The following is a 71,391-nucleotide window of genomic DNA, read 5'->3' as shown; positions in this document are numbered from 1 at the left end:
GTTGTTGTTGTTGTTGTTGTTGTTGTGCATATTTATTTACTTTATTGTATTTATTTCATATTTTATTATTTTATCTTTTATATTCTTTTATTATATGTTTATTAGTAGTAATATGTCATCATCACTATTTTACTTATAGCCTTTGTATTTAAGTTGATGTATCATTATGTTTATAATTAAATAAAGTACATTTGGGTGTATATGTATATCCATTGTTTTAAGTATATTTTCTCATGCACTAATAAAAATGTTTACATGTTGCACTGTAAGCATTGCACTGTAAGCACTGTAAGCATCTTTAAATAAAACTACAATCTTTACAAACATTTGACAGTACTGCAGTATTTTACATGCAGCGCCACATACGTTTATGTGACTTCATGAGGTTGATGCCAAATACAGAACATTGCCTATTTATTTATATATAATTTGTAATTTCAGTACCTTTTATTTGCACAGATATTTAGATCCCCAACTCTCCTAAAAGAGACCTGAAAGACACAAAAATAAGAGTTGTTGGGGTGAAAAACTATGAATCAGTCAACCTATTTACTAATCCTGCAACAATTGATATAAGAAGTCAAATCAGTGATGTAGGCTATATATCACATTCTGTGCACCTTTGATCAAATATGGAAATAGCTTAGAACAACACATCCACATCATAGCAAAAATAAAAAGTAAAGTACAATGAAGCTGAGGTTTGACAAGGCCAGTAGTGAGTGAGTGATCTGACAGTCAGTGTAAATAGGTCTGTTTCCTTTCTCAAGGTATCAGGTAATATAATAGGCTCTATGTGGAGTGACATCGCCCTCTATTGGCTATAAGGCATACAGCACGTGTGCAGGCTGTCTGCTTGAATAGTTGAATGAAGACAGGTAACAAGCTAGGCCAAACACATTCACAAATTCTTCTCATCGTTTATAAACGCACTATATGGCTCCCAGATTATTAAAAATCCATGTCTGGATGGATCGGAGACATCTTTTTTTCTTTTTTCTTTTTTTCTCTTCCAAATATGCTTTATACTTTTTTCATATTGAATTGAGTCTATAGCAGTTTTATTACAGTTAAACCTAATGGCTAGTGTAGCTGGAGCATGTTTGAGAGACCATATGCAGAGCAGTTTTATTTATTTTTCAAAGGAAAGAGAACGCACCCAACATGGCTGGGGCCAAAAAGAAAGAACAAAGCGATCAAGGCAGTATAAATACAGCCTCTCATTAAGGTGACCTGATTGCACCTGATGGGGGCGTGGATAAATAAATATCCTTAATTTTTGAAACGACGAGAGAGAGAGAGAGAGAGAGAGAGAGAGAGAGAGAGAGAGAGAGAGAGAGAGAGAGAGATCATTGCGGGTTTGGGCATCGCAGATCTGACAGTGCGTGGACTGGCTCGGGACATAGCTCTGCACAGCAAACTATAGCCTACTGCTGTTGTCGATGTCAGTGACGCAGTTATTAGACGGGGATCTACGCCTGAGCAGCCCGGGACAATCCCTCAGATTATCGCTTGACCCGCAGGATTTGTTGAAGAGGCACCTGATTCACTGGGAGCGATACGCCGAGTGAGAGCAGACAGAATGATCTAGATTTATATTTATGTTCCACTGGAGCATTTTCCACTAGCTTCTCGTCTCTTATAGCAGATAAGGATCGGATGCATTTTACGCATGCATAACTCCAGGACGCGATACTTTAGAGAAGCCCTCTCCAAGTGACCAAAGTGGATTCCATAGCAGCTTTTACGCAGGAGCCGATAGGAGCGTTTGAGAAACTTTTGGGGGGAGTCTGCATTTCTCATTAGTCATCTGAGATCCGATAATTTGTGGTATTCCTGCTGCCGGTGGAAACGTATAATCCCTCCCTGATTACCGCGCTCAGATGGATTTCGTCGTGCCTGCCAGCCGGTTGACATCAGGGCCTAGACACATTATTTTAACCGCTATCATTGCGTCTTAATTGCTGAATTGAAGCCACAGGACAGTCCAGCATCACTTTGGGCCCTCAGCTTTGCCCATCGGTGCCAAAATGAGGAGAGTTGTACTGAAAGAAGCCGCCAAACGATTCCCCTGGATGGCCAATGTCACTTTGTACGGGTGCTTATTCGCCGGCGGTGACCTGGTCAATCAGCTCATAGCTCAGAAGGAGCGCATGGACTGGAAACACACTCGTGACGTGGCCATTGTGGCAATCAGTTTCCATGGAAACTTCAATTACTTCTGGCTGCGAGCCCTGGAGAGGCGTTTCCCTGGAAAGTCCGCCGGGATGGTTTTCCGCAAACTCCTGCTGGACCAAAGCTTCGCGTCGCCTTTGGCCACCAGTGTCTTCTATACAGGTAAACTGGCCTGGTTGAAAATCCACATTAAATGCAAAGACAGTTTAGAGTTCGGTTAATGCAAGGCAAAGTGCAGACACACTCTTGGTCTCTGTTTTTCAGATGAAAATCATCTGATGTCAAAAGCATCCACATATATAAATCACTAATTTTTTTTTTTTCCATGTCGCCAAACCATCAGAGCAGGAACACAGACCCAAATATGTCTTATCAGGTCAAAGTTTCTAAAATGCTCTGAATCTTTGCTCTCGTGTAACAACATGCTGCAAAACCTAGGAACTCAGGCGGATTAATGATTACATATCACACCCTACATTCATTTAAAACACGTTAACACACACTATAGTAAGGTTATAAGGCGACCTGTCTCTGTCAAACATCATTTGGGTCAAGGTGAGGAGTCATTACGCACGTTTTTAGATTGTGCGTAATGGCGCACATCACCCCAAACTCGTGCGTAAATGTCTCCTCTGCTCTGCAGGGGTGAGCTTCTTGGAGGGTAAGGAGGACATCTTTGAAGACTGGAGAGAGAAGTTCTTTAACACCTGGAAGGTAAGGAAGGCCTCGGCAGCATCAAGCGAAGGAAAGTCACCTTCCCCTCCTCACAGTGACTGCTGCGAGCTCACAACCAGATTAACCTAGATTGTGCCATTGCTGCTTTTGCGCAGTGGGCACTACGCCCGGGTGCAAACCGGGTAATTCATTCGCGACTACTGCCTGCTGAAATCCTGCCAAATGTAAAACACAGTGTCATGCTGCTGGAATTGAGGTATAACGCTTCATGATCCTGGTAGATACCAATGTATAAACAACTTATTGATAGTGTCCTAAAATCTTCTCTTCCGTAGATGTGTAAAATGTTCCAGATCACTGATTAAGATACATCTTGTTTCAAGAATATTATATAATATTGTATATGTCATTTTTCCACAGTGGTGGAAATAAACAAAGTTATTTTGACAAGTTACTTACTAGATTAAGATTACTCAAACTATGATACATTTATAAAATATGATGCATTTTTGGAGTATTACCTTGGCCTCATCCAGCTACATGCCGCTTCAACATCAATACATCTTTCCAATATAATAATTAACACTTTAAGGTCACATCATGCTGCATAGTAATACTAAAAAAATAAAAAATTAAAATAAAACTACATTTTGCTGATTTAAAATGTATACTTTTACTCAAGAAAGGATTTGAAAGCAGGACTTTACTTGTAATGAAGTAATGTTAACCCGTGGTATTACTACTTTTACTTAAGTATATATTCTATATGTATATTCTTCCACCTCTGCAGATCAGTGATTACAATACATCTTGTTCCATTCATTTTATATAATCCAAAGTAATTTTCTTGATACCATCTATCTGTTTTCATTTCTAAATAAAGGAAGCCCATCACTTCTTTTCTCTTGAAGGCTGAATATGAGCCCAAATGAATTATGAAGACAAACAGTTCTCTAGTGCACTGATGCAGACAGGAAATTGATTCTATTACTCAATCCAAGCAATCAATCATCCTAAAAATACCATCCAATTCAAAATACACTCTAAGCCCAAATCGTATGGCAGGTAATCAATGAAAATGATCCCAAGCTCAAAGCATCTTCACTGCATGTATGAACTTAAACGTGATTTCCTATAATAATCATTTTAAGGCAATAAGAACATTGATTTGCATGGACAGGGACTGGGAAGTTTTCTGTGTCTTCAAAAAACTCATCATATGCTATTTTAACTTTCAGACTGGACTCATGTACTGGCCATTCATGCAGGTAAAAATGAAAGCAATTTACTGTATTTTACACATTCATACCTGATTTAAAAAATTAAAGACATTAGTTAGAGCTTTTGTTCCGTCTGACCGATTAGTTACTGTAAGGATAAAAAAAGTAAGAATCTAAAAGAAAGAGTACAGTTTTATTTGTATGTGTAATATCACATGCTGTTTTCTGCCCTCTTCCCAGTTTCTGAACTTTGTCCTGATGCCGCTGCACATGCGAACGGCCTTCATGGGATGCTGCGCCTTCCTCTGGGCCACCTTCCTGTGCTTCTCTCGGCAGAGCGGTGATGGCACTGCCGGCGTGGCTCTGGCCTTTGTCATGGACCCCCGTAAGACCCTGGAGGAGATACGCGAGGCCCGGCTGACCCGAAAAAAGGAAAAGGCCCAGAGGGAAAACTAAAGGGAGGAGGAGGAGGAGGAGGCGGCTTCTGTCTTTCAGGCCTTTGAGCTTTGGTTGCAGGACAGATCGGTGTCCACTTTTGCTCAGCTGAGGAGCTGAGGAGCAGGATAATGGTTAGAAAAAGAAAACCATGTGTCTGTCACATTCGCACACAACAGTTGACTGATATGGACTTTGAAGGCTGATGGAATATTACCAACAGGGTTTCCCTTCCATTATAAGGCTTAGGTGCAGCACCCAAGCCGAAGAAATGTCAAATCAATGTGATCATCAAAACTAACAAAATGACCTTTCTCAGATCTAATGATTGTAGTTGATCCCCCAGTTTTGTTATTTATTTATTTATTATCTGCTATATCTTTTCCAACATTTTAGACACAGATAGGTAATAATAATGGTCTAAATGATGTGAAATTGCATAAAACGTAACATTTTCTTGAGGGAGGACCCAAAACCCCCCCACTAAATATGTGCACCTAAGTCTTCCACAGTGCACAGATAAAAATGACAAAGTCTTTGGCGATTAGACCCCATCGTGACGTCATTATGTTTAGAGGGGTAGAGAACCTGTGAGTAGAACCTGAACCTGATTGGTTTAACTGAACGTGTAAACGCCCCTAATTAGATCACAGGGACATTACATCAAATGGGTTCGGGAAGGTGCTCAATGCATTTTATAACAACATAGATTTGCAAATGTATCATAAAGGGCAGGGTGTCAATTAAAATGATTAAGATTCCTTCCCAAGGGGATCATGAATTTTCACAGCAAGTTTGGAGACATTTTGCTCCAGACCAAAGTACCGGATGGAATGTTCACAGGATGTAAGGTCTGGCAGCCTGGCACATATTGCTTACAGTTGCAGTGATGATGCAAATGATGATCTTGCCTCCAAAGCACAAATGTTTCAGTTGAAATGAGATTGGACCCATGGACTTCTTCCATGGACCGCGGCTGGTTGTTGGTTTGATGCGAGCCCACAGAGCAGTAAAGCTCCTGAGATCACATTTAATAAAGGCCTGATATGTCTGCTTCACAATAGTTGTGCCTTTTCACTCTGTGATACGCTTGCAGTGTTTGGCTGACTGATGATAGTCATTACTAATACTCAATACAATGCAATATGTTTATACTGTATATTTCTGTGTGTGTACAATTTTAAATGGAGTTTCAGCGTTTATTCTGGGATGCACTGATGCATAGGGCAGATCCAGGGCAACAGTGTGACTCATTGATGTGTTTTTAACAACAATGGAGCTCTATGGCACAGAGGAAGAAGATATATCAGTCTCTAACACACTGATAAAACATGTTAACGGGTCTCTTCGTGGGATTTGTCGACTTACAGCACTTACGGTCAAAATGGCTCATTATGTGTTCTTTTTTTAAAAGATATGTATCAGTGCATCCCACTTGTGTTGTGTTGTCTCCTAGTTTGACCTGTGAAGCCAATCCTGTCCTCTTACTTGAAACATCACATAGGTTGCCATCAGCCCAGATACCTTATCATGTAACACGTCACTTACCCAACCCAGACACTTTACTCACTTTCGTTTATATTTTAATGATCTTTTAGCAAAACGGAAATATTTGTAATTTTTATCATTATTTATCCAAAAGACAGTAAAGAGAATTGAAGATTTCATTGCTGAATAAATAGTACATTTATTATTATACCAGAAGTGAAAAACTCTGTAATACTATACAGAGTTGGATAAAATTGACATGTCAAGTTTATACAAACTTTTAAAGGTTTGGACACAGCACTTCTGTAAATAAGCTTTAAGTGAAAAACAACATAGACGCTCTGTACCAAACAAAAATAAAACCTCGAAGAATGTTCACTATTGTTCAGAACTTGTGTGTGGAATGACTGGTTTAGAGCAAACTTTGAGAACCTCAACTATTTAGTTGCATTACTAATTGATATTTTCTTTTTTTTTTTTTTAGAAATAGGACACTTCCTATATTTCAATTTGACATGGAATCTGAATAAACCAAGAGTCAGATTCTTTCTTTATAGATCTCTTCTGTTGAGTGGATGGGATGATGTCATAACGAGATTTGATTGGGACGTTGTGTCAGAGTAATGTGCCTGTAGCACTGTGAAGCAGCTCCTGGAGCGAATTAAGAAACAGGTGAACTCAGGAAATTGAAAGTACAGCAGGTTAAGAGTCTACAGCCATGCTAGCAGCGCTGTGAGACTTTATCATAGGCTGAGCTTGAGCTAAATGCTATTATCCATTAGCATGCTAACATTTGTGAATTAGCAGTAAACACAGAGGACAGCTAAGGCTGATGGGGATGCCATTAGTGCTGCAGTATTTGGTCATGAACCAAAGTATTGGAAAAATTACACTTTGACGATGAAAATGTTGATGATGATTTACGGGATGACCACAATTAAAATGTTCAAACAAGATACATGATGTTAATTGGTGAGATTTAGAGGAGTTGAATGTTTAACTTTGGACAGAGCCAGGCTGGCTTATTCTCCCTGTATCCGGTCTTTAATGCTAAGCTAGGCTAACCACAGCCTAAATCAAGCTCTGTCAAGATTTTCTGAATACATGCAGCCCAGATATGAAGCAAGGACAGCGTGGGTTGGAGTTTGTGTGTGTGTGTGTGTGTGTGTGTGTGTGTGTGGTATAACAGTTTAATGCTCTAATGATGTGCATGTGGATTAACAAGGATCTGATAGTCCTGGTTAATCCCTCTGAAACGGACACAGTTGACTCAGTGTCACCTCTGACCCCACCAACAGGAAGTGGAATTCCCCAATCAGATTCAAGGATGCTGACAGGTGCCAAGCTCAGTTTAACAAGCTCTCCTTCACTAATCCTCAGAAACAAAACCACCACACTATAAATCATGATGGGAAGCAGATGATTTAAAATACACACTTAATAATAATTGAGAGTTAAAAATAATACAAAATAACAATTAAAGCGAAATTAAACAACTGCAGATGTTTTAATGTTATGTGGCATCAATTATTGTTATGTCTATTATGTCTGTTTCTTGTCATCTGTTAATCACTTGATCTGAATAAAACTGATATTTTGTTGGAGCTTTTGTTCTGTTGTGTTCAAGTGCATCTTTCCACTGTAGGAAGTTATTTTATTGCAATTGTAACTATATAATTATCTATTTTTTTTTACATCACTAGATGAATGGCAATTCAATTAACGTAATTGTGTGCATGTTTGTGAATAATTTCCTACAAGAAAGGGCGTCGCTATCATTAAAGAAAGTAAAGACCAGCACAATGATGAGAAACAAAAACAGGATAATATTTATGTTTATATTCCTTTTTCTATTATAAATAGCAGCAATGGCACAGTCAGCTCACTTTACTGGTATCTTTGCGATGCAATACTAACAAATTGTAGCCTACATTGTTATTTAGAGAATTAGGTTTTCCCAGCAGTCACAGAACACAACACCGGATGAAATAATACGAGTTTTCATTATTTGCAATAAAGGAGATGAATGTCTATTAAAGCCCATAAATAAATAACGAAATAGATTAAATGTTAAGAAGAAAATACAAAAAAAATAAGATCACAAATAATAATAATAATAATAATAATAATAATAATAAGATACTAAATCAAAATAACACATATTAACATACTCACTATCTCATTATTTAGACCTATTATCCTTTAACTATTTATTAGTAGCCCTAATTGGAATTTTCATTGACATTTATTTCAATATTATGACTTACTACCTCACTTCGTATTAAGTAGTATTAAGTCAGTTTTTATCTCACAATTATGACTAAGCATTATTGATTTACCATTGTTTTTTATTTATTCAATGATTACTTTTCATCCATTTTTCAGGCAGAAATAACTTCCACATATATCAGAAATATCATGCTGCATTCAATGCATTCCTTATTACATAAGATCAAATGTTGAAAAAAGGACACAAATGATTGTGAGGAAAATTAAAGACATGACATGTGTAGCTATGGTGTGTAGATTCAAATTCATCATCATTATTTAAAAGTGCCTGTAAAGAAAAGGGTAATCCCACCGCTGAAATTGGACCCTGCTTCACTCCGAATCTGACAAAACCAAAAATATTTTAGCTATTTATGTTTTGTGATGCTGTTAAAGATTTGTTTATATAATACTGTTTTATTTCTATATTATACAGACAAACACTAAGGGTCATGAGTTATTCATATTATGTATTATTCATCATATTATATGCAGCTGACGTATACTGGACTTGCTGACTCTGCTGCCGTTTTTCGTATCACACCAATATCACTTTTGCCTGGCAATTCTGTCTTTAATTGCTCTTATATAGTTTATATTTCTGCTTATAATTTAGTTGTATACACCTTTTAGGCTACTATTTATTATTTTACTTCTCCATTTATCTGTATATATCTGTGATTTCCTCTCCGGGGATAAATCTTTTCTTATCTTTATAATAGTACAATATAAGAGCTGTATAACAACCTCATTAATTCATATCTGATTATACCTGCAATCTATGTGATTATAGCTGATAAAAGCAAGTGGAAGTTGCTTACTCAGCTCATTTTCAGAAATAAGACCCAAATGTAGTATTGTATTAAGTTATATATACATATACAGGTGCTGGTCATATAATTAGAATATCATGAAAAAGTTGATTTATTTCAGTAATTCCATTCAAAAAGTGAAGCTTGTATAATGTATACATTCATTCCACACAGACTGATATATTTCAAGTGTTTCTTTTACATTCGATGATTAGAACTGACAACTGATGAAAACCCCAAATTCAGTATCTAAGAAAATTAGAATATTGTGACAAGGTTCAATATTGAAGACACCTGGTGCCACACTCTAATCAGATAATTAACTCAAAACACCAGCAAAGGCCTTTAAATGGTCCCTCAGTCTAGTTCTGTAGGCTACACAATCATGGGGAAGACTGCTGACTTGACAGCTGTCCAAAAGACGACCATTGACACCTTCTGCACAAGGAGGGCAAGACACAAAAGGTCATTGCTAAAGAGGCTGGCTGTTCACAGAGCTCTGTGTCCAAGCACATTAATAGAGAGGCGAAGGGAAGGAAAAGATGTGGTAGAAAAAAGTGTACAAGCAATAGGGATAACTGCACCCTGGAGAGGATTGTGAAACAAAACCCATTCAAAAATGTGGGGGAGATTCACAAAGAGTGGACTGCAGCTGGAGTCAGTGCTTCAAGAACCACCACGCACAGACGTATGCAAGACATGGGTTTCAGCTGTCGCATTCCTTGTGTCAAGCCACTCCTGAACAAGACACAGCGTCAGAAGCGTCTCGCCTTGGCTAAAGACAAAAAGGACTGGACTGCTGCTGAGTGGTCCAAAGTTATGTTCTCTGATGAAAGTACATTTTGCATTTCCTTTGGAAATCAAGGTCCCAGAGTCTGGAGGAAGAGAGGAGAGGCACAGAATCCACGTTGCTTGAAGTCCAGTGTAAAGTTTCCACAGTCAGTGATGGTTTGGGGTGCCATGTCATCTGCTGGTGTTGGTACACTGTGTTTTTTGAGGTCCAGGGTCAACGCAGCCGTCTACCAGGAAGTTTTAGAGCACTTCATGACTTCCTGCTGCTAACCAACTTTATGGAGATGCAGATTTCATTTTCCAACAGGACTTGGCACCTGCACACAGTGCCAAAGCTACCAGTACCTGGTTTAAGGACCATGGTATCCCTGTTCTTAATTGGCCAGCAAACTCGCCTGACCTTAACCCTATAGAAAATCTATGGGGTATTGTGAAGAGGAAGATGCGATACGCCAGACCCAACAATGCAGAAGAGCTGAAGGCCACTATCAGAGCAACCTGGGCTCTCATAACACCTGAGCAGTGCCACAGACTAATCGACTCCATGCCACGCCGCATTGCTGCAGTAATTCAGGCAAAAGGAGCCCCAACTATTGAGGGCTGTACATGCTCATACTTTTCATGTTCATACTTTTCAGTTGGCCAACATTTCTAAAAATCCTTTTTTTGTATTGGTCTTAAGTAATATTCTACTTTTCTGAGATACTGAATTTGGGGTTTTCATTAGTTAGTCAGTCAGTTATAATCATCAAAATTAAAAGAAATAAACACTTGAAATATATCAGTCTGTGTGGAATGAATGTATACATTATACAAGTTTCACTTTTTGAATGGAATTACTGAAATAAATCAACTTTTTCATGATATTCTAATTATATGACCAGCATGTGTGTGTGTGTGTGTGTGTGTGTGTGTGTGTGTGTGTGTGTGTGTGTGTGTGTGTGTGTGTGTGTGTGTGTGTGTGTGTGTGTGTGTGTGTGTGTGTGTGTGTGTGTGTGTGTGTGTGTGTGTGTGTGTGTGTGTGTGTGTGTGTGTGTGTGTGTGTGTGTGTGTGTATGTATGTATGTATGTATGTATGTATGTATGTATGTGTATATCATGTTTCCGACAGCACTTAAAGGCAGCACCGGCCTCTAGTAATCTGTCACAACGTCTAGACTGTGAAGATTATGCAGACACCCCTCGGACACTGACATCACTCCTCTGATTGGACAATAATCCTGATCCCGCCTATTAACATTTGATTGACAGATTATTGACAAATAGCAACAGGATACGAGGCTGTCATCTAACTTGTGGTTGGTGAATCGGCGTGGACAATATGAATGGCAATTTGTATTGTTCGACGTCTTCCCAAGACAGTAGCAACTTTGTGGTTTCCAACTCCGAGAAAGTCATTTAATAGTTTTCCTTAACGGTTTTGCATTTGAATTTAACCGAAAAACGTGTGTCGGTAGTTATACCAGCACATGAAGAGGATTTAGAAAAGGAATACATTGGTTAACATTGCGTCGAACGAAGCTAACTTTTGAGCGTAAGTTGTAACTTAACGCTAGCTGTGTTATGTTTGTCTCAGCTGGGATTTAAATGGTTAACGCTAAACTCCGTTAGCTGAACTAGCTAACATATTTATTATTACAAGCTAAGAACATTCTTCTAACTTTCTTATGCTGTATTATCTGAGCTTTGTTGTTAATAGTTTTTGCTACTCCTCTGCGATGTTCATAAAAGCAGGTGTTACAATGATATGAGGGTATACATATTACCCGTTATCTTTTAGGTGACGTGTGCTCTAGGTTCCCGTTTCCTTTTTAGTTCAGCTTGCTTGGACCAGAGTCCGTATACATTTTGTATCTAATTTATTTCAGGAGTAGTTTTAGTAACATGTGATTGAATTTCACTAAAATTAAACATGTCTGTGTGTATGATAGACTCTATTGTTCAATTCGGCATACATGCAGTATTAGAAAAACAGTATTTAATATAGGTTGAAACCTGTTGGCTGGATATTTCCGTTATCTAACAGATCTAATTTAGCACTAACGTTAACACAATGGATGGCGGTTACGACCAAATTGATTAATAGAAATTGAAAGAAATTGAGATTTTATTTGAAACATATTGCTACTTGATGGTTCACTCAACGTGAAAATCCTGATAACCCGTTAATCCATTAACCGTTGTAACATTAACGATACATTGCCCGATTTCTAAAGGGAACTGAGCGGAATTTGTTTAATTGCCTTGTTTTAATTCATCCACAGTCACAGACCAGCGTTGGTGTGTGACAGGAGACTCAGCTCTCCACCTGGGCTGGAGATGGGGGATCCTGAGCCTCCAGAGTTTGGGTCCCTGGAGGAAGAGCTGGAGTATTGGAAGGAACAGGCTGCCAGGCACCAACAGAGGTGTGTCTCTCTCCCCCCCCTATTTATGTTGTTTTTAACAGACCTCACAGACCATCACTTCTGCCTCCCTCAGTTCATCAACTTAAAAGACGAAGTGCTCTAAATCATGATATGAGAATACATTTCTTAGTTAGTTTACCTTCAGTGTATTTTTGCACCTTTTTAGCTGCCCTTATTAATGACCATTGTGGAAAGCATGCTATAGTGTTTCATAATGTTTTTATGCCACAGAAGTCCTTAAGGATGTTTTTTTTTATCTTGCTAATAAGTTACATAAGTTATTATTTTGCTCGAACATCTTGTGCGAACAAGATAACTTGTGTGCACGTGGCGCTCCGTAATACATTCTAGAAAAACAATCAATAGCTTTTCTCTTCTCTTTAGTTTGGTGAGTCAGTAGATAATCCTGCAAGACAAATAATTGTGAACCTCAAAGTGTTTTCCTATTAAACACATTTTTGTGATTTTTAGACCTTTGTGTTTAATCCATAATGCTATCTGGCACACATTTGTCTTTGACAATGTCTTGGACTGATTGTTTTGCTCCAAACGTGTGTGTGATTGCAGTGTTTTTACTGTATAAAATCAGAAAATCCAAACTAATAAGCCAAATTGAGTAATGGGTTGAATGACAGATATGGCTTACATTCTGCGTATACGTGTGTGTGCAGTGCAGAGGAAGCTCAGGAGGAACTGCAGGAGTTTCAGCAGATGAGTCGGGACTATGAGGTGGAGCTGGAGCTGGAGCTCAAACAGTGTGAGGCACGAAACCGTGAGCTTCTTTCTGCCAACAACCACCTCCGCATGGAGCTGGAAAACTACAAGGTACAGAGGACATTATCAGCTATCGGATACTGACAAACATGTTCAATATCCCGTAAGAAAATAAAGACAGTGCCACTGAAGGTGGGCGACGATGTACTAGTCTTGTAATATGTCTTTGAGAAGCACCTATAACACAAGCAATTGTCTCATCATGGTTTTATAGCCAACGCCGAAGCCTAACGCTGCTGTTTCAGGGATGTCCAAGTTATTTAAATGACATTCTTACTTTCCATACCATCAGCTGATAGTAAGTCAAGTTTCATGGCTGCATTTGCCTGTGCTCAATAGGCTTCACTGTCTGAACACACATACACACACATACACATATACACACACACACACACACACACACACACACACACACACACACACACACACACACACACACACACACAGACGTTCACAGAGGATTGATTCAGAGCAGAAAAAGGCAGCTGATGACTCTTGCTTGGCCTGTGTCTGGAGGGGATGGCAGTTCTTCTCTTAAAACCTATCCCAGTCATGTCCCAGTTCACTAGCCCCCTTAGCTCCCTTTTAAAAATGTATTAGTTTATCCTGCTGTTGAGATCCCCAGAGGGATGTGCACAGGCATTTTGCGATTCCACCAAAAGTTTCTTCAGTCTGTTGTCTGGGTTTCCATAGCGGTTTGAAGACCTGTGAAGAGAAAGTGACAAACAGCACCTCAGTGATTCTGCAGCAAAATATGTTTGAAAGTTGAATAAATTGACACATTTATTTGTTTTTGTTTTCGTAGTCAGTTTAGATACATGTACAGCCTACGCAGTAAATAAGACATATGAAACTGTGTTGTGAAGTTGAAAGGGTTTCCACTCACGTTCAGAACAGTGCAGGGCTTTATCTTAGACAGCAGGTATGACCAGTATGCAGGGACCGTATGGAATTTAGCAAAAGCATGCTAAAGCTTGACACAGTTTCATGTTGTGTGTTACTTTCTCTCTTCATCCAGCTCTGAGCCTCACATTGCCTCCTGGGAGCTCGGTTCTGATGTATACGTATATACAGTATATACCATTTTAGACAAACAAAATGTATGGCAATGTCCAGAAAGGCAGCAGCAAGGTGACAGCGGTTGCACACATGGTCTGCTTTTGGTATTGAGCCACTGAAGTAGTAATCCATGTCTGCTTTATGTGTTATGGTTTAAAGCCTTCATAATCAGTATTTTTCTGTTGTTTTCCGGTCTCTTCCTGACTCTGTGGTGGGCCTCCTGCCAGGAGAAGTATGAGACGCAGCACTCGGAGGCCTACCGGCAGATCTCCAGCCTGGAGGGAGACCTGGCTGAGACCACTGCCGTTAGAGACCAGCTTCACAAATACATCAGAGAGCTGGAGCAGGCCAACGACGACCTGGAGCGGACCAAGAGGTCGGAGCGCACTCACACTATGATAGTACAACTGTACTAAAGAAATTCCCTGTGGTTTTCGCAATCTGATTAAACCAATTTTAGCCAAGAGGTAAAAGAAAAGATAAATGAAACAGGCTTTTTAACAAACGGTGTGTGTTTTCCCTTCACCTTGGAAAGTAGGGTTTCTTTTTATAAATGTTTGTTTTAAAGTAGAGATGGCCCGATACCATTTTTTGCTTCCTGATACCGATTCTGATACCTGAACTTGCGTATCGGCCGATACCGAGTACCGATCCGATATCAGTGTGTCATATATTTTATTATGTTTTAACAAACTGTATACTACTATCCCTGTATGGATGTGATATGATTTCTATCTTTGTTATCGGTCTGGCTCAAGTTAAACTATTTCTGAAACATGAACAGTGAACGCCACAGAACTTTCTTTTATTATGCAGTTATAACGGAAAAAGAACATAAATAAACTACTTTAACATAGATTTTCTTTAGGGCTTTATTACGTGGTATCGGATTGGTGCATAAACTCCACTACTTCCCGATATCAGCGTTTTAGGCAGTATCGGAGCCGATACCGATACTGGTATCGGTATCGGAACATCTCTATTTTAAAGGGCAGGTCTGCTATCTGCTTGTCCTCCAGCTGCCTTTTCACAGTGCAAGTTTGACAGTACAAGTAAACTAGCTAGCAAGCCTGCAGAAAAGTATTCTACCAATCAATGCCTTTGGCTGCCTTTATCGGGTTACCTGACACTGCGCTGCACTCTGTGTGTTTCTCAGAGCGACCATCATGTCGCTGGAGGACTTTGAGCAGAGGATGAACCATGTTATAGAGCGGAACGCCTTCCTGGAGAGCGAGCTGGACGAGAAGGAGAATCTCTTGGAGTCCGTCCAGAGGCTGAAGGACGAGGCCAGAGGTAGAAGACAGTTAAAAGTAGTTTTTCTAACTAGTGCTGTCGCGGAGGCTCAGCTTTGAAATGGCTGGGTGTCATGATTAAAAAAAGTTTATCTAAACACAAATCTCTTCAGATTTCAAACTGTGAAATGTTTCAACATGTTGCTTTCTAAGTTTTGGAGCTTTCATGTTATCTTTTATCTTCTTTTAGGGAAAACATTCATAATAAATACAAATATTGTAGCATATGTATGTATAGAAGAACAAGAAGATGAAACAAGGTGCCAAGGGATACAGTGAATACAGTTTTAAAGTCTCTTTCGTGTGTGTGTGTGTGTGTGTGTGTGTGTGTGTCAGACCTGAGACAGGAGCTCGCGGTGCAGCAGAAACAGCAGGTACAGGACAGGAAGCCCACCCTCAGCAGTGCAATCAAAGACCTTTCCTCCGCCTCGGCTGGTCTGCCCACCCCGCCCCTCACCCCACCAGACAAACGAACCGAGGACAGAACCACGTCTTCGTCGTCTAACCAGCCCGTCCCCTCTGCCACCCCTCCACCCAGACCTGCAGCCTCAGCAGAGTCCTTCACCACCCCGCTGCCCTCCGTCAGCAGAGGTCCGTTCGTGTGTTGTCGTTGGAGCGATTACGTGACGTTTCCCTGCGATACATCGCAGAGAAACTTAGATTTCTCTGCATTCATCAGATGGTTTGTTTCTGCAGGTGAAAGCCTCTCAGGGACTCCTCTCACCACGACGGCGAGAATCTCGGCCCTGAACATCGTCGGAGAGCTGCTGAGAAAAGTCGGGGTAAGAACCACACGTGTGACGTTTGACCCAGTGCTTTTTAATCAGCTGCTGACTTCTCATCATGTGAACGCCGCAGGGTGCTTCTGGTTTTAATGTTCAAATGCACCCTGTTTGTTCTCGGTAGCTGGTAAGTTTATTGGTTTTTAGAACCAACATAATGCACAAACACAAGCACAACGTTTTTATACTGATCGCTTAAAGACTTTCTGCCACGTGCATCTCTTAACACTTTTAACAACATAATAAAGGTTGTTAAAGACCTTTTTATTGTGACATTTACCTCTGGCGTATTATTACATTTACGTCACCACAACTGTTAAAGATCTCAACCTGAACTTTTATCCATTTAACTGTTTAGTTTTTCTGTATAATGAGCATTAGGGTCTCACAGAGCTGCTAGACTGACTCCTAGTCTTGTTTAAGTTTGTCTTTCATTCCTATCTGGGTGCAGATTAGATTTCTCTCCCTACTCACCGTAACACCTTGATTCTAAACATTAGGATCTCACAGTGATGGTAGTGTATGAAGTGAAACGTTTATGGAAGAACTTACAGACGCGATTCCTGCGCTGCCTGTAGAACCTGGAGTCCAAGTTGGCGTCGTGTCGGGAATACGTCAACGGGCAGACAGCGAGCTGCAGAGGCCGCGCGGGGGGACAGGGGCCGACGTCGGGCCACAACAACGCCTCAGAGACCCATCCTACCAACGGCCTCTACAACAAGGGGTGAGATGCAAGGGCAACAGCTGTAGACCTCATGTCACAAAAATACAAAACATTGCAAAACATAGCGTTGATCAAAAATCACTAATTTCGCTATAAGAAGCTTTAAAATTTTTTTTTTTTTTTTTTTTTTATCTGCTTGGTTTCTCTTTTTTACGTGCCAGTCAGTGTCTTTTGAAAGCACCGCTGGCATTCAAAAGTCTACTCAAGTAAAGATCAAAATTATGAGCACCAAAATGTACTTAGCTTATCAAAAGTAAAAGTACTCAAAAGGCAGCAGAATGGCCCATGGCAGTGTTCTATTACAGTATGTTATCATATTTTCAGATTATTATTCCTGATGTATTCATTTAATGTTGTAGCTTGCTAATTAGTTCATATACTGTTGGGTAGTTATTTCTCGACAATGTATCATTTTAAAAAGTCTGCATGAACTCTTAATCTGAAAAGTAACTGTTGCATAAATGAACAATATTTCCCTCTAAAATGTACTGGAGTAGAAGTATAAAGTAGCATTAAATAGTAATACACAAATAAAGTACAAGTATCTCATAATTGTACTTAAGTACAGTACTTGACTAAACGTATTGAATTACTCTCCACCACCCAAATATTGTCACATCAATGTTTGGTCAATGTTTTTCGTTGGTTTGAAGGTTTGAAGTGTTTTGTCTGTTGTGTTTCTAAAGGCTGGCGAAGAGGTTAGAGTTCGGCGCGGGACCCAAGCTGCTGCTGTGAAAGTGAAAACCTCCTCCACCACCTCCATCCTTCATCCTCCTGTGAGCTGCCGCTGCCTTCCCGTCCATCCGGCCGCTGTTTAACAGTACCGTGTGTTGCACATCGCACCGAACGCCGACCACTCTCACTGGGAGCTGCAGTGATGCAAACAGACGGGTATGTTTGCTATGGACACGTTTGGATGTCTGTTACCAGCTCATGTCCACACAGTCAGAACTTCTGTTTGTTCATTAGCAGGACTTCTTTTCGGCACTCGCACTTAGCTCGAACTAACTAACCGGACTTGTGCTGCATGTCACCACCTTTGTTTTGCTTCTTTTTTTGGTGTGTAAAAACACAAAGCGAATTTTAGAGGCAGCGCGATTGCATATGGAGTCAATAAAGAAAAGACTCTAACATATGCATTATTAATGTAAGTTTTGACAGAGCCTTGACATAATATCTAGGGGGATAATGTCAGTAAATTCCAGTAAAATACAGACTTTGCTAATCCCCACTGGAAACCCAGATTTGGCGTGGGGGTAAACATCTGTACGGTCACGTTCATCTGCTAAAACACTGCTGTGGTCAAACCTGCACAATTAAACCAAAGTGAAAATTTGCTTTGTTTAGTTTGAACACACCTGGAACACTGGACGGGCACTTTTCTCTACACCAGAAGACAGGGAGGCAGTTTTTGAGAATGTCTTTAAACTAAGTAATAACTTTTAAACTGCAACTTTTGTCCTCATGAAACCACATTTGCTGATCTGCTTTTATACAGTATGCCTCCAAAGTTGTATTTGTTATATATAAAGAAGTATTGGCACAAATACAAGAAAGTGCCACTAATGCAATGGAAATGGTTGATTCAAACACATATATTTGAAATATACTGTATTTTTAGATTACAGAATACAGACTGCAGAAAACCATTAACTTGATAGCTGTGTGAACACTCACTAGGACTCCTGTTCTCAAGGTATCAAAAGCACCCCTCTGCAAGCCATAAGCTTTTAATGAACTGTGCTTTTTTTATGACAGTCTGTAGGAAAAGTCAAATAACTTATTAAAAGCATCATTTTTTGTGGGGAAAAAAATATATATTTGAATGAAAATCTTGCCAACATATTGTGGCCTTCAGTGGTTCTGCATCTTAAAGCTGCCTTAATTAATATGTTGTGTATAAGTAATGAAACAAATGTTATAGTAATGAAAATATGTGTCACTGTCACTATCTCTGCCGTCACATGTAGCTTTTTAGCCTTATTTAACTTTGACTAGTTCTGGTTGTGCAGCTTATTCAGCTTTCTGAATTTTTACTCTGAATAAGGAAATTTAGTTTGCCTCCCCCCCCCCCCGTATGACTGAGATTAGTGTTAGAGTATCTGATACTTACCTAAATGACACAGCTGCCCTGCGCACACTCAAAGCTACAACCTAAAAAATGAGATAAGATGGGACTTAATTCATCCAGAAATAAACTACATGGTAAATAATGTTACACATAGCAGCATATTGATTAAATGTGTATCTGGCGCATGAAAATAACATCTTTAGTTTAGTAAACTTTGTGATCCGAATACTTGAGACCGTAGTTCAGAATTATTAAATTGATAACCTTGAATTAATAATCTGAGGGAAAATTTAACGGGCTGAATAAGACAAAAACAAGAGTACATTAAATAAATGATTGACATTTGTTGGGGTTTATTTGACCCCTGGACATCCCTAGTTGTCCCGTTTGTCACTTAAAGGAGAATTCCGGTCGATTTCAACATGTAGCACCCAGGAGGCTGAAACAGGGCACATTTTAAACGTGCTTTTAGCCTCTTAACATGTTTGAAATGTCATTACAAGTGCCTACCCATGTGAAGTGATTCCTTCTGAGTGAACACAGTGAATCTGACTGCAGTAGATGTGAAGAAATGCATAAAAGTTGTGCTAATTCAGCTCTGTTTAGTTCCGGTGTTGAGACGGCAAGAGTGCTTAAGGACCGTCTACAAACTACAACACCGAAAAGAGATACAAAAATATTTTCAAAAATAGGCATATGCTTATTTTTTAAAAGTAAGTGATGTAGTACAACTAACAGGAGACAAGTTATAATTGAGGTACGTTTGGAGACACTACCTTATATAATCATTAAATTAATAAATATTTTTGTTGTATCTCTTTGCGGTGTTGTAGTTTGTAGACTATAGGCGCCGTCTACAAACAAAAAAATAAGCATATGCCTATTTTTGAAAATATTTTTGTATCTCTTTTCGGTGTTGTAGTTTGTAGACGGTCCCTAAGCACTCTTGCCGTCTCACCACCGGAACTAAACAGAGCTGAATTGGCACAACTTTTATGCATTTCTTCACATCTACTGCAGTCAGATTCACTGTGTTCACTCAGAAGGAATCACTTCACATGGGTAGGCACTTGTAATGACATTTCAAACATGTTAAGAGGCTAAAAGCACGTTTAAAACGTGCCCTGTTTCAGCCTCCTGGGTGCAAACTGTAGCAGGAGGATAACACGGTGTAGGCAACACCGATTGTTTTCGGTTTTTCTTGCCACTGACAGCAATCCAAATTTACAAACGGAGCTGTGTGTTGAAATTGACCGGAATTCTCCTTTAACCTTTTAAACACTTTGTATCCTTGTTGGTTACTTTCTGGTGAAATGAACTGTCGATATTCATGATCCCCAGAGGATGTTCACTTACCCCACCTGAGCTTCCCACCGGCACCTTGATCAGGCCAAACGCCACTAGAAAATATCAAAATCTTACAGGCAGATGCCATTCAAATGTACTTTAACCTTAATCTTTCCTTTAGCACCACTCTCAGGACAAAGTTTACACTTCTAGCGCCACTCTTACTAAGGCTCCAAGAACAGAGAATCATCAGTATGTTGTTTGTTGTGTCCAATACTTTGATATTCTGCGATGAAATGAACATTGGCGAGTAGAGGAGACTGAACCCCTCTGCAGAGCTTTACTTCTGTCTCTCCAGGAGTGAAATAGGAAACGTCTCCTGTTAGCGAGGAGACGGGAATACTTCAGTGAAGGCTACTTGTGTTTTATGTTAAAAAGAAAGTAAAGTATGTAATAGGTTTGACGTGTAGTGTTATATATATATATATACTGTACCTCTACTGTAGGGTCACTAACATAGGTTGTAGGCTGTGGTTCAGTTGCTTGAGTCTGGAAGGATTGACTTGAATTAGCTGCTCAGGGCAGACTGGACCTTTCTGTTAAGGTCAAAGTGGAAAATAATTTGAGGTTTTGTTTGTGTTTTTTTTGCCTTATATGACTTAAGAGTACGCTCACATACAAAGACCTGATATGCTCTTTGTTCACCTTCAGTGCTGCTTATGTTTCTGAAAAAGCAATAAAACTTGAAATGTAAAAAAAAAAAAGTCTTGGTTTATTTCTTCTAGAAAGCAGCAGAAGTGAGACAACATCTGAGGATTAAGTAGCAGTTTAATAGCACTTCAGAAAGTTCTGCATCACAGCAGCCATTGTACAACTCACTTTTAATAAAGTTATACATGAATGTGTATCTGTGGGGTTTAAATCACACCGGCCTCATGTCAAGAATGAATATACAACAGTCGGGTTACAAATTTAGTTTTACATTGTTTCCAAATAAACGGATTCTCTCAAATATTCTAAAAACATTTTCTGAGCGAAGCATCTCATTTCCAGAAAAATAAACCTGGCAGGTTTTATGAAACACACAGGCCATTTAACAAAACTTCCTGCTGTTCTGAAGGTATTTATTCAATCATTAAAGACTCTTCTATATGGAAGCCCTGAGAGGCAAGTGACAAGAAAAAAAATCTGGTGACTCATACTGAAATGATGTCTGGTATAAAATAGGTTAGGCTTATAAAAGGTGAAAAAAAAAGAAAAGGTTTTGCCAGGATCATTTTTCATTCTTTTTGTTTTTTTTTAATCATCTGAAAACATCCTGATTTTTTTGTCAGGATCAAGAAGAAAGAAAACGGATTTCAGTCCCATCTCAAACATGGGGGTAGCCTCTTGTGGGTATTACAAGAAGACAAACAAATCACCTGCGAAAAGCTTTTTTCTTCCTTATTTTTAGGGAACTTCGATCATCCTGGCAAAACCTCCTTTTTCACCTGATCTTAAGTCACAGGAGAGAAAACTATTTTGATCATTCAAAAAATGGATCACCAGAATTTCTTTTTCTGACTTGCCTCTCGGGGCTTCCGTACTTCTATTTGGATGAGAACATCGTTAGTGTGCTGCATGATTAAAAACAGATTTTTAACCATTTTCCGAAGTAGTGACTCCATTCTTGCTTAATTTTTAAATCCAAATTTTAAACAAAAGTATGAATCATAATATATTGTTTCTTATTTGTGTGGATATTTTAAAGTTTTCATACAATAAATATTTTGCTTGTGCTTTACAAAAAAGGACCTGGATAGAAAAAAGTCTCAACTTGAGAATTACGTTAATCTTTTTTATTATTATTATTATTGAGCAACAGATGGTTAGAAGCATCTCTGAGGATTCTGAAAATACATTCTCAACAGCTGATTTTTTTTAGGGGGGGGGTGCGACACAGTTACTTGCACATCCTGAAACTAGGAAAACTGATATATATAGATATATATCTCTATATATCTATATATATATTTATAAATAAATTCTTTAAACTACCTGTAATATAAATACATCTAAATATATTAAATTCACATACATTATGTTATATTAAGCCACATTTAAAATAATGGTTGCTTCTTTTCCTTGACTTCACATCACAAACCCTCGAACTCTTGTCAAATTAAACTGGGAATCAGATTCTGGATGCTGCGTTTTATTTTGGAGATCATTTTGTGTCCGTTTCATTTGGTAAACTTTGAGGATTTCAAATCTATTTTCATTCAGACCTCTTTCTCTGTGCTCATTGGACTTTTCTTAAATATTGAGATTTATTTCCCCAAAATAAAGTTAAACAACTTTGCATCTAGCTGATGCTAGTAGGATTACTTCATGTTAATAAAGTAAGAACAGCTCTTAGAGAGAACTTAGTTGTGAAAGATTCAAAATGAAAAATTAAATGGGGACCTGCGTGTGTCCTTAAAATGTAATTTTAGGGTTACTTGTTAGGTTTTTTTTTAAGTGGGCTTCCTGAACTGTGTGGGTTTTTTTCTAATTAATTGATACATTTTTGAGAAGGGGAGATAAAAACAAAAGTGAGCAGTACATGACTTAATAAAGCCAGAAAGACAAGATAGGAAATTATGGAGCGACAGGTTTAACTGGATGTAAGCTGCCAACAATTAAATACATACACTAAAACTAGCCACTGATAATTAAAATAAGTAAAAAAAAAAAAAAAAAGTGATAATGTCCTGTGACCGTTTGGAACATTTCAACACATGGAACTGAAACGAGACACTTATTAAGTGTCCACAACAGCTTCAGGAGATAAGGCAACTTCAAATCCCAGAGTGCATCGAGCTTTCATTTTGGATAAATGTCAAAATTAGAATCATCTTACTTTTAGATTTTGGATAAATTAAGCATCTTTACTGCAACCTTTGGTTTCTGACTGCAGCTATAAAGTGTCCTGCATTATGGTAACACTCTGGCTGTAGTCTTCTGCATAGCACCAGCCGCTGAGGCTTATGGGTAGGGTAGTATTTGGAGCAATTTCACATGGAAAATGTAATTTCTCAGACACAGCTGGAACATTTCATAGAGTAAAGAATAAACATTGTATTTTGGAGCGTTACAAATAAAGACTTAAAAAAAAATTATTGTAGATTATTTGACTACGGATTTTCATTCACATCTATTCTTGTTTTAATTTTTTATACTACAGTATCTGTAGACCTTCCTTGGTTAATTCAAATATTTTGTCTATAAAATGTGACAAAGTAGTGTAATAATTTCCCATAGCTCAAAGTGACGTCTTGAAAATGCTTCTTTTGTTTTGGCCAACAGTGCAGAACTCAAAGATCTTCAGTTTACTATCGTATATGACAACAAAAAGGACTAAATCTTTCACATTTAAAAAGCTGGAACCAATGGACGTTCGGCACAAATGATTAGTTCTCAATATAGTTGCCAATTCATTTCACAGACTTTATAAGTCTAAAATAACTTTTTAAAATAATCTAAATAACTAATATAAAAATGTATGATCAGAATGACATGGTGTTTACTTGTTTATCATTATTGGGACTTAATCCCCCCCTTTTTTTTTTTACCCCAACTTGTTTGTGTAATGTCGTTGAGAATTTCAACATAAATCCATCGCGTTGTTAAAATATCTATGAGACTCCTTCACGTTATTGTTAAAAGGAAACTTTCAAATAATTTAAAATAAAAGTGTGAAAATATTGCTGGGACAGTTTCTGCCCCCCCACAACTTGGGTGAACCCCCCCTACTCGTCGGGGGAGTAGGTGTAGGCGTCTCCGCGGGGTTCCGGAGAGGGAGACGGAGACTGGGATGGAGGCTCTTCCTCCGGCAGCTCCACCGAGTTCTCTCTGATGGTGCTCCTGCGGCTGATGCTCCCCCCCAGCCCCAGGCTCCGCATGCTGCCGCTGCCACTGCTCCGGGGACCGGGGCTGCTGAACATCGCCTCTCCCCCACCGCCACCGCCGGCGCGCCTGGGAACAGCCGACACATCAGGAGGAAGATGAAGAGGAGGAACGGGGGGGGGTCAAAAGGAGAGGAAGGATAGAGGAAGGATGGCTTGTTGCAAAGCGAGGTTAAACCCCAAAAGAAAGAAAGCTGAAGCCCCTGAAATCTTGCAGCAGGTGTAAACCGGAGGCATTAGGAGAGCGATGAGGAAACGGAAGTTAAAGAGCCCGTAGAGAAAGAGGAGAATATTCCCAGCATGCTTTGCGGACAGTTTGCAGGTCAGTAGTGTCTGAGGACAGGTGTGAAACAGGACATGAAAGGAGGAAGAGGAAATGTGAAATCACAAATGATCTCATGCCTTCACAGTTCTTTTTTTCCAGACACTACAAAGGTTTAAGGCCTAATTATAAATAATTAGGATTACCTTTTTACTTTATCTATGCAAAACTATTATGTTTCAGGTGGACCTGGATGTTTCTAATCTAACAGTCTAACATGTTAAGCAAAGATACTGTTCTGACAAACGGACTGACTTTTTAAATTGCAATATTAAATTGATAAGCAGTACATGGAAAAACCAAACAGCAGCTAACTCTAAGTGTTAATTTGATGTGTTTATAGTCTTTTTCTTGGTGGCTCGCTCCAGCTTCCATACATTTATTTTAATTATATTTCTTATATATGTTTTTTTTATTATTATTATTAATTGATTATTTGTTTAGTTTGTAAAATAAAAAAAAACAGAAAAAATGCCCATAATTTCGGATGACCCAAAGATATTCTATTTTATTATGTTATCCTCCACCACGGAGGTTATGTTTTCGGTTCGGTTTGACAGATTTTCATGAATCTTGGTGTCAGGGTGTAGCATGGACCAAAGAGACACCCATTACATTTTGGAGAGGATCCGTATCATGGGGCGGACACACACATTATTTGTCTCTTTCGCTAACGTTGCGACGTGTGGCGTTTGTGCAGCGTTCATGTGGTGTCGGAATAATCCGAAAAATTAGTTCTGGATTAGGAACATTCACACTGCATTAACATTGTGAGATAGGGCATGCCTTGTCAGAGGTCTGCGCTCTCCGAGTCCCCTTTGAGTTCTCTCCTTATATGCAGTTTATCACGATAGAAAATAGCAGCAAATCTTCACATTTGAGAAGCTGCTTAAAAAAACAACTCCACTCAACTGAACAACTAATTTAAAAATCAATAATTGTTTATCGACTAAATGATTAATCAACTGATTTCAGCCCAACCAGAGAGCACCGTCAACTTTAGTTTCCGACTGCAAAATGTTTTGCTCAGCACACGTCTTAAACACTAAATTTAAGCCTACAATTAAGCGATCTTTCTAAAAAAAAATAATAATAATTCATGTCGAAAAAGAAATACTCCCAAATATCGATATTGGTCTCTACCTAAAAAAAAAATCCAGTCAGAAATGTTGTCTCTAGTTTTCTTATTATTCACTAATCTTTTTGTTTCATCCGTATTATAGTAGTAGCATTATGAAGATGTTTCCCAGTCTCCCCATCACTCAGGCTACATTTAAATTGCTACGTTTTGGTTTTTAAGCGGAGTTTTGAGCCAAAAGCGATCTCCGTGCACACAAGTGTTTTTAGCATATCTCATCAACATTCTTGTATACTGGGCATGCGTGTGCGGAGTAAACAGGAGGCAGCATGTGTACTCCGCCCAGTAGTTTCCTTGGTAATGTCAGGCAGAAATTCCAAACCAAAATGGGTTCAGAAGTGTTTTCAAATGTCTCCGGTATAGGGGCTCTGAAACGCCAGAGCAGTGTGAATGCGAGGTGTAAACGTAGCAAAAGATACTTGTTTTTTTTTTAAAAATCAAAACGTAGCAACGTAAATGTAGTCTCCGTCCCAGAGTTGAGTACCTGAGTTTGCTCCGGAGTGAAGCCATGTCTCTGCTGAGCGTGTCGTTGGCCTCGGTGGCCTCGTCCAGCTCCCGCTGCAGCTTCCTGCGAGCTGCTGCCACGCGCTGAGCCTCCTCCTCCGCCTCCTCCAGCTGGTGCTTCAGCTGCTTCACCCGCACGTTGCCCTTCTCCGCCTGCACAGCGCACACAAACACATATGGGACTGTGAAGGCATCATGAATGACAGTGCCATTATGCCATTATGTTACTTGTAGTTTCACTCCAGAATTAGGCCTACCTGGTCTTTGTACTGCTGCGCCTGCTTCCTCTCATCCTCCATCTGGATGGTCAAATCCTTCAGCTTCTTCTCTTTCTGACGCAGATTCTTACCGTTGGCCTGACGCTCTCTACACAACACATCAAATTATCGCCATTATATCATTTATAATAATTCTAAAAAATAGGACTGGACGCGCTCAACTCAGTTAGATACTTAGAAAGCAAGGATGAATGCCTCCCATCCTAAAGCAAAGGCTTTAGGCTGAGTGCTGGATCCTAAAAGTGAATAATCATAAATAAAGCTACTAGGAGAGCACTCCAATTTGAGAGTTTATTGCTACACAACAGACGTTTCAGGCAACGGCCTTCCTCAGCGTGTGCACAGGCAATTACAACCAATACTACTCACACAGGTGGGTTTAATTATACAACCAATACTACTCACACAGTTAATTATACAACCAATACTACTCACACAGGTGGGGTTAATTATACAACCAATACTACTCACACAGGTGGGTTTAATTATACAACCAATACTACTCACACAGGTGGGTTTAATTATACAACCAATACTACCACACAGGTGGGTTTAATTATACAACCAATACTACTCACACAGGTGGGTTTAATTATACAACCAATACTACTCACACAGGTGGGTTTAATTATATAACCAATACTGCACAGGTGGAGTTAATCCTCCACAACGAGCACATCAAGCCCAACGAAGGGAGCCGCAACCAATCCAGATCAGGGTTAGTAAACAAACCACAACATAAATAAGCAGTGAAAAATAATTGAATGAATAAAACTAAAACCAAACTAAAACTACATAATCAGGCCAATAATCCGAATAATAATTATAGCACTTTTCAAGACAAAGTTATTAAGTGCTTTACGTGGCTGAACCAGGAATAAAACATTTTAGCACCACAATGAGGCAAATGAAATCAGACAAATAATAATAATAAATAAATAAATAAAATGATTAAGATAGAAACAATAAAACAGCTAAGAACAAAAAGTTGTGCTTGCATTAATAAAAAGCGTCTTTTTTTTTAAACAGGTTTTGAGAAGTGATTTAATCCTTAAGCGTCTTCTTTCTTCTCTAAAAATAATTGTACTTATTTGGCTCTCTTTGTTGTGCTGCTTAAATTCTATTAGGAAATTAACTTTTGGAACTCAGTTTCCCACCATGCACCAGTACCTGCTCTCAATCTCCAGCTGCTCCTCCGCCTCTCTCAGCTTGGCCTCGAGGGCGGCGATGGAGGCTTTGAGTTTGGAGCGGCCCTGGCCCTCCATCTGCTGCACCTTGGCCTTCAGCTCTCGGTTCTGCCTCTCCAGCTGCTGCCTGGATCCCTCGCGGCTCTGGGAGGTGGAGCGCTCCGCCGCCAGCTCTGCACCCAGCTGCTCCACCTGCACCACAAAAACAAAGGAAACATGAGAAAGAAACATGAAGAGGAAGGAACTTAGCTTCCATGCTATGGAAACAGCGCTTAGATCCCAGGTTAGTCTTTGCTAAAGCCTCTCCACTCTGGACCAGGGCTGTAACGATACGTCGATCTGGATCGACACACACGAGTGAGGAAATGCAACTGCTGAACAAGTGCCCTCAGCGGTTGTGGGGGGGGGGTTCAGTGCCTTGCTCACGAGCACCTTGGCAGTGCCCAGGAGGTGAACTGGCATCTCTCCAGCTACCAGTCCACACTCCATACTTAGGTCCGTACGGGGACTTAGACTCTCCCAACCCAACTCCCTACAGACTGACACCGCTACTGCCACCCCCGATCGTTGTCCAAAGAATGGATATAATGTGGTATGGTGATTTACAGCCCTACTCTGGGCCTACCAGCTGCTGGCTCTTCCTCAGCCGGTCATTGAGGCTCTCCACGTTGGCCTGCTCTTCCTCCAGCTCCTCCTCCAGCTGGCTGATCTTAGTGTCCAGGCGACGCTTCTCATCCGACAGCAGCGATCTGAACACAAGGAGGAGGATGGAGGGAAGGTTGGAAAGTAAATCTGATTAGAGAGGACATTCACATTTTTCATTGTGCATCGCAAGACTTTTTTTATAAGCTCTTCTACTCACAAGAATATATATTTCTGAGGGGAAAAGTTACATCTTTACAAACCAATGGGTAATTTAAATTCAAACATCTAGATTGAACTGTATGTTCTATTTCCTGTTAGCATCACAAAACTTGTATTCCTTCCGATGTTTACAATCTGATGACTGTGGCAACAAGTATTTGTGGCCCAAATAATAGATGTATTCATTTAATCTTCTACAATTCTTGAAAAAATAAATAAATCATGTGTATATATATATATATATATATATATATATATATATATATATATATATATATATATATATATATATATATATTAACATAAGACACCCACTTTCCAGAGGAGTTACTGGCCAGCTCTTCAGACAGCTCGTCTCTTTCTGCCTCTGCCTGCTTACGAGCTCTCTCAACTCCTGCCAACATCTGGACAGAGAAACACAAATGAAGATCATGTCATCTCTCCCTAATTTCAACAACAACTTAAACATGTTCATGTCATAATTGATGGCAAACAACAAGCTTTTATTGTGAAGCTGCGGTGTAAGAGGGCACCACAGGCGTCACCTCGTGCAGCTGGACGATGTCCGCCTCCATGGCCTTGGATCTGCGCTCAGACTCTCTGGCTGAGGCCAGGACCTCCTTCTGGGCCGCACGCGAGTCCTCCAGGTCCCTCTGGAGATCCTTCACCTGGCCCTGTGACCAGAGCGGAGCAGGTCATACAGGCTTGTAAATATATCTGACGCAGGTTGACTCTTGTAGTTTAGTAACTGAGTAACCACTCGTACAAGAAAACAAAACAAAAAACGCGTTATGTTTCATGTAAAATTCATGATGTAAAATACTTAATCAAAACTAGCAGTGCAGCTTTAGTTGCATTGAGGCTAGTCTATATTCACAACGTTCCACTTCCGGAATTGCTCCACTGCCGTAGGAAATTCCGCCGGATTTCACTCTTTCAGCCGGATGTCAGTTGCCTTCCATTTAGTTTGTGTTGGAATTTTAAACTTTGCCAGATTTCTGAGGACTATGGTTAACTGCTCCTCAGATCTCTGCAGGGTAAATCCAGACAGCTAGCTAGACTATCTGTCCAATCAATCAAAATAGAGTTTTCTGTTGCACGACTAAAACAACTTTTGAACTTACACATGTTCCACCAAAACAAGTTCCTTCCCGAGGCTATTTTGCAACGGCACCGTGGCTTTCCCGGTGCTTAGCGCCGCCCCTGACGATTGTGATTGGTTTAAATAATAAACCAGAGCACGTTTTTCTCCCATCCCAGAATGCTATGTGGACTAGCCAGACCCTCCTCCGCAGCTCTGTGGAGGAGGGTCTGGCAAAGCGAGACTACTTTGAGGCTGACCTGGATCTTGCGGAGCTGCTTGACGGCTTCGTCGCGCCCCCTGCTGGTGGCCTCCAGTTGGTCCTCCATGTCCTTCAGCTCCCCCTCCAGCTTCTTCTTGCTGCCCGATGCTTGACCTCGCTGCTTCCTCTCCTCCTCTAGCTCCGCCTCCAGCTCACGCACCTGATGGAGTGACAGCAGGGAGGACAGTTAGACATATTGTCATTTTACTCTTTATTTTAGTTTGATTCATTTGATTTTATAACAATGTGGGTGAGTACACACACTGTCCAAACTACACATTAATTTAAAAAGGTCCCATATTGTAAAGAGGTTTTTTTTAAATTCTAAATCAGGTTGAGCAGCTGTGAATCATCAAAAACCCTCAGTCCACAGAGAAATGCACACAGCCCGTAATCCAAAGCTAGGCCTTTTAAAGAGCCGTCAGGACTTCTGTACGGTTGTGATGTCACAATCATACTATAGGTAGAAAGTGCCGCTACAGTGCCATTACAGTCATTCCCCGGCTGCAATGACGGTGCAGAGACTCTGATGCCGAAGACCCGGAAGTGCTGACCAATCAGAGCAGACTTTTTGGGAGGGGGGCTTAAAGAAACAGGCGCTAAAATGGAACCTTTCAGACAGACTGTATAAGAAAAATGTGAACTTTGAATCTACCATATTCAAATTGTATTTATTTACTATTTCTATAGTATCCACTTTATTCACTGTGCCTTCATGCATAATATCTGCACAAGCTAAAATCATACTAGAATAAAAAGCTGTGTGACCTGAACACATTTAAAAAAAAAACTGAAACGGGGGTGCGTTGCACACTCTGCTGTGTGCGCAAGCGCTCTGCCTTTTTATCACCATGGGTTTACAGACACGTCTCTGTGACGCAGCCACTAAATGAGAGACACACCCACCAAACGAGAGAAAACATAACTCAAAGCTGTTGCACACCGTTTCACACCGTTCCGAGGAAACATGTCGTTCAACCTGGAAACCGTAGCAAAACGGTGCACACCGTTTTAAGATTGAACGTGCCCCAGATCTTGCGTTAAGAGCAGCAGCAGCAGCTTGTACTCAGCCTGTTTGAGCAGCTGCTTCCTCTTCTCCTCGCCCAGCTCATCGCGGGCGTGCAGCTCCCTCTCGTGCTGCGCTCGGAGAGCCTGAGTGTTGACATCCAGACGCAGCTTGGCGTCCTCGGCCACCTGCAGCTCGTCCTCCAGCTCCTCCATCTGCGTCCTCATCTCGTCCACGATGGCCTCCAGGCCACGCTTGGCCTTCTCCAGGTCATGGACCTGACGGAGAACCGAGAGAGGATAATCAATCAATCAATCAATCAATCAACCAACCAACCAACATGTATTGATATATTGCTTTACAGCAACCAGCAGGTATCCAAAGTCCTTTACATCAAGGACCAAGAATAAAACAACATACTATACAATAAAAAGAATAAAACATAGAATACAGTAAAATCTGAAAAGATTGCACAAAAACAGGAGGAAGAATGGGAGAACGTCTACTATGTATTGAAAGCCATTCTAAGAAAAATTATGTTTTGAGTTTGGATTTAAAATGAGGAATAGTGTGAATGTCAGGAGGTAACTTGTTCCAAAGTCTTGGGACAGCAACTGCAAAAGCATGATCACCCCATCATTTCTACCTTGACCTTGGGACTTCTAAAATGAGTTGATTGGATGACCATAATGACCTGTTGTGCTTGCAAAGGGTTAAAATCTCAGACAAATACGGCGGGGCCAGGCCATTTAAGGCCTTAAAAACAAAATTGATTCTAAAATGCACCAGGGAGCCAATGGAGAGTGTAGAGAACGGGGGATAAGATCAGAAAAGATGTCAAAGAAAATAAAAATGTTCATGTTTCCTCTTACACTCTTCCCCACGTCATCCTTGGAGCTGATGAGGTCCTCCATGTCAGCTCGGAGCCCCTTCATGGTCTTCTCCGCCTCCTCCAGAGCGCCCTGGTTTTCCTCCAGCGCTCTGGCCAGAGCCAAGACCCGTGTTTCCTTCTCCCTCGCCTCCGCCTCCGCCCGATCCCGCTCCTCCGCAAACTTACAGGACACGGCGCGTTCCTCTGCCAGCATCTGAAGACAGAGGAGATCACCGGAGCTTAGATGTGAATGTAAGATGAACAGAAAGTACAGGGACATCTGCACTGAGGGAAGTTTTTATGTAGGAATGTTTGGAGCCTTTTAAAATGTCTTTTAATGTAAATGACGGGGAACAAAACCCACAGTACTCCTGTGCAAAAATACGTAGTAAATAAAGTGTATGTGAAGTTAGACAAAGCGGTTACACTTTACTTGAAGGTATCTACATAAGACTGACATGACACTGTCATGAACGTGTCATTAACATTATAAACAAGTCAAACGTTTATGACATAACGCTTCTTTTAGTGTGTCATTCGGTTTTTGTCATGACAAGTTATGGTTAGGGTTAGAGTTATGGTTCATGTGTCATGACTGTGTCATGACAGTGTCATGACTGTGTCATGACAGTGTCATGTCACTCTTACGTAGATACCTTCAAGTAAAGTGTTACCGACAAAGCTAAGTAAATATCTCCCAGAGTTACAGTCAGACCTGATCAAACTTCTTCTGCTTCTTCTCCAGGTTGGAGACGAGCTGCCGCTGGCTGTCCAGGTCCATGAGGACGTCCTCCAGCTCCTGCTGCATTCGGCCGCGGCTCTTCTCCAGCTTGTCGTAGGCCGACGCCTTCTCCTCGTACTCGCTGTTGGCCGCTTCCAGCTCGCGCTGCAGACGCTTCTTCCCCTCCTCCAGAGCCTCCACCGTGCCCGACATCTCGTCCAGCTTCTTCTTGGAGTCAGACAGCTGACAGAAGGTGAAACAGTGAGAGCTTACAGGAGTTTGTCAGGTTTATACAGGGTGCTACCTTTCAGTGTTTGTGATGCCACCGATTGTTCTCCGACTGCCTCGTGACTTGAACAGTGCACATTTCGCATCTGTCTGAATGTACTGACCTGCATGTTGAGGCTAGAGACCTGCCTCTCCACGGCCCGCTTGGTCTCTGTCTCCTCCTCCAGCTGCTCCATCAGGCTGTTCCTGTCCTCCTCCATCTGACGCAGACGTCCAGACAGATTCAGCTTCTGTCGGGTCTCGTCTGACAGCAGCTCCTGGAGAAGAAGGACGAGGAGAAAAGAGGTTTGTCCACCAGAATGAAATATCTACCTATGGTGAGTGAAATGTTGCACGTTCATGGTCCCAAGAAGACAAACCCCACTGACTTTGGTGATCCCCTGAATGTTCCGTTCCCTCCAGCACCACCAGTGGGTCAAGGTTTTCACTTATTCAGGGAAATGTCTCAACATCTACGTGAAGGATTGGCACTACATTTTGTACAGACATTCATAGTCCTCAGAGGATGATTTGAAACCACAATTAGCTAGTTAGCAAATGTTAGCATACTAACCAGCCCCCCCAGGAACAACGCTCAGCCTTTCCTCCAGTTTATTCCAGTGGCTATTTGCAGTGTTGCAACAATGCAAACTGCAACAATCCCCCCTACGGCCCAGAAAGGATTTCCCCCATAGGCCACCATTGTAAAAAACGTCTGTAAAACTGCTGCCAGGACACCTCCAACTGCAAACAAGGCTGGTTATGATTTTTTCTATGCTGAATTTTTAATCCATGGACTTTTTTTATTTGAAAACACTTCCCTCGAGCCGAGAAAAGCGATTTAAAAACCTTTGGAGGTCCCACAATGTAAAGTCTCTGGGCCGAGCGGAAACTTTTTTGCCGTATGTGCCACTGAGCAACTCTCATAGCAGGCTCTGCCATGAACGCTGTATCCAGGTCATATAATACATCCATGATACTAACTTGCTAAACAAAGATGATGAACATGGTAAAGATTAGACCTGCTAAACATGAGCATGTTAGCATTGTCATTGTGAGCATGTTGGCATGCTAATGTTAGCCATTTAGCTCAAAGCAGACCTACAACTTTATAAAGTGGTGTGTATATGTGTGTGGTGTCCCTCACCTGTGCATCCTGGAGCTGGGAGGACAGACTGGCGACGTCTTTGCTCAGCTTGATGTTCTTTCCTTCTGCCTCGTTCAACAGACCCGTCACACTGTCCAGGTCCGTCTGGAGGAGACAAAGAGAAGGAAAAGCAGATAGAAGGTAGAGGGATAGAGACAGACAGATGGAGGAAGAGTGAACATTGAATTTGCTCTATATTCTAGTCAAATTTAACAAAGATGAATGCTGGTTGAACTTAGAGCTGCAAAGATTAATCGATCAATTGATTAGTTGTCAACTTTTAAATTAATCGCCAACTATTTTGATAAACGATTAATTGGTTTGAGTCCTTTTTCCATGAAAAAAAAGGTAAGAATTCTGTCATTAGAGCTTCTTAAATGTGAATATTTTGTAGTTGCTTCTCTCCTCTGTGACAGTAAACTGAATATCTGTGAGTTGTGGAAAAAAACAAGACATTTCAGGACGTCATCTTTGGCTTTGGGAAACACAGATTTTTCGCATTTCCTGATATTTTATACACCAAACAACAAAATCGATTATTCGAGAAAATAATCGACAGATTACTCGACTACGAAAATGATCCTTCGTTGCAGCCCTGTTCATTTTCTGCTCATTTATTGTTTAGTTTTCAGTTGCCCACTCTTTAACTTTCAGTGTTGTTGATGGAAACATGTTTACATATATACATATATTTGGATACAAGCAGGCTTTGATATACGGTGCTTCAGTGTTGATTCATTAGTGTTTTTGTGACTCACAGTCATCTTGGAGACTCGCTCCCCGAGCTCGGTCCTCTGCCGCTCGCTCTCGTTGAAGCGCGAGTTCAGCTCGTTCAGCTGGCCCTCCACCTTCTTCTTCTTGTGCTCCACGTCCTGTTTGGCGCTGGCGAGGGATCGCAGGTCAGCGCTCAGATCTGCAGACTCCTTCTCCAGAGCCTGCTTGGCTTTCTCCAGACCAGATCTCACCTGGGCGGAGAGACGTGGAGCTAAGTGAGGGACTGAGTCCGCCTCAGTACGTGTTTTTCAAATTTAATAGGAGTGCACTGGTCACGTCACTAAGGGAGACTATTTTCACGTTCATCTCTCATCATTCTTTATCATTACTTAAATATGCATTAAGGTCATACCATGTTTTTTACTGCTGCTTTAATATCTGCATTCTCAACAAAAACAAAGTAAGAGTTTTTTTAACTAGAAATTTTAAAATTTCACATTCAACTCTTGGAAGTTTGAAAAATGTATTTATTTTTTATTTTCTGAGATTATAAAAACTAAACAACTAACCTAAAAAAATCTAATGATTAATCGATCAAAACAAGTTAGTTGCAGCCCCAGCCCCTATAAACGCTGTTGACAGTGTGTTCTGTGGATTATTCAGAGTAACCGTTTCAGAAAAAAAAACATTTTTAATTTCTGTGAGCACCACAACTAACAACTAAATTCCATTCATGTCTATTGTATTTCGGGGTGAAAGCAGAAATCTCAAAACCGTCTCAAAGTCCAGATAAAAGTCAGAAAATAGAGTGAATTGCAAATCGGTCCGGACCGGACAGTGTTTTGCTTACATATTATGATATTTTTATGTGTTTAAGTTAAAAGTTTGAGTACGTCTGCACTAGAGGTTACGTTATAATGTAATATAACGCTGTGTGTGTGTGTGTGTGTGTGTGTGTGTGTGTGTGTGTGTGTGTGTGTGTGTGTGTGTGTGTGTACCCTCTTGGCCTGCTCCAGCTGCTCAGTGAGCTCCTCCACAGCCTGGCTGTGTTTCTGTCTCAGGTCCTGGACTTGGGCCTCGTGGCTCCGCCCCTCGTCCTCCATGGCTTTCTTCAGCATGCTCACCTCCTGCTCACGCTTGGCCCTGTCAGTCACACATATACACACCACATCACCAAGACACATTCAACAGTGACACGGCCGACAGGTTTGGCTTACACACGTCCACGTTTATGCAGGTTACACTGTTATCTAGTCCTCTGTTTGTATTAGAATGTGTCAACCAATCAGGTACCGGTCCTGTATATGTAGGAAACATCAGATCGTACAGACCTTAGCTCTTGCTGGGCGGCGGTGGTACCCAGGCTGTCCTCCAGCTCGGTGCGCAGAGCGTTCAGCTCCTCTCCGAGGTCCCGCCGGGCCGCCTCCACCTTCCCCCTGGCTGCCCTCTCGGCCTCCAAGTCCTCCTGCAGCTCCGATAGCAAAACCTCCAACTCCCGAACTCGCTTCACTGCCGCCCCACGCTGGTTGCACTCCTCCTCCAAGCTGTGCACGAAAAATAAGGTTCTGATAAAGTTTCTAATATAGTAATGTACTAATATTAATTTCAGGAGTTTTATTATTGTCTGGTTGAAAATGTCTTAGTAGGATCAGCTACCGTAAGGATACTGAGGACATCTGTTCAGTTTTAGCAACTTTGGGGGAGTTTTTCTACAGTCAGAATATTACACATAACGAAAGATCTGTGAAGCTTTGTTTTAAAGGTCCCATGTCTTTATCCTAATATGCTTGAAATTAACTTTATTATACACGTGTTATCTGAAGATGAAAGTGTTTATGCCTGTTCTGAATGACCACACTTAAAGGCACACTTTCAGAAGTCATACAGAAGTCATGTAACTTCAGAAAGTTACAGAAATTGTCAGGCAAAGCTCCCCCAATTAGGTCAGAAAGGTATGTGTAATGTAACCCTTAAAACCAACACAAAAGAATACATAATGTAAAATGTACTTGAGCCCATTTATGCTTCCACTTTTGATTTTAATGACTCCATGAGCTTTCCTCTTGCGCCACCTTTAGGCTATTTCTGACAATTTGATGAATACAAATATATACAAATTAACAAAACTGGTCCAAAATTCTCTCTATGCAGGAAAAACCCTGTATCGTCACTATGGTCATTCTGTCCGACAGTGTGTTGTTGTTGTCGGCTGTCGTGAACATCGTGTGCTTACCGGGCCTGTGTGGCCTGCAGCTCCTCTTCCTTTGCGGCCAGCTGGGCTCGGAGTTCGGCTAGTTGGGCCTGCAGGTCGGCGCGCTGCTCCTGCAGGTCGCCCAGCTCCGCCTCCACCTTCCTCTTGGCCTTCTCCATGTCCAGGCGACCCTTCTCCTCCTTCTTCATACGCACTGCAGGAGATTGGTGTTATGGGAAAAATAATTGTTAGGTCAATTTCTTATTAAGAACTCTAAACTTCCTGCAATTAATATCACTTGCCACCTTTACAACACACTATTTTTACTTGTTGGAAACGTGTCGTAGCATCCTAGAAGATGAATGAAATTTGAGTTCTCAGCCATATACAATATTATAAATCTTCTAGGCTAAATCTCATTTATAAATCCAAATTTACAGGTAAAAAAGTCTGACTTTGTAATATATTTATAAAGGAGTTCATAGACTTCATTTATGTGTCTCTAAATTCTGTAAATATAATAATAATAATAATGTAATATTTCTTCTGCACACCTTATGTGTGCTTTGTATTTATTGTATTACACACAAGGATATTGTCCTTGTTCGTTTATTTAAACACAGAAAAGAGAAAAAAACGCCTGTTCAAATGGAAAAAAAAACCTTCTGATCGACAGTTTTTGATTAGTAAGACCAAGGTCAATACATTATTAGCTGCCCTCTTCTGTATATCTAAACAGATGTGAGTAAAACTGAATGGAGGAGTATTTTGCTGACTGACACTCCAGGTCTGAGATCATGGACTCGTGTTTGGTCTTGAGTTTGGTCAGGTTCTTGGACTTCTCCTCCTCCTCTGCCAGGTTAGAGCTCATGTCAGCCAGCCGCTCCTCCAGAAGCTTTCGCTCCTGTAGACACACAAGAGCACAGTGTGTGTTACTGTGTATTAAAACACAGACCACACCACAAGGCAAAACTGCTAAACTCTTTCTACCTTCTGCAGTTTGTTATTCTGGTCCTCCATCGTCAGAATGTCCTCCTCCAGTTTCTTGACTTTTCCCTCCACAGACACTTTCTCCATCTGCAACTTCTGACGAGCGTCTTCCTCCTCCGCTATGTGGGCCTCCATCAGCTGCAGAGAAAAACATCATGTGTGGTGGAATATAGGTGAAAAATAGAGCATGTGACAAAATAAAAAGGGGGCGGCATGTTTGTTCTATTAATGTATTAATGTTATTCTTTTTTACGGTTATAGTTATGGTAAGCGAAGGATGTGCAATATCTGGTAGGGCATTGGTGCAATATTTTTGATTTGATAGTGAATGTGTAATATATCCGACATTGTGCAATACATAAGTTATTGATCACAATCTGATCTAATGGGAAAAGTGCAATATCTGGGTAGAATATATGTAGAATATGAGGGGGAGGATGTGCAGTAGGTTCTTTTTCTTGTGTGTGTGTGTCTATCCTAGAGAATTTACATATATATATATAGTTATGTAAATAAATAGCCCAGCATCACAATACAAAATAAATTCTAGCCCAAATTTAAACCATCTTATTCAAATTCAAAAATTAAATTAAAATATTTAAAAGGTCATCAATACTGTCTGAATTACTTGCCCTTGAGGTTAAAAAATATATACACATACCATTAAAAATTAGTAATACGTGCTGTGTTAAAAAGTGCTGGAGATAATGGTTATTGTTGAACATGAAGTCATTTCTAGTGAGTGTGATATGGAGTAACTGTAAAATGTGGCTGTCAGGTCTGGATGGGTCTGGGTATTTATTAAAGGGTTAGAGTTAGGGTTAGGGTTCATGTGTCATAACAGTGTCATGTGTTCATGACAGTGTCATGCCACTCTTATGTAGAGTGTTACCCAAATTTCTCCTAAAGGAGACAATAAAGGTGTATCTTATCTTACTGCACATAGGAACATTTTTGATTATGTACTTAATTTTAGTAGATTAGTTATTAAGATGACAATGTCAATTAATCCCGAATGAGATACTCTGTCTCATAAGACTGTGTAATAATAATAGTAATAATAATAATAATAATAATAATAATAATAATGATGATATGTTGTGTGGACCTGCAGCTGCTGCTCAAGCTCCTTCCTCTCGTTGTGCAGGGCGTTGCTGCGGTCCTCCTCCTCCTCCAACCGAGACTCCATCTCGTGCAGCACCTCCTCCAGCTCCTGCTTCTTGGCCTCCAGTCGCACCCTCATCTCCTCCGCCTCAGCGTACAGCTCCGTCTCTGCATGCAGCTTCATCTCCAGCTGGGCTCGCTCCTCCATCAGCTACAAACACACACTCCTGTCATTTATGGAACTTTTAAGATAATAAAAAAAACAAGATAAAGAGCTGCATTTCTTTCACCTGGGTGTGTTTCTGGGTGATGTCCTTCAGCTCGGTCTCCACCTTGGCCGCCACCTCCTTTGCTGCCTTTAGCTCCTCATCTTTCTGACCCATTTCTTCTTCTTGTCGGGTGACCTGCAGCAGGGGCTTCACCTGAACCACGGACAGACACGTCACACATCCACAACTCAGCCTGGCTTTACAGGAAATGTGTTTTAAAAGATATAATATGGAACAGATTTTCCTAAAAATACAATGTACAGACTAATACAGAAGTAATCCCTCGCAATCATCACTTATGACCCACTAGAAGTGTGTGGTGGTGTCTGTATCTGCAGAGACCCTGCCCTCTGCCTGGATTCTCTCTTTTCTATTTGGTCAGTCGGGACATTTATGGGCATCAACAAAAAGCCTCTGGGCCCCACGTGGGTGTGTAACCCCCAGCCAATAACAGCATGCAGGTTGTGCAGCCCTCTCATTCCAAACTGCTGCTTTGCCCCTCAGCGTCTCAAATCGATGCACACATTTAACTGACACACAGAACAAAACTCTGCGTTTACTTATAATCCGGCAATCCAGAGGTGTGTGAGTGTTTATCAGTGCTTTAGAACATAACCACCGTGAAAAATAGCTTGCTCTGATTCCCTGCTTTTTTAAGAGAGTGTGTGTGTGTGTGTGTGTGTGTGTGTGTGTGTGTGTGTGTGTGTGTGTGTGTTTGACCTTAGTAAAGAGCCTCCACCACTGCCAGTTCTTGAGTTTGAGGTAGCAGGCACAGTTCCTCTGGATCACCTTCATGGCGGTCAGTTGCTGCTGACGTTTACTGAAAGCTCTGACAACACACAAAGAAAGATTAACTAAGCAGCAAGAGCTGGAAGAGCTGGAAGAAGTACTCATAGTACTATGTACATGTAGCAATACTATAGTGTAAAAATACTCTGTTACAAGTAAAAGCCCTGCAAATGTTACTTAGCATTAGCATCAAAATATACTTAAAGTACCAAAAGTGAAAGTACTCATTATGCAGAATATATTTCATATGACTGGATTGTAATTATTGATGCATTCATGTGTTCATCTCTATAATGTTGCAGCTGGTAAAGGTGGAGCTCAGTTGAATTACTTTATATACTATACTGCTGGGTAATTTGTGAATGTCCCCCCCAGGATCAATACAGTTTGATCTTAATCTATAAAAAAAAAAATACATCATGATTCATTTGATTGTGTTTTGTATTAATAATATGAATCTGCAATGTAACTAAAGTTGTCAAATAAATGTAGTGGAGTAAAATGTACAATATTTACCTCTGAGATGTAGTGGAGTAGAAGTATAAAGCAGCAGAAAATGGAAATACTCAAGTATAGTACGAGTACCCTAAACTTGTACTTGCGTAGCAGCGTCCAGTCTAACTGTTTCTCTTACTTGCGGGCCAGGAAGCCTCTTGCTTGTGCCTGGAAGGCAATGATGACGACGGTCAGTTTGAGGTCTCTCTCCTCCTCCAGCTGGGCCAGGACTCCCGTCCTGAAGAACATCTTACTCTGACCGATACGATACAGGTTAGGATCCAGATCCAGGTGCTTCACCTGCAGGAGAGCAGAGAAGAGGAGAGGAGAGGAGGAGTGTGCTTAAAGGACAGACATTTCTGCTTCTTTTAACATTTTCAAGTAAATTCATATTCAACTGACATGTTCATTAAAGTTGTGGAAGCGGTTACTGTGGACAACTTCTCAACTTTTAGTATGCAGGTATTCTCAAAACAGAACAGACTGTATCAGCAGTATTATATTGTATATGTGTGATAACACAAAACCGTCCAGTTCCATTTAGCTCACCATCAGGCAGCACGCCTGCTTCCCATCCATGAAGCCCTTTGGGATGGCATTGGCAGCCAGAATCTCATATCTACAACCACAGAAAAAAACACTTTGCTGTCACTGTACTGTAACAACTGGAGAGGTATGCATATGATTCATTTAAGGCCAGACATATGCACTGGTCAATTTTGAGATTTTGCTTCCTTAACATGTCTTCTTACAGACTAGTGGACAGAAAACAATCAAAATACATATTTAGGCGTTTATTTATTACACTTTTTTTTTATTTGTGTCTGTAGATTTCTCCTAGGAGTATAGTATGTACAGTATATATGATCCAAAGTATAGAATGCTAAGGATTTGATTAGATAATGTGTCTGTAAATAGTGGTTTCCAATAAAAATAAATGGCATTTTACAAAACATATCTTTAAAGGCTGTTTTCTCAAAATGAGTTTTGTTCTCATACTCCAAAAATCTCCACTTCAGTAGCATGTAGAGAGCTTTGTTCATATACTCTATATCATAGCTGGATTTATACAACATTGTATTACTAAAAACATGGAGAAAATAGATTTTTTTGTATGGCTGTTGACAGTATTTTCTGATGTATGGAGTTATAAAAAGAGATATCCAAAATTACCTCTATAAAAACCTTTGACTCTAATACTGTATGTATGTCAACAAAATGGACCAAGAGTTTTGAACCTGGCTTTATCCAATGTTCAGATTTCTCTTCTGGAAATGTATGCAAATTAGCACATATTTAGATATGTGCATATGATAATGCCTCATTTGCATATTTAAACATAACATTTCAGAAAACATAATTGGCTTGATGCAAGTAATCACCTGTTTCAGGGTGATATCCATTAGTTAACATGTGTACCCTATTCACCTGTAGTGTCTTGCCTTAAGGTTAAACAAAAAACATGCAAACTTGTCCCAGAAATGGGTGATGTAATGATTTCATTTCGCACACTTTGTTGGTCGTTTTATTTTGAAAGTTTGCAGATTTGTGTCTGCCTTCCAGTGGTCACAGTGAGGAACTGCAACACTACGTTAAAACGAAAGGCTAAAACACTGGTAATATCAGGTTCCTAGCACTGCCAAGTAAATTCACAAAGTTGGGGCTTATTACAGTGCAGTTCTTATATTACTAATACAGATACCGTCAACATCAGTACAAAACACAACAATTCATGTTGTTTACGTTTAAAGACTAATAATCCGAATAAATGTGGTGTCAGACGGTTTCCTCACCTCTGTCTGAACTCCTGGAACACGATGCGGTTGGGGAATCCCTGCCTGCAGATTCTGATGCCCTCCAGTACGCCGTTACACCTGAGCTGCTCCAGCACCAGGTTGGAGTCCATCTTCCCAGCCTGCAGCACAGCAGCAACACTCAGTGTCTTCTCTACACACTGCAGCTTCAGCTCAAATAAAATAATTTGTTCTGGATACATTCGGAGAGAAAGAACTAGGGCTGGGACGATGTGCTTTTGTCCCGATTCGATTCTTTCACGATACATGGGTACTGATTAGATTTGTACTGCGATTTTCATTTATTGCGATTGTAGTGTAGCGATTCGATAGTATCGAGTAATGTGATTTTCTTTTCCTTCTTCAACAAAAATAAAAGTTGATTAATACACTTCTAGAGACAATATATCATGACATTTCTAAAAACTAATTGTTTTCTAAAAAGAATTTTTTTTATAATCACGTCAGTCAGATATTTATTTCATTATTCTGTAAAGAAGTACATAACATGGGTTTACTGCAGTTTCTGCTTTCCGTCTGTTTTGCTGGAAGTGGATATGATACCATATAAACAGAAAATATTTAGATGAATCATTGGTAAAATAAAAAATATAGATTCTAGGGAAAATAATCAATTTTAAAAATCGTCGCAAAACAAATCACGATACACACAATTTTCGATTTGTCCCACCCCTAGAAGTAAACACGGATGGCCTACCCTCTTCTCGTGGTTGGGGATGATGCAGCGGACAAAGTTGGGCTGCGTGTTGTGCAGCGTGGTCATCAGCTTGCCCAGAGACTCCTTGTACAGCTGACCCACTGTGCGAAACATGCCCTTCTTGGATTTCGAGGGCCCCGAACTCTCTGACATCTTGGTTATGGTCTCCAGACCCACCACTCGATCCGCTGACACAGGAGAGATGGATACCACGTGATTACCATGACAACAGATTTGTGGTGAAATGAGGACTTGTTGCCCCGTCACGGAGGACTAACCGTCTTTCCACAGGTCCTGGATGAAGTTGCTGGAGGAGTTGTTGAGCAGAGCGGTCACGTTGTCGTTCAGAGGATCCATGTTCTTAGTTAACCAGTTAGCTGCATTATAGTCCACCTAGAAATGGAAAAGCCAGTGCTGTGACCAAGTCATCTTTGCTCAAGTCCCAAATAAGTCTCAAGTAATTTGGTCCAAGTCTCATTCAAGTCTCCAGTTATTTTTTGGGGGCTAGTCAAATCAAGTCACAGGTTATGTCAAGTCAAGTCTAGTCCTTAGTTAAGGCAAGTCATCCGAGTCATCATGCCTCAAGTCAAGTCAAGTCTCGAGTCATTAACTTACAAGTCCAAGTCGAGTCTCAAGTCATTTATTTTTTGTCAAGTCGCATGTCATGCAAACTGTGACATGGGTCCAAGTCACCAGGTCTCAAGTCCACATCTCTGGATGGAAGTCATGTTTGTTGATGGTGATCATGATCTTCATTGTTCTGACTGTTAACAAATCAGATTAAAAGACCCAAAGCAGCAATGTGTCTCTCGTTAGTATGAGTGTTGGTTTAAAACATAGAATATGACTGGCCTAATCATTTAAACTAAACTAACTGATGCTACAGTTCTCAGGATTATCACTGTCTCGGTCCTGAAGCCTTGGGTGATCCTCACCTTACCGGCGTAGTGCAGAACAGTGAACATCAGTTTATCTTTGTGTTGTTTGGGTTTGGAGAATTTAACGTGACCAGTGTGGGTGTTCAGCAGTTTCTCCACGAAGGAGACGTCGGTGGCTTTGGGGAACCAGCACTCCTCGTCCAGCAGGGCCAGGATGCCAGGAGGGTTGTTCTGCACGACAGTGACGGACACAGAAGCTCAGTTAAGACAACATCTTAAATCTAAATTATTTTCTATCGAGGTTAGGACAGTTGGGATTGGATGGGGGACAGGTGTTAGAGTTCAGGTCTCAGTTTCAAGCTAAATGCACGCCTGGTAGAGGTGATACAGGTGTGTATCCCGACTATTATTATTGGCCCTCTGGACAGGAACAGTCTTTTGGAAGCATCTCTTTAATCCTAGTGCTTATTAAAGGTTGTAAGTTTTATTTTAATGGCTAGACAATGAGTGAACAATGGGGTGGCAGTAGCTCAGTCTGTGGGCAGTTGGGCTGGGAACCAGAGGGTTGCTTGAGCAAGGCCTCTCCAGCAGTCGCAGCACCCTCACTCTGAAATCTCTCCGTTTGTGCATTTATTGGTCCTGAGCATGTGTGTGTGTGTGTGTGTGTGTGTGTTTCAGTGTGTAAATGTGTGTAACTAACAACAGAGTGGGAAAAAAAATGTCCCCCTGGGGATCAATAAAGTATAAACTATTATGATTATTACTATTATGTTGGTTAAATCCTTTTTGTCTCTGCATGCAAGTCCTTTGGACCTCTTGTACTCTCAGCATTGTGAAAGGTAAAACTCTATGTTTAATAATCACATCTATAAACCCCTGTTAACGTGTGTGTCAACACTGACCGGCCTCTCGATGAGCTCGATGCAGGGCTGCAGGTCCAGGCCGAAGTCGATGAAGCTCCACTGGATGCCCTCTCGCTTGTACTCCTCCTGCTCCAGGACGAACATGGTGTGGTTGAAGAGCTGCTGCAGACGCTCGTTGGTGTAGTTGATGCAGAGCTGCTCGAAGGAGTTGTCCTGAGGCGGAGAAACGTCACAGCAGTGATCAGAAAACCACACAAACAAAAACAAACACTCAAGTATTTAAAGGTTTTCAGTCAGTGTTCACCTCAAAGATCTCAAAGCCAGCGATGTCCAGGATGCCCAGGAAGGAGGACGACTGCCTCTTACTCTTGTCCAACGTCTTGTTGACTCTGGCCAGGATCCATCGAAACAGACGTTCGTACATGGCCTTAGCCAGAGCCTCCACCGCAAAATCAGCCTGGAGGGGGATGGAGGCACAATTACTCAACTGCGCTACTTTAATTTCTCAGATCCAGAGTCTCAGATACTTTTTTTTGAGTATTTCCATTACCTGGACTACATTTCAGAGGGAACTAGAAGGGCACTCAGAGAGCGCAGACCTCCGCCAAGGCATGCCCTATTTCATAATGGTAATGCAGTGTGAATGTTCCCAGTCTGGAACTAATTTTTCCGATTATTCCGACACCACATGAATGCAGCACAAATGCCCTATCTCGCAGTGTTAACAAAAGTGAAAAATAATTTGTGTATCCGCCCCATGATTTGGATCCTCTCCCAAATGTATTAGGTTCTTCCTTGCTCCATGCTACACCCTTCCACTAAGTTTCATGAAAAACAGGCAATATTTTTTTTCTGTAATCCTGCTGATAGATAAAACAAACAGACAAACAACAAAAACGGACAAACCGAAAACATGACGTCCTTGGCGGACGTAAATAATCCAGAAGAGCCTATATTTTCTGTGCTGATGAGGTCTGGTTTGCGGTTACCTGCTGCTTGGTCTGTGCCTTCTGCACCACCTCCCGGCCCACTTTGATTCGAGGAGTGAGGATGGCTCGGATGAAGTCGGTGATATTGATGCCCTGCAGGTGACACACCTTCTGAGCAGCTGGGGTTGATGGTTAACAAGAGACGGAGAAGAAGAAGAGGTCAGAGACGTTTAAAGGTACAGTTAAAGTGCTGGTGTTGGTATTTGAAATGGTTACCGGTGTCGTCGGGCATGGTGGCCTGCTCGCTGTTCCTCTCCTTCTCAAATTTGATGTTGCCCAGCTGGAGCACAGTGGACACCACCTTCATCATCCCTGCAGAGAGGACGACAATCAAGATGGTGCATACATTTGCAGCTAAAGTTCTAAAAGTTCCAAAATAGTTTTATTGCCTGATCCAAATAATGAAATTACAAATACCTGATGGTACAGAGATCTGTTCACATACTTCTATTTCCCAACATAATACAGCTGCACAGTGAACACCCAAACTACATTAAGGTTGGTGTAGCAAAAAGCTATTTCAGTAAGATGTGCTGGGCAGCGGCAAAGCTCTGCATGCCAGGTTTCAGTTAAACGGTTTTGTATGTGTCCAGGGAGAGAGGAGTTGTGGATTCCTTATGAAATTAAGTTTTGGAGAACATTTAGACAGCCTCTCTTTGTCCCAGCATGAACAAAATACTAAAGGTGGAAAGGTTTTCTAGTGATTTTACTTTCCCCACTCTTTTCCTTGAATTAATGATGTTTTTCTTTCATATTCCCTTAAATTTATTCTTCTCTAAAAAGGACACCGTCTTTGAAGTGAAAATTTTTGTTACCCATTCTCTCCTCCTCAGTGAAGCCCATGATCTCCATTGCCTCCAGAGTCTCAATGAACATCTCGTCATCCTCCTGACCGGAGATCTCCACGTGGCCGGCCACCAGGAAACGGTAGCAGCTGAAGTCCTCCAGCAGAAGCTCCTCTAAACACACACACACACACACACACACACACACACACACACACACACACACACACACACACTTACTTAAAGTTTTGATCATACCTGAAGGATCATTTGTTTGGTAGCGGTCAAACCCACAGCAGATGACATAAATATCAGTTTGATCTTTCATCTTCTTCATAGATGAATAGAGATCAATATCTGCTTAATATGACTCATTAACAAGACCTTTCAAATGGTTTTATGTTCTCAGCAATGTTTTTCCCTAGGTCAATATGTTTAATGTATGTTTCCCTGGGTCAATATGTTGAAATCACCTGCAGCTTACAGCCTACTGATGTTATACCCCTTGAAACCTATGCCTGCAAATTTGCGGGCAATCTCCACAGTGGCTGAATGGATTCAAACTGTAGGACCCTGGGAAAATAGGAATGACCCTGACGGGGGAAGTAGGAGAAGTTAAGAAGTGAAGGGATCACCACAGTTAGTACAATTCAGGGGAACATGAATGTCTGAACCAAATGTCATGGCAATCCATCCGATAGATGGAGATAGACACAGACATCCGAAAAGGATAAGCAGAACGTTTTTTGGGCTATATCTGCACCAACACGGTTTCCCCTCATCGGGGGCGGTGCGCGGTTGCGGAAAGTTTGTATTATGTGGACGCGCCGACAGTTTTGTTGTCAGTACTTAGAATTCCTTATGGGGGCGACAGAAACTACGCACTATAGCTTTAAAATACATTTACATAAAAACACAATGGATAATAGAAGCTACATTAAAAGGAGCACCAGGTACTCGATGGTTAGGCATGAATCAAGGTTAAATAAATAGATATAAGGTGTTGTGTGCTGAGATAGCAAGCTGGCTTCAAAAAGTGGCTGTCCTTGCTGATTATTATCTTACCTGACTCTGGGTTAGAGACAGCTCATTTTTAAGATATGTCACACTGACTCTTTAAGCCCATTAAACCTTACAGTAAAAGGAGGGTTTTGTATTGTGGCTGCTCACCCTTCAGCTTGTCTTTGGCTCCGGCCACCATGTAGTAGAAGATGTGAAAGGCTCTCTCAGTCATGCTCTGACGGATACAGCGAGACTTCTCCAGCAGGTCTGATTGGGTCACGACAGAGTTAAGCCGATAACCAGGCCTGTTTTCTGGTAATATCTCAAGCAAAAATTGCACTTTTTATCTTATTATCCCATTTATATTCATAATTTAACAAACAACTTGGATCTATATATACAAATTTAAAAAAAGGATACAGGTGTCAATATTGGCCCCGACAATATAACCGGTCACATCGAAGTTGAGCTTGATGAACTTTCCCTGTGGACAGAAAGGACAACAGCTACTACACGATACCTTAAACCACTCGGAGAACTAAAAGTGTTGACTCACACACTGATTAAAATCTTACAAATCGTGAGGAGTTGTCGTTCTTGATGGTTTTGGCGTTTCCGAATGCCTCCAGGATGGGATTGGCCTGCAGCAGCTGCTTCTCTAGCTCCCCCTGCAGCCCATAACAGGTTACACATAGTGGTGGAGTGTAGATTTTGAGTGCAGGACTTTTACTTGTAACAAAGTATTTCCACGCTTTAGTATTACTTATTTTACCTGCTGTAAGTAGGAGATCTGAGTACTTCCTACTCCACCCCCAGACTCCATTGACAAAAACAGTAATTTTACCTCCCACAACACAGGAGTTGCTGATCTATCGCTGCCTCGATTGGTTAGTTTGTGTTATTGTGTGACTTTGGTGTTTTAAAATGGTTAGTTCGAATTCACCAAAGTCACACAATAAAAATAAAAAAAACTAACTGATCAAGGCAGCAGGAGACCAGCAACTCTGTGTTGTGGGAGGTAAAATTACTGTTTTTATCGAAGGAGTCTAGTGGCTTAGAAGAGAGCATAGATGTAGAAGAACAGCTTCAGGTCCCCGTCGTAAAGGGCTGTCTGACGGCAAGGTAAAGCGGTGAAAATATTCTAAATATAGTGTACACTTAAACCGATAGATTTTTTTTTAGGTGGCTAAAATACATTTAGCTGCTGCTCCCGTCCACAGCAGTACATTGCTTAGCTTCCGTGTTGGTACTCCTGCCTGCTTCTCCAAACTTTGGTTGTGCCGACCACCATCTACTGTAGCTAATACACTGACTATGGATAATACCTTACTTCACAAAATCCCAACTATCCCTTAGATAGTAGTAAGTAGTAAAACTTATTCTACTTACATATTAAGTGTAAAAGTGTCTATGAAATTTTATACTCACGTATGCCAGAGATCCTGCCTGCTGCGGCTGCTGCTGCAGGAAGAAACAGGAACTGGTAACAAACTCCACTTTTGTTTTGCTGATACATTTAGCATTTCCCAAAAATTTGCTGCTTGAAATGCAGCAGAGCAGCAGGTCCAGAGATCAAGCATCAATACATCTTGCCTAAACAAACCACAGATTGTTCTTCTTTGCTTGATTATAGGCACAATCAATGTTGTGGACGATTTGTGTCAAAGATACGAAGACTTGTAAGTACAGTAGTTCTCCATTGACAGCACATGTTTTACTGACGTTTTAAGAGTTGTGAGAAAAATATCAATATAACTAAACACAAGTGTACAGTAATATCTACAACACTGAGGCTCCAATTTGTCATATGATAGTAGCCAAACTTTTAATGGGTACATTTAATAAAATGAGGGAATAGGATGCATGTAACATATTAGTTTTCTTTAAACAGTATGTCCACTGCGCAGATACACTGTACAGCACATGTATGATATTTTAGTCCATTTTCTCATATTTCATATTGTATATCGCTAATCCTTTGGCATATTTTTTTGTATTTAAATAGCATCGTGAAATTATTGTTATCATTTACATAGTTGAAAAAGCTTTTGACAAAAATCTGAAAAGCTCACTTGGCTTCTTTTTTGAGACAGTCCCTAACTTCAGCTCATTACTGTCAAGTTGCTCGAGTGGCAACAAATAATACTGTCAAACTTTGAATGCTGGTTTTTCACAGCTGTAGATACTGTTCAGATTAAGATTTTAGTGCATCAACAAAACACATGATCATATTGTAAAATATGATTCAGTGAAATTTGCAAGTTGAAGTTACAACCAGTTACAACATTAAAATGCTGCATTCATCAAATAATCAAATAATATGCATCCATTAAAATAATCCAATAGCATCATATATACAATATTATAACCAATCACGGTTCTACATAAGCACTTTTGGGAGTATTTTTTACCTTGTGGTATTGATACTTTTTACTCCAAATTTGGAAGAAATGTGCCACATGCTGTGTTTGGGCAGATGTAAGATTGGCACGTGTCTTTGTAATTTCTTTTATTTAATTATTATTTGGCCGCTATGTAGATCCAACTTCAATCTTAAAACATCTTAATGTTTCTAAAGACGTTTCTACTCACAGGGTTTGCGTCCTTCTTGCCCTTGTGCGAGGAGGCGACGACAGCCAGGTACTGAATCACCTTCTTGGTGTTTTCTGTCTTCCCCGCTCCAGACTCACCTCTGGGTGACGGAGGAGAGGAGATGGAGAGAGGGATGAAACATGGGAGGAGGAAAAGGGGAGAATAAGACAGAGTCATAATAGTTTAGTTTATTAGCACAAAAGAAGTCCTGAAAACAAAAGTATATAACAACAAGAAGCACAGATTGTGCCGAGAGGTAAAAAGATAGAGAGAAGAGAGTGAGACAGTGTTGAAAATGGAGACAGGATGACAAATAAATAATGTTAATCTGGATTTTTTTTTAAGGGCAGCTTTTATTTATTTTCAACTGAAGCTGATATTTTGTGACAATATTCAATCCCTGATGGTAGATAAGGGCTGAAACAAATAATAATCTGAATAATTAATCATGTGTTAGTCGTTTTTTGAAGATAGAAATATTAATATCCACCAGATCCAACATCTCAAATATAAATATTTGCTGGGTGTTTTGTCTTCTATAATAATAAACTGAGTATTTTTGGAGTTTTCAAGCTTTCAAGCATTTTACATGTTCGACGTTTTACAGACCAAACGATTAATTGAAAAAAATTATTAAATGAATTGATAATGATTTTAATTGTTACTTGCAGCCTTACATACATGTAAACATAAATATATACACACACACAATTACATTGTGGGGACTCCCCTCCCTTTTGGAGACAAAATCCAAGTCCCCACAATGTGAATAATTACATTTTTTAGGGTTAACACTTATTTTAAGGGAATGAATGCAAGTCAATGCAATGTCCCATTAAGTGATGGAAATGTGTGTGCTCACATGAATGGTACAGTGTGATGGAAATGGTTAAGTATGTTTTGACTCACGTGCAGAGAATAGACTGATCCTCACGGTCTGTGGAGAGAGAGAGAGAGAGAGAGAGAGAGAGAGAGAGAGCGAGAGAGAGAGAGAGTGATGTTTAAAGGGGGAAATAATGTGAAATGTTGACTGAGCTGAACTCACTTGAAACCAAGCTGAACACACCAAACATGAACTCTGAAGGCGGTGCTGATTCACTCTGACACGAGAGCAAACAGCTCTGAAATCTCGTTTGGGGGGGAGATTAGCCTCCATCACTCATATCATCTAAAAATAGCAGGTGGATGCAGGGCTCCATCGCTGTAATCTCGTCTCCCTGCTCCATGTATGGCCATTCTGGGGCTGAATGGAAAGTAAGGAGTTGGTCTGAGGTCACTGGTGGACCATCCGGAGACCAGACGGCATGCTCTGAGGCTGGTTAAGGTTAGGTTAGGGCTGCTTGCTGCCACTATTCAACCTTTATTTTGTAACTTTTATTTTGTAATTGTGTGTGTGTGTGTGTGTGTGTGTGTGTGTGTGTGTGTGTGTGTGTGAACCATTACCTTAAAGGGATGGTTCATTATTTTTTTTGAAGTGGGGTTGTATGAGGTATTATCCATAGTCAGTGTATTAGCTACAGTAGATGGGGGTCGGCACACCCCCAGTTAGGAGAAGCAGGCAGGAGTACTGACACGGAAGCTATAACCAATGTTCTGCTGTGGACGGGGGCAGCAGCTAAACATTTTTTTGGACACCTGAAATAATATCAGTTTAGGTATACGCTATATTTGGAATATTTTCACAGCATTACATTGCCGTCAGACAGCACTTTACAACGGGGAAGCGTAGCTGTTATATCCATCTATGCTCTCTTTGAATCCACCAGACTCCTTTGACAAAAACAGTTATTTTACCTCGCAGAACATTGGAGTTGCTGGTGTATCGCTGCCCCGATTGGTTAGTTTGTTTGTGTTATTGTGTGACTTTGGTGTTTTAAAGGTTAGTTCCGATTCGCCAGAGTCTCACAATAACACAAACTAACCAACTAACCTGTGACACATATATATATACACTACTGCTGCTACTATACGTACAGTTCTGGTGGGAAAATGGCATTTAAAAATGCTGATTTATAGCACACTATGCCTCCAAAACTTAATGTGTTAAAAAGCAACAGCGGTAAATTGGTTTTTATGTAATACTTTTTCATTACACACACACACACACACACACACACACACACACACACACACACACACACACACACACACACACACACACACACACACACACCTTGCATCATGTTCCTGTAGGCGTTGTCTGTGATGGAGTAGATGTGAGGCGGCACCTCGTGGCGTTTCTTGCCCTTATACATCTCGATGATCTTCTCAGAGTAGATGGGCAGCATCTTGTAAGGGTTCACCACCACACAGAACAGACCTGAGTACGTCTGTGGAAAGGGGGGGGGGGGCTTTAGGACTTTACAGTGATCCTTCTGGTTTGTCGTTAAACTTGACAGATTCTCTGATTTCTCCTGGAATACTGTCCTCTAAACTTGAGGAATCCCAGGAATAGTGGAACATTGAGTGTGTAAGAGATACATCATATGTGCCCTGCCCCTGTAACTGTAGAAATTCACAGTAGAGCTGAAACATTTCATCAATTAGTCCATCGATCAGAAAATAAAAAAGGCAACTTATTTTGACAAACGATTTGGAAATAAATGTCAAAACATTCACTGGTTCCAGCTTCCTAAAAGTTAGTTTTTCTGCGTTATGTTACGTTAAAATAAACCAAATATTCTGGGGTTTGGGGCAATTTTAGGCTTTGGACATTTTTCAGTATTTTCTGACATTCCAAATAATCAGCAGATTATACTGATACTGATAATGAAAATAATTAATAATTTATACTAACACCTGCAATATCTGTAAGAACCAGCAATGTAAAAAAAAATAAAATAAAAAATAAAACTGTACATTTCTGCTGCATGTAGTGACCAAATCAATTTGCCCGTCTTGACTCTGTATCATCATCATACTATAAATACAAATAACCAACATATTAGCCTGGGCAATATATCGATATATCGATATATGAGGCTAGATATCGTCTTAAATTTTGGATAGGAAGTGTTGTCTTTTCCTGGCTTTAAAGGCTGCATTACAGTAAAGTGATGCAATTTTCTGAACTTACCAGACTGTTCTAGTATTTGCCTTTACCCACTTAGTCAATATATCCACACAACTGATGTTCATTTATCAAAAATCTTATTTTGTAAATATTGTGTGAAAGCATCAATAGACAACCCTGCAATATCGCAATTTGGTCAAAAGTATCGTGAGATTTGATTTTCTCCCCACACCCAGCTCTACCGTATATTTACACAGGCTTTCACACTGACATATTATACAAAAACATCACATTATTTATTGAAATTTGTTGCATGAACCCTACAACACAACACGTTTTATTTAGAATTTAGATTTATGTTCCCATGATGTATAATTGATTTACTTTCCATTGTGGGACTCATATGTTAAATGGACTGCATTTATATAGATCCCTTCTACATTACCAGGCAAACTGCTTTACAACTTGCCACCCATTCACACACTCATTCAGTGTCTTGCTCAAGGACACTGGACAAAGACAGGAGCGGCCGGGGGAGATCGAACCGCCAACCTTGTGATTAAGGAATTTTTTCGCTGCTCAGATACTGTCTGCACATATATGGACTGGAGGCAGTCTGTATTAGATGCATCAGCGTGGGTTTTAATTTTACATCCCATACCTTATTAGACTTTGTAAGACTGACTGAAAAAATAAAAACATAAGCTGTTGATCATCCCAGGACATCCTGAGTCTGTGTAGCGAGCAGTGTGTCTGCACACAGTCCCTAAACAAGGACTTTTCCACCTGAAACTTAGTCAGTGTCAACTTCAATGAGGTTTATAATGAGTATAGTTCTCCTCATATTTAGGTTTACATGTAGATTTAAAAGTGCTGCTGTTATTTCTTTTTCCACAGCGACAATGTCCGTTTGATTTTCTTGTAGTCTTCATTTTTTCACGTTTATCCAGAGCCTTTGGTGTGCTGAGTTTAGACGGGACAACACAAAGTTGTCCTAAAACATCATCAGCATTGCAGGATGGGAGAGAAACATGCTCTGGTTCATTGGCATTTCTTTTAACCACTCACAATCGGCACGGAGCCGTGGTGCCTCTGCAAAATAGCCTCGGGAAGGAACTTGTTTTGGTGGAACGTGTGTACGTTCAAAGGTTGTTTTAGTCGTGCGAGAGAAAACTCAGATTGGACAGATAGTCTAGCTAGCTGTCTGGATTTACCCTGCAGAGATCTGAGGAGCAGTTAACCAAAGTCCTAAAATTCCTTAAAGGATGCAGAAGGAAACGGACAAAAAGACATGCATCCGGTGGAATTTCCAGCGGCACTGGAGCAATCCCGGAAGTGGAACATCCTGAATACAGTCTCATTTTCCTGTAACTCAGAGTTCAAGTTTCTTAATTTAAGAGATCATTTTTGGTTTCTTGATGCTCATGTTAGTTCTGTTTTCCCTTTCTCTGCTCAGATGTTTCACTAAAAACCTAGAACAATTCTGAGACATACATTTTGTTGGGAGGTGCTCAAATGTGAGCTGCACTTTCTACGATTTTCTGGAAAACAACGATGTGCGTAACTTCTACAGGGTGTTTGTTTTATATTCATTCATTATTGTTATTATTAGGGTTTTTTTTAATTATTTTTCTTCAACTTATTCTTCATAATGACAAACAAGTAATTTCTTTTTGAAGTTTTGTTGTCTGTGCTTGTGCCTTGATAGCTCTTTTCTTTCTGAAAATGAAAATGATGAATAAAAGCAATGTATCCTTATACAAATGTTCATATGATACGTTACGAGAAGTCATGCTCAATTTTTGTTGTGCGTTATTCTTCGATTGTCCAGCAACACGAGGGCGCAGTACGCCAGTGCAAGCACCTGGGGTCCGTTTCAGGAAGGAGGTTTAACAAACTGTCTGAGTTGATTTACCCTGAGATGGGAAACTGAGTTTTCGGTTCCAGAACAGCTGATTTGAGTTGGTTCAATCAACTCAGAGTAGGTTCACTCAGAGTTAAGCGTGTGCACCACCACAATAAAAAGGCCATAATACGATTCACCATGGTAACAACCACAAACGGAAATACTCATGCGCACATACAGAGAGTTTGAACATGTATTTCATTAAAAAAGCAACATGACTGCTGCTGCTAAAGAGAATTTGCGTGGGAAAAAAATGCTGCTCGAGTAAATGCGTAAGTTCCAATATAGTGTTTTAATTTCATATTTAAATCACAATAGCCTAATATTACTGGTGAAATGGTATTGAACCTATAATCTATTTCGTTTAGGTGCAATACTACGGGCGATAAAGTCCTAGGCCTACTAATTCCATTCTGAGGCTGCAGCACCATCATTAACAGAATTATAATTCATTATCTTTTATTTCAAATGTTTACATCATTCACCTGCAATACTGTGGAACTCCTTTTGAATGGCTCTTATTGGTTTGTGTCCAGGGAACACTACAAAAACGTTTAAAAAACGTTTCAGAGCGAGTCACTCTTCTGACGGCTCTGCATACAGTGGCTTGTTGTAAAGAAAACTGCCGTTTGCAAAAAACACGTAATGTGACACAAAGAATCTGCTGGGATGTAGAGCATGTCCACGATGGGTGACGCTAGTGATATGAGGACGATAAGGTTATGTAAGCTACATAACTGATAGACTGGGAAGAAAAACAATACCGCTCAAATAGGTAGTTATCTGGAAATCAAAATGCATCTATAGTCGGGGCCTCAATATCATCTTCCAACGTATGTTTAACTAACGAAGTAATACAGTTTCTTCATCAACGGGAACGTTGACAAAAGGAAATGCTATGTTTTGAGAAAAAAAATCTTTTATAGTCTGCCTAATACAGTTAATAAACCAACTCTGTTTTTTATGCAGATAACAAACTGCGCTAAAATGCGCCTGACAGAGCGCTGTGTCAGAGGGAGGAGACTGAGAGAAACTCGATGTTTATTGAAGAAAACCTGCTCCCCACCAGGTTAGGTTCACAGTCTCAGTTACCATAGTAACTGACTCTGAGGTTACGTTACCTCTCTTTCTGAAACGGGCTGGAGTTACCCCTCTCTCTCAGGTTTGATTAACCTCCCTTTCTGAAACAGAAAACCCAGAGCTTCCCTCATCTCAGGGTTAACATACTCAGAGTTTTCACTAAACCTGCTTTCTGAAACGGGCCTCTGCAGTGCAGAACCTGTTTAGCCAACAAAACCACTGGTTAGGTTTAAGAAAAGATCGTGGTTTGGGTTCAAATAGGTAGGTTTGTTACGTTCCTAACATATGCAACGTTATTCAAGTACGTAACAAAAATCAGTTAAAATAAGTCTCATTGACTTTTGGTTTCACACAGGACACAAACAGCGGTCTCTTGGGTGAAAGCCCTGCAGCCCTGCAAGCCCTGGCTCATGATTATGTGGATTATATACGAATTATAGTGTGCATTACTTTTCATGGTACGCAAGTACAAACCGTGAACGAGAAAGCCTGCAATAAAGATATGTTTCAAAACCAAAATTAGATTCAGGTTAGAGTTAGGGGCTAGGGAACACATTATGTGAGGGTCCTGTGTCTCTGTGAGTGTGTGAGTGTGTCTCTGTGTGTGTGTGTGTGTGTGTGTGTGTGTGTGTGTGTGTGTGTGTGTGTGTGTGTGTGTGTGTGTGTGTGTGTGTGTTCTTGTTTATCTACATTCGTAGGATCCAAAAACCGGGACTACAGTATACTTGTGGGATCCGGACAGCTTTGTGGGGCCAAAATGCTGGACCCCACAACTTTAAAGGGCTGTTTGAGGGTTAATACTTGGTTTTAGGATTAGGTTATGGTTAGGGTTAGGGGCTAGGGAATGCATTATGTCAATGATGGGTCCCCACAAAGATAGTGAGACGCACTGTGTGTGTGTGTGTGTGTGTGTGTGTGTGTGTGTGTGTGTGTGTGTGCGCGCCCCTCACTCACATAGATCAGGCTGGAGAAGTATCTCTCTCGCAGGTTTTGGAGGACGGAGGCTTCGTTGAGGAAGGTGAGGGCAGCCATGTCCTCCACCTTGCTGAACTTTGGCGGGTTCATCTTCTGGATGTCGTCTTTGTTCACCGTCATCGTCTGACCGTTGGAGAGCTCCACCAGCACCTGCACCCAGAAACACACAGTCATAATGAAGCTTTGTTTACCTCTGCGTAGCCTTTAAAGACCAGAGTGTTTCTATAACTTCCCTTACAGATGTAATAAATATGTATTGATGTCAATCATTTCTGTGCAGTCTTTTTTTTGTTTTATGGACAAAAAACAATCAGGAGCATGAAAGCGGTAAAATACAAAGGGTACAGCAGCATGCAGAGACAACGGAGAATCTGTTGTGACATCATCAGGGCGTGCATTACCTCATCACCCTTCTCCTCCTTTATGCTGGCAGCCTCGAAGCCCTCCTTCTCCGACGGTATCCACACCATCTTCTTGGCCGACCAATCGGCTTGTGCCACCCCGCTGTTGCGAAAGTCATTATCCAAGAAGAGGAACTTGGCATCGTCGGGGGCCGGGTCAGCCATGTTGGAAGTATCACCGTTAGTGGATGAATCGATCTGAGGCGCAGCGGCGTCGCAGTGGATCGCTGGCGGTTCAGAGGCGCCGGAGCTGACGTGTGGATCGTCGCTGGCGACTGGGTCAGCCTCTGGTGGATCGATGGGAGTCGGGTTGATCTCTGACCTGCTGACATAACAGACGACAGAAATCAAACACTGAAACTGTCAACTTCAACACGCTGAGTTCGTTGGATAAAACGGTGAGTCATCCATCAATGAGGTTGCAGAAAAGAAGCAGCAGACTCTCAAATCACTGCTCCCAGCCGAGAAATAGTGCGACACATAACCCCCAAACTGAAGTTTTTACACTTAGGTTATTTTAACTATTAAACAAACAGGACATGTAAATCAGGGATCTTTAGAGGTGCTGGTAAGCAAAATGCACAGAGCCAGGCTAGCTGAACCCCCGCCCACCCCCACTCCAGTCTTTATGCTAAGCTAAGCTAATCGGCTGCTGGTGGTAGCTTCATATTTACCGCACAGACACAAGAGTGGTATTGATCTTCTCGCCTGTAACTCCATTTTTACTTTTGCACTTCTTAAATCTACTCGATTTCCACTGTTCTTATTTTATACATTTTTTTAGAAATAGTCTTATTTGTTGTTTTATTTATTTCATGTGTTTATGCCAAGTTGCTTCTGATGGGCACAAGCCAGCGCCAAACTATCTGGCAGCTCTGCCACCATCTGTGTATGAATGTGTGTGTGTGAATGGGTGAATGGGTGAGAGACAAATAGTAAAGCGCTGTCCGTTAAGGTAGAATAGCACTATATAAAAACAATTAATTTACCATTTTTGTGTGTATTAAATGTGCTATATACATAAACCTGCCTTGCCTTAACTTATTAACTCATTACAATCTTGTAAAAAGTCTTGTTAAAATGTTAAGTAAAAACGTCTCTGTAGCATTTTCAATTCATGCTTAAATAAGCAACACTCAAAGTTAAAGTCTGGAGGAAAAAAAAACACCTTTAGGTATAATCTATTAAGAGTTTAACACTCAAACCCTTCCTCGGTTGAGCAGATTTAATTGACAGAGCTGGAAACATACAGTGAGCAAACAACCCTAAACATCTGTCATCACAGTTTGATTGAACAGAGAGAGCAAACTTCTACATAACACCAAACAGAGGACAATATAAACCATCAGTCTATCTTCAGTGACTGTCACACAGCTGAAATCATCACACAGAAGACAAACGAGCATCAATAAAACACATTAGCTCACGCTTTCTTTCTTCCTTCCTTCTATGATCTCAAACGGCTGCCTTTGCATCCTACTGTGACTAGGATCATTTACATTTGGTTTCAGTGACAGATTACTGCAGATAACCGCCTTGGTGCATTTCCCTGTAGGTTTGCAATGAGCTACTTACTCCCTTATCCTCGCCTCTGCCTCTTCATGTAGGTCACAGGGCTGCTTTGACCTCCCATTGAACAGCCGGCAATAAAACATGAAAAGCAGCAAACAGATAACCCCTGTAATCAAACAACCCAGCTGCCATGCTGGAATGCCCATGTTTGGCTAACCCTTTGCTCCTGGTAGCTTTGGTAGCCCAAAGAGGGATGCTAGGGACTTAGCAGGCATACTACCTTATAAGGTGCAGCTCATGTGTCCAGCCAAGCTTACCGTTTACACCAAAATGGTGACATGACACAAGGTGCATCCATGTGTGGCACACACACACACACACACACACACACACACACACACACACACACACACACACACACACACACACACAGCAGAGCAGGAATCAATATGTAGCATCTCTAATAAAGATTTGACATTTTTACAATTAAAGCTTTACTTTAACTGTCAAACGAGATTGATTTAAAATTTAAATATTTAAACCTTTTTAACACTTTAGTTTAAAACCAAAAGCCTGCTGCATTATCCTAAATCTCTTAAACTTTATTTATCATATCCATAATGGATAATCCATTTTTTACTCTTCAACAGCAAATATAAAAACATATTGCTCTACAGAAATATGACTTTAGTTATTAATAAGCTACTATTTAAAGTCATTTTGCAGGTTTAAATAGGTTAATATTGGCATTTGTAACAAATTGAACAATAGAATTCCTTGCATGAAAGTAGAAAAGCCTCTACCTGTCCCCTGTATTATATAAAACGGATAATATATGAATAATAAAGAAAGTCCTTATACTCACTGTGCAGTGCTTCAGCCCTCAGAGCAGCAGAATAGAGGCTCAACTCCAGGGATATGAGAAAATCATGTCAGGTAAATGAACTGATGATGATGATTTGGTCCTTCCTTCTTCCACACTATTTAAACCGGCCCGCGACACCTGGGGGTGGAGCCGCGCGCGCGACCCGCTTCGTTTCCATAGTTGGCAGCCACGAGCGACGTACATCCAGCCAATCACAGCGAGAGGAGAGGTTTAATTGTTCTGTCTTCAAATTAAAAGCTTTGAATGAATGAATTTGTACACAGATGTGATGTCGAGTAGTTTACTGTTATACTGATGAGTAAATAGAATTTGTCACTAATTAGTAGAGGTGGAGACTGGTGAGTACCCTAAGTAACCCCAACTTTGAGGTTCTTTTACTTTACTTGAGTATTTCAATTTTCTGTTAACTTAGTTTACACACACTTTACTCCACTGCATTTCAGAGGAAAATATTAGGCTACAATTAATAAATATTGCTTCAATACACTTGACAGCTGTAGTTACTTGTTAGTATTACATAGCAAAAAAATGACCTATAAAATGGATATAATACATTTTAATAATGAATGCCTAATGAACAGTAGGCTAGCCTAAAGGATACTGTGGTCATCATCATTGTAATTGTAATACTACCTGACACAACTGTACAACTGCATAACTGCATGTGATGTTAGTTAGCATTAACGTTACACTTGGCAGAAGGTAAGGGAAACCTACCATTAGCTAGTATTATGGTTAAAAGCTTAAAGCAACATTCAAAAGTGTGGCTGTGTTTTACTCAAAAGGATTCCAAACTTCAGAAAATCCCAACTATCCCTTTAAGGGGGCATCTTCCCGCAATTTACTCTAAAGGTCAATTAAGGTAGTGTACCAATAACCTAGCCTACTTTTATTTTGAAAGGTTTGCGCGGAAGGTTGCCGTAGAGGTCTCGTTTCCATGGTGACCATACTTAACTACAGCGCGCTTAATTTGCTATTAGCTTACTAAACTAGTGTTAACACGGTTTCATTTTTCTTCTTCTTGATAACCGTTTTCTGGACTAAGAGTAAAATGTCTGAGCCCCCGGAGCAGGAGGACTTTGATAAATGCTTCACCGTGTTTGACGGCTCTTCTCCGGAGGACGTGTCCCACGCACGGCAGCTGTGGAGCTCACTGTCTCTCCTGCCGCCCTTGGAATCCCGGCTGGTGTCCGCAGACATCAGTCAGAGACTGCCGGTATCCCGGACGCAGCATCATTTCCAAAACATCATTTCCAAACACCCCGTCCCGCAGCCGCCGAGTGTCCCTGCTCTCCGGCAGAGACGGGAGGAGAGGCAGCGGTATGTGGCCATGGCCGACCAGAGGAGGGAGATCCTGGCTCTGTTGGGGAGGCAGAGGGAGCAGAGGATTCAGAAGGAGCTGCTCTCTGTGGACTTCAAACCCAATTTGAAGTTCGGCCGAGATAAAATATTGAAGCTGCAAAAACCAGCAGACTCTGAGATGGACGACGAAGAGCTGGTGAAGCAGCTGCAGTAAAGGACCACGATTATGTTTTTAAAAGGCTTCACACATGTGGGGGGCTTTATAGAAGAACAAAAATGTCAAAATTAAAAATATGTTTATAACATGGTCCGTTTAACTTTAATAGTAATAGTGATAGTTAGGCCTGTTCCGTTTCAAAATACGTTCCTTATGAGGTCTGGTCTTGAGGCTTATTTCAAATACCTGAAAACTTAGCTACTACTGTCCCAACTGAATAGTCTTGCTACATATTCTATGTGGACTGGAAATAGTTATTTTTAAAGTGTGACACTGTTGTTATAACAGTCTGCAGGTATAGGCCTAATGTTTTTTTGTTTTGTTTTTTACATTTGCTTTTACAGTTCAGACCGATGAGAGTTGGACAAATTAAAATTGTCAAACTGATTATGGCACCAGATAAAAAGCCAGAGGATTACCAAATTCATCATTCATGATTTTGGCCGCTGTTGAAGGCTCTGCACACAGGCAAAGGTGCGTCCGGTTACATTGGCTGAGTTGACCTCTAGTCAGGTGTAACTAATTAATCATTAAAAAAATAATCATTAAAGAAGTACAACAATAAATGGGTTTAACTTCTGTTTTTTTTAGGCTGTGACGAGTCAAAAAGTCTGCACAGTCTGCCTTGGTATGCTCATAACAATAAACACAGTAAGAGAAAATAAAACAAGTACTGCAAAAGTCAAGTATCATAAATATAAAATAGAAACATTTACAATAAAATAAGTCTGTCTAGGATCGTTTGTGATGTTGCGAGCTCTACTTGATGCCTGATCATCATGAAATTATAACAGTGTACAACAAAACCACCAGGAGGGAGGGACACGGACACACAGACACACACACAGTCTCTTTGGTGTGTACTCAATGGGCCTTTTTCACAGCAGACATTTTGACTTGTCATAGTAGGAAAAGCACAGCTGAAATTGATAACCTTAACGATGGCTCAATTCCATCAAGTGTCCCAGTAAGTTATTTCAGTGAGTCAGCATGCACAATACCAGGGCCTCTCCTAAGTGGAATGCAGCCATCATTAATGGTTTTGAATACACCTGTGCTTTTCCTACTATGACATGTCAACATGTCTGCCGTGAAAAAGGCCTATTGATTCATTTGGCTCTGAGGGGAGTGTGTGATTGATTAAAGTCACAGACAGAGGACTCTGATTAACAAACTGCCATTCCTCTCCACTTGCACACAGATGAGGAACATTGGTTAATGCATTTCAACACTCCAGTGTGGCCTTAGTGGCTGAATAATATAACATTTCAAATTCCAAAAACCTGAAAACTAAATGTTACACGAACCAGCGGTGCTTCAGTGGAAAGAAAGAAGTGTTCACTAACAATAAGTTACTTCTGTCTTCAAGAACGCAGACGTCATCCCATCCATATTACCCACAGGACATGGGTCCAAACTGCCAAACGAGAAGCGAGAGCTTAGGCGAGAGCCGAGGCAACTCAGGCTGTACCGTGTTGAGTAGAGTCCTGAGAGGAGGTTTAATCAGGTGCATGTGAAAGCACCTGTGTGAGTTCCCTATGTGTGCAGGGGCTTCAAAACAAAAATCCTAAATATAGAAAGCCACGCTGCAGGTGCTTTGCTGGTTCATTTGCTGGCTCCAGCATCTTGGTTAAAAGAATGTGATGCTTTCTTTTGTTTTATGATTGTTCACTATAACATCTTTAGGCGTTGGACTGTTGGTCGGACAAAACCAGACATCTGAAGACGTTCTGATGGAGACTCTTTTGACTAAACAATGAACCGAAAAGATTAATGGACAAAATAACCGCTAATGAAAATAATCATTACGTGCAGCCCTTTCTCTCAGTGTGAAAGGTTTTTAGTGTATCACATAAATATCTCAGGCCGTTCACCAGTCCAGCAAAGGGTTAGAAATAATGAGCTTATATGCACTGCGATATAAAACGGCTTCAAATTGATTATATTGATTATAATTTAGACTGGATTTACGTTGCTCCTAGAATGTTTATATATACTTTTTTAATTGCAATGATATGTTCTGATTGCAAACCATATGAAGCATTTAACCTGCCTGGTATTTTAAGCAAGAATATATATGTAAAACTGAATTATCTGATTCATGTCTTAACCTTATACTCGTGTCAGCTGGAGCCAGCAGTTTGCTTCAAACAGCATTACGTAACATGAAGTGAAGCCTGTCTAGATATTTAAATTCCAAATATCCAATGGAGATGGCCCAACCATAATAGGATAAGAAGAGGCCTGCTGAATGTTGACTTTAACTAATTTGGTTAACGTTTTCAAAGCACAAAGAGCACACAGAAGCCCGTCGTCTACAAACGCTCTTTAACCTCTCCAACCGCGAGTAGCCCTGTAATTCACCCTTAAGTAGCTTAAATCCCTCTTGAGTATCAACAATTCACTTCTGTGCTGGCTGTCAGAACGTTTCCTCACGAGTGAAGAATAGTGTGTGATTATCTTTAACAGGTTTTAATGGGAGCAGCAGTATATTTATTTATATTCTGAGAGAAGTAAGACAGTTTGGAACATACAGAGGATATGGATGAACAGCAGAAAAAAAGGTAGATTGTTCTGGAGAAACTTTTTACAGCCACCTTTAATGCAATGTTTGTAGTCTGCATAAAAACAAAAGCTGTGGTCACTGTAGATTAATATAATAATTTGATCTTGAAGTAAAGAAAGTGTCAAAACATCCACTTTTTAAACCGTTTTCATTTTAATAAAATGATAAGTCTGGTTATATTCTATATTGTTGTTATTATCAAGAAATCCCACAAAAAGGTGCCTGCGTAGCTCACCTGGTAGAGCATGCACCCCATGTACAAAGGCTCAGTCCTTGTCGCAGCAGCCACAGGTTCAACTCTAACCTGCAGCCCTTTGCTGCATGTCATTCCCCCTTTCACATCTTCAGCTGTCCTATATAATAAAGGCCTAAAAAGTATTGTGCTTATCACAGCCTGATATATCTTCTTCCTCTGTGCCATAGAGCTCCATTGTTGTTAAAAACACATCATTGAGCCACACTGTTGCCCTGGGTTACATGTTCCTTTATTACCATGAACACATACTGTATTACACATACTTTATTTTGACTCAATTCCATTTACACCATCCTGCTGTCACAAATACTCACTAGAGCACCAAATGTGGATTAATCTGCCGCTGAAAATAGTCCCCAACAAATGCACTATTTCCTCCTGAGCTCTTCTCGGCTGTACTTTACCACAACATCAAAGAGGTGAGAGTGTTTTTATCAGTTTTAAATGCTGTCTTAGCATGCTAACATTGGCTGGTTAGGCTGATGGGAATGTCAGTAGTTCTGCAGGTATTTAAATGTTGTAAGTTTGACCTGATGATGGCGCTAGATGGAAAGTCAGCAACAAAGTTATTACAATTCATCCTGTGGGAAACATGAATGTCTGAACAAATTATTATGGCACTCCATCCAAAACTTATTTCACTCAAAAGCTACAAATCTCAACCTACTGGTGGCACTAGAGGATAAATTGTTTTCAGATGTTTCAGTCTGGATCAAAGTTGTGCGCTGACAGTCGTTTAGTCTAAATTCTTAGTTTAACAGTAAAATGGTGTGCTTGTTAAGATCTTGATACACTTGAGCCCAATAAACATACTGGTCCAGTACACACAGGTCCAGGTTTAAACATGCCCTGTTTGTGCTGATGGTTGGTGTAATAATAAGAATTTACCAAAAGATGTCAGTAAAAACTCATTTATGGACTTCACCTGGCAAACAACGACCTTAGTGTGTGTGAGGAGATTCTACTCGCATTGTGAACTGTGTTTTTCATAAATAAAAAGGTGACTTTAAGTGGTTTATCTTCCATGACAACCAGTGGCTATCTGTGTGCTCCTGAGGTGAACCCAAATAATTATAACCATGAAATCCAGAAGCTCTCTGACTGTGTTAGTGTCTCATATCTCAGGCCTGTAGTTTCTTTTCTCAGGGGTGAAAACAGATCGCTGTAATATCTCTACGCCAGCTGTTGGTCGCTCAGTTTGCTGCACTCCGTCACCGCTCATATGAGAGACGGGAGCTCTGAGGGAGTATTATGGTCAGCGGAAACTGATGTTCCTGATATTTAACTGACATTTCATGCAGAGCTTTAGGACACTGTACGGTCTGATACAGAGCTCAATGTTCTGCTGCACAACGTTGGCAACATGCTTAAAGTTACGATTTTCATGTAGTTAATTGTCTAGAAAGTTCCTATCTATCAAAAAGTGAGTTAAAACAATGTTGATTAAGCATGTGGCCCACTGACGAAAATGCTTGTCTTTACTGCTTTGTCAAGTAATACAATCTGAGTGTCTGTGGCGACTTTCCCGCCCTAAATTTAAATGGAGTGCACAGTTAGTGACGCTATTTACGTGAGTCAGCAGGGGTTGGTTTCCCCCGTCTGCCCCAGGTGGAGCTTGTCACTGCTGCTTTTGGTGCGTTCCATTGAAATTGGGAACTTCCGACGAGGAAGGGTACGTTAATGGGGCGCCTACATTAAATTACTGCTGACTCACAATGGGGGGCCAACAGATAGAGAGAGAAGACCGTTCAACTTCCAGTCTAAATAAAAACAAAACAAACAAACTCCCACACCCACGAGAGGACCGAGCTGATATCACATGTCAACCTCTGCCATCGACTGCGTGCAGCTCAGTTGGGACACAGACACCTGACGCTCGGTCTGTACTCCCTGTATTGAACCACCCTCTCTCGGAGTCGCTTTTCGGGATAAACATTCAGGAAATAACAGGCTTAAAGCCAGCCGTAACGCCTTGGAGCAGCTGGGCTTTCATCTCCGCCCGCAGCAGCAGCAGCCAGAGGGTTTGGCAGCTCTGCTTCCCCGTAGAGAGCTTCGGGGATAGGACTGCCACTTGCCATCAGGAACTTGCTTTACCCACTCACACCTCGGGCTTCGGGCCGGCTCATGCCCACTACCTTCGGGAGAAGGCACAAAGGCCACGAACAACCCCCTTATTTTATCACCAAAGGGCATATATTTTGTATGGCCTCAAGAGTTTTTCTACCCTGCACTTTCTGATGCTCAGGTTGGTTCAGATGTTAGCACTGTTAGCCATGTTGCGTCAGCTAATAATGTTAGCAGTGAGGCGCCACACTCGCGTCGGAAGGGACGGCCCTTTCTTCCCCGGGTGAGGCAAATAAGGGGAAAGGAGTGCATGTAATCTTAAAAAAAAGTATCTCTTCTTCTCTCTCCACCTTCCTGACAGCCCCCCCTTCCCTCCTCCACGCAGTTGCTAGTAGCCAAGGAGGACACGGAGGATTAAAAAAACATGATGGACTCTTCAGAAGAGGTAATTATCTTCACTCGAGTTTCTGCGCGGGTAAGTCGCCGGACGCCACAAACTTCTGAACATAGCCATACTGAGAAATCCAGAGAGAGTTTTGTGGAGCTGATAGTCTTAACTAGCTTTGTAGCAACTCATTTGGCAATGGCTTGAATGTAACGGATGTTCATTAATATCATAAAGTTACGCACTAAAGCTTTAAATGTTGAACTCCATGTAAATGTTGTCTGATGTTTTTGGATCAATAATGTTTTGCATTCTTCATCAAATCACTCTGCCTTGATCATAAGTTAAACATTAGTACTCAGTCAGTGTAGTTTCTGACATCTTTACTGTTCAGAGACATGCAGAGAATAATAAAGAGCCGTTGATCACGCTTAATTCTCAGACCGTCACCACAACAATAGGGCTGTAATTAAAATGGACTGTGTGTGTGTGTGTGTGTGTGTGTGTGTGTGTGTGTGTCTTGGTCTGACAAGGCTAGCCATTACTCTCCATGTCATGGTGGAGCAGCTGCCCAACCAGCCAACGTCTACCAAAAGACACCACATTTACTATTATTTATTTTATTAAGTAAAGTATTTGGCATATAGGTGTGTGTCAAATTTACACACAGACCCACATCCACACAAATCAGGTATTGAGACAGCCATCTGAGAGGCCACACAATCAGCTGGGTTTGATTATAAATCAGGCAGTCGAGAAGAACACACGCACACACACAGGCTTTTGTAACCCTATACTTGTGAGGACTGTGATTTATAATGCATTAAATTTCCCCTTGAGAAAATATGGACCCGAGAAAATGCCATCACTTTCCAAAAATGTCCTCACTGTCAAGGTCTGGAGCTCAAACACACAAAAACACACACACACACACACACACACACACACACACACACACACATTTCTTCAGGTAAAAGTCTTTTTTAAACGTGCACTGTGCAATTTTTGTCTCCTCCCTCTGACAGTGAGAGTAACCACACAACCCCGTGTAACCCTAACCCTAATTCTTGCCTCCCTACCTGCCCCATTAATCTCTGGCTGATGGACGTAAAATGCATCACTTCTGCTGCGCCATCACAGGAAAAGTCACCACAGACACCAGACAACTCTGGTCGGTACACTGTGAAATATACAGAGCTTTCCCTAGCGACAATAGGCTTTATCAGACTTGTGTGAACTCATTTCACTCCAGCTTTAAGAACCTTGAACAACTTAAACATTGTTAATATTTCCGTGTTAGGACAAGTAGAATAATGATTAGAAATTGTTTTGTTGGTGTGTGAGTGTTGGTTAAGTTCAGGTGCATCTGTCAGCTTTCAAAGGCATTTTTTGCCCCCTAAAATGTATAATTTCAACTTTCATTCCTCTGAATCCTCTGATGTCAAGTTTTTAGATACAGACTTTATGCAATTTCTCTTTTTGAGATTTTAAACTTGTCAGTGGTTAAATAATACAAACCTTAGAGCCTCAGAGGGCTGCTCTCTGATGCAACTCACAGTAATAGTCTAGTTAGGGAGCCAGTTAGCCTCAAAGAGCCCTGTAGGATCCAGACTGTTGCTTGTGAGGCACTGTGGGTCAAATTTTGGGGGTTTGGGGTGGCATGATAGGCAGATGGGGTCATTAGACATTTCTGAGACAGATGTTTGTTTAATGTATTTTTAATTTAATTTTAAAAGACTCACTTATAGATCCAAATATCTAAGCAGTTAAAGGCTCATTAAAAGGAGGTTTGAATCCAAAAGCACATGTGACACCAAGTCAGTAAAATAAAAATGTTACTCAAGGTTGAAAACAGGGAAATGGACCAGTATGCTACTGGGCTGATGGGAAATGTAGGAGCAGGTGTGCAGGAGGGAGTGCAGGATGCAGCGACAGAAGTTGTTTTAATATTAATGTCCACATTCCATTCTGTGAGAATTCTGAAGAAAGCCTCTCTCATCTGTTTTATTTGTATGCTAAATTTCAACACTGTTTTCCTATCTGTGTGAACCAACCTTAAGTTGAGACAATCCTTCTGCCCATCCTGACTCTTTTGTATCTCTCTACACGTCATCTAAATGAATGTAGTGATTGTTAGAAAATGTGTGTCTCAATAAACCTTTAGAACATTGTGAACTGAACCCTGCTTCGTGTCGCTTTGTCCTCCGAGATCTCAACACTTCAGAATCTACTCACAGGGGTCAAGCCAGTATAGATGATAGGATTGGAACCGCAAAACAAACATGATTGGATTGTTACACCACAACAGGATTGTTAGTACAAGGCAGAGGGGAAAAAAAAGCAGACAAGAAAAATGTGAGCCGAACATTGTGATAAAGCAATAACAAGTGTTCACATTTATAATGAACACACACCTGCATGCACCAGCACATTGAAGTGCTTTATTTACTCAGGTGGTGAAGAAGAACACTGAGGATATTTATGGATCTGTCTCTCGTGTCTGTGACAACCTTTTGTGTAACACAAGAACACAGAAGAAAAAAAGCCCGTCAACGACAATAAATTGGAGAGGGACACAAATCACAGCGACACAAGCTTTCCAGAGGCTCGTCCCCGAGGCTGAGTTTAAAGGGAGGTGATATACAAGTGTCTCCTCTCCACTCAAAGCTGCGTACCCAGCGGGATGTTTTACAGTTGATAAGTACCAGGGAGCAGTCTTGTAAAAAGTCCCACTTTTAATGAACAGGCTTCGTGGCTGCTGTGAGACTTTGAAACGTCCTTTGGGATACACCAGAATGGTCTCAAAGCTGTTGTTAAGGTCCTACCCTGCTCTTTTCTCTGATCCTACAGCTTCACTGTACCTGCAGAAGGCTGTTGTCAGCACAGAGACATGAAGGCAGTAAAACATTTTACTGCTAACAAAGAGACATCTTTATATTGTTTGTTTTTTTAGTTCTAGTTTCTTGGCTCAAGCTACTACAGCTTAGCCTGGTCCTACCAGACTCTGGTACATTTCATTTTTACAGAGAGTCTTGCCACTCTCCATTGACAAGTGTTAACTTCCTTGAAGGCGGGTACACTGTTGAAGTTTAAAACTATTGGATCTGCCCAAAGCCACTCTGGATCTGCTATAACCAATCGCTAACGTTTGGTCGTGACGTATGTCATGTGCAACAAGAGGGGAGACCGACAAGGCTTATATTTAGCATTAGCATCGCTAGCGTTAGCCTTAGCCAACTCCTTCCTCAATATGTCCTGAGTAAGGAAAAAAAAGCCTATTCATACGCCTATTCATTCTTTTTCTCACGTGAATAGGGTAAAAATGTTAACCTTTGGATATCACCATGAAAATGACTGTTAATTCCTCACATCAAAACAAACGGTGCATAATCTAATTACGTATGTGCTAATTTGCATAAATACGACAACACATCTAACCATTGGGTATAGCCAGGTGAAAATGTCTTGTTGAATCTTGTTGACATCTTACGGTAAAAGACTTAATGTTAAGGTCTGAATGGAACCCATTTACGCTACCCATGAGCATTATTACATAGAGGCAGGAAGAAGTACTTCAAACCAGCCTTTATTAATTATTATTGCAGAGATGGGGAACAGGACCTACCTTTTGTCTTCTGCATTCTCCTTACCCTTGTCTCCTGTTCTCAGACTCATCCCCCAGAAACAGTCCCACAGACCCAGCCCCAAACCCCATCTCTGCAATAATAATTAATAAAGGCTGGTTTAAAGTACTTCTTCCTGCCTCTATGTATTAATGCTCATGGGTAGCCTAAATGGCTTCCATTCTGTTGTGGTATTTGTGCAAATTAGCATATACATATTAGTTTGCCCATGTTAACAAAACTATTTAAAAAAACTTGTACTACGTTTTTGTTTGTCTTGATGTGAGTAATCAAATTTAAAAGTAATTTTCATGGGGATATCTAAAGGTTAAAATTTTGACCCTATTCATGTGAGAAAAAGAATTAATAGGCGTATCAATAGGCTATATTCGGGTCTTTTTTGAAACTTTCCCCTAATGGGATTCTTCGGGGCTTTTTTCTTCTTACTCAGGACATACTGAGGATACAAAATCAGTTGAGTTGAGTTGAGTTGAAGCAATTTGTTCAACATTTTTCAGAAAATGACTGGACTATTATGGAACTACAACTCTAGCGCACTGCCTCAACGTCATTGTTCTCAGCCACTCCCTCTGTTTGCTGATTGGACCGCCAAAAATTTGGCTGGAGAAAACCCAGGCAGGGTCATTGTTCCTACAGCTCATTGTTCCGAAACCCCAATAGTAAATATTAAATAATAGAAAAACTTACCATTGGACCCAAAGCCCATAGTAGACAGCCCGTTTCTCAAAAATAAAAGCACACTTTTATTTATTGAACTTAGTTCACAGAAGAGCTGTTCAAGTAAAATATCAGCCATAATGTCTTTCTTTAGGAGTCATACCTTATGATTTACATTATCTGTTAAAGTGAGCAAAATTTTAATGGAGTCTGAAAAGTAGTAAGGCCGGCAGTCACTAAACTCCAACTCCAGAGTTTGTATTTTCAAAACAACAGGCCTTCAGAGCAGTGGGCTTTTGTTTTACGAGATAATGGGCTTTTTGTCCAATAGGACATTTTTCAAACTACTGGGGTTTCAGAATAATGGGCCTTCGGACCAATGCGCAGTCCAAGTCAGGGAAATCGACTCACTTGTGTAACTTGATGCAATGCAGGGGGAAAAGAAATTCTACCCGTGTCTTGTAAGACATAAAAAAAATCTTGCTTTGTCAAATGATCATTTATAGGTGAGGTTAAATATAC

General features: G+C 40.7%; 4 protein-coding genes across 5 annotated transcripts; 3 read left to right on the top strand and 1 right to left on the bottom strand.

Annotated features, from left to right (window-relative positions):
* The first annotated feature begins 1,794 nt into the window (after positions 1-1,794).
* On the top strand, positions 1,795-4,526 carry mpv17l (MPV17 mitochondrial membrane protein like). The gene is made up of 4 exons (XM_078270416.1): positions 1,795-2,337; positions 2,819-2,889; positions 4,089-4,118; positions 4,311-4,526. The coding sequence occupies exons 1-4, from the start codon at positions 2,031-2,033 to the stop codon at positions 4,524-4,526; spliced, it is 624 nt and encodes a 207-aa protein (XP_078126542.1). The 5' UTR covers positions 1,795-2,030.
* Positions 4,527-11,191: 6,665 nt separating this feature from the next.
* On the top strand, positions 11,192-19,477 carry LOC144530559 (nuclear distribution protein nudE homolog 1-A-like). The gene is made up of 9 exons (XM_078270174.1): positions 11,192-11,399; positions 12,130-12,270; positions 12,942-13,095; positions 14,331-14,479; positions 15,260-15,396; positions 15,732-15,986; positions 16,092-16,177; positions 16,756-16,901; positions 17,588-19,477. The coding sequence occupies exons 2-9, from the start codon at positions 12,185-12,187 to the stop codon at positions 17,634-17,636; spliced, it is 1,062 nt and encodes a 353-aa protein (XP_078126300.1). The 5' UTR covers positions 11,192-11,399; positions 12,130-12,184; the 3' UTR covers positions 17,637-19,477.
* Positions 19,478-23,396: 3,919 nt separating this feature from the next.
* Positions 23,397-59,859, bottom strand: LOC144530558 (uncharacterized). Of its 2 annotated transcripts, none has more exons than XM_078270172.1 (43): positions 59,758-59,859; positions 57,381-57,705; positions 56,959-57,129; positions 52,179-52,335; positions 50,915-50,942; positions 50,006-50,105; positions 48,842-48,874; positions 47,989-48,081; positions 47,834-47,897; positions 47,582-47,680; positions 46,442-46,585; positions 45,843-45,938; positions 45,627-45,745; positions 44,942-45,094; positions 44,677-44,850; positions 43,832-44,005; positions 43,175-43,289; positions 42,897-43,084; positions 42,179-42,300; positions 40,935-41,004; positions 40,525-40,685; positions 39,822-39,930; positions 39,123-39,254; positions 38,837-39,043; positions 37,729-37,866; positions 37,519-37,642; positions 36,781-36,952; positions 35,879-36,091; positions 35,546-35,690; positions 34,592-34,798; positions 33,834-33,938; positions 32,812-32,964; positions 32,414-32,662; positions 31,700-31,912; positions 30,893-31,105; positions 29,820-29,981; positions 29,024-29,152; positions 28,794-28,882; positions 28,240-28,363; positions 27,598-27,806; positions 26,407-26,515; positions 26,130-26,302; positions 23,397-24,255 (listed from the first exon to the last, which is right to left on the bottom strand). In XM_078270172.1, exons 2-43 carry the CDS (start codon positions 57,543-57,545, stop codon positions 24,030-24,032), a joined length of 6,027 nt encoding a protein of 2,008 aa, XP_078126298.1. In that variant the 5' UTR covers positions 57,546-57,705; positions 59,758-59,859; the 3' UTR covers positions 23,397-24,029. The 2 variants fall into 2 exon arrangements, with proteins under 2 accessions (XP_078126298.1, XP_078126299.1); XM_078270173.1 differs by having other exon boundaries at positions 48,842-48,871.
* Positions 59,860-60,714: 855 nt separating this feature from the next.
* On the top strand, positions 60,715-61,848 carry hoatz (HOATZ cilia and flagella associated protein). Its single transcript, XM_078270175.1, has one exon. It carries the CDS (start codon positions 60,830-60,832, stop codon positions 61,292-61,294), a length of 465 nt encoding a protein of 154 aa, XP_078126301.1. The 5' UTR covers positions 60,715-60,829; the 3' UTR covers positions 61,295-61,848.
* The last annotated feature ends 9,543 nt before the right edge of the window (positions 61,849-71,391 follow it).

The sequence above is a fragment of the Sander vitreus genome, chromosome 15 (assembly GCF_031162955.1).
Source record: "Sander vitreus isolate 19-12246 chromosome 15, sanVit1, whole genome shotgun sequence".
Lineage (NCBI taxonomy): Eukaryota > Metazoa > Chordata > Actinopteri > Perciformes > Percidae > Sander > Sander vitreus.
Note: the sequence above shows the minus strand (reverse complement) of the source record. Positions and strands in the feature narration are given on the sequence as shown.

Bases quoted from the DNA above. Each gene is read 5' to 3' on its own strand.
- LOC144530559 (XM_078270174.1), top strand. From the start codon at position 12,185: ATGGGGGATCCTGAGCCTCCAGAGTTTGGGTCCCTGGAGGAAGAGCTG. The intron at 13,096-14,330 runs GTACAGAGGACA...GCCTCCTGCCAG, and splicing joins TGGAGCTGGAAAACTACAAG to GAGAAGTATGAGACGCAGCA. The intron at 15,397-15,731 runs GTAGAAGACAGT...TGTGTGTGTCAG, and splicing joins GCTGAAGGACGAGGCCAGAG to ACCTGAGACAGGAGCTCGCG.
- LOC144530558 (XM_078270172.1), bottom strand. From the start codon at position 57,545: ATGGCTGACCCGGCCCCCGACGATGCCAAGTTCCTCTTCTTGGATAAT. The intron at 45,095-45,626 runs GTAACCGCAAAC...ATCCCCCTCCAG, and splicing joins AGGCACAGACCAAGCAGCAG to GCTGATTTTGCGGTGGAGGC. The intron at 44,006-44,676 runs GTCAGTGTTGAC...ACTGTCGTGCAG, and splicing joins TCGAGCTCATCGAGAGGCCG to AACAACCCTCCTGGCATCCT.
- mpv17l (XM_078270416.1), top strand. From the start codon at position 2,031: ATGAGGAGAGTTGTACTGAAAGAAGCCGCCAAACGATTCCCCTGGATG. The intron at 2,338-2,818 runs GTAAACTGGCCT...TCTGCTCTGCAG, and splicing joins CACCAGTGTCTTCTATACAG to GGGTGAGCTTCTTGGAGGGT. The intron at 2,890-4,088 runs GTAAGGAAGGCC...TTTAACTTTCAG, and splicing joins AGTTCTTTAACACCTGGAAG to ACTGGACTCATGTACTGGCC.
- hoatz (XM_078270175.1), top strand. From the start codon at position 60,830: ATGTCTGAGCCCCCGGAGCAGGAGGACTTTGATAAATGCTTCACCGTG.